The 72089-nt window shown below is 33.2% G+C and overlaps 4 protein-coding genes, 1 long non-coding RNA gene and 1 pseudogene across 6 annotated transcripts in view; 3 read left to right on the top strand and 3 right to left on the bottom strand.

Moving 5' to 3' along the window:
- LOC113739299 ((-)-germacrene D synthase-like) overlaps nt 1-4804 on the bottom strand; it is a 5280-nt gene extending 476 nt beyond the window's left edge. Inside the window, exons 1-7 of one of the 2 annotated variants that reach the window (XM_072046287.1) lie at nt 4574-4804; nt 4219-4489; nt 3671-4043; nt 3320-3538; nt 3084-3222; nt 2713-2958; nt 1-4 (exon numbers count right to left, since the gene is read on the bottom strand). The exon at nt 1-4 is cut by the window's left edge and continues 476 nt beyond it. In XM_072046287.1, the coding sequence (XP_071902388.1) occupies nt 1-4; nt 2713-2958; nt 3084-3222; nt 3320-3538; nt 3671-4043; nt 4219-4489; nt 4574-4714 (1393 nt within the window). In that variant the 5' untranslated portion in view covers nt 4715-4804. The remainder of the gene's footprint in view (nt 5-2712; nt 2959-3083; nt 3223-3319; nt 3539-3670; nt 4044-4218; nt 4490-4573) is intronic. The other variant, XM_072046288.1, reaches the window with a different exon arrangement.
- A 3705-nt stretch (nt 4805-8509) lies between these two features.
- LOC140005379 (uncharacterized) lies at nt 8510-13376 on the bottom strand. The gene is made up of 2 exons (XR_011813218.1): nt 12278-13376; nt 8510-11702 (listed from the first exon to the last, which is right to left on the bottom strand). It is a non-coding gene; the product is annotated as an uncharacterized lncRNA (long non-coding RNA).
- A 19464-nt stretch (nt 13377-32840) lies between these two features.
- On the bottom strand, nt 32841-36520 carry LOC113739297 ((-)-germacrene D synthase-like; annotated as a pseudogene).
- A 12324-nt stretch (nt 36521-48844) lies between these two features.
- Nucleotides 48845-51664, top strand: LOC113740301 (cyclic dof factor 3-like). The gene is made up of 2 exons (XM_027267876.2): nt 48845-49218; nt 49951-51664. Exons 1-2 carry the CDS (start codon nt 48988-48990, stop codon nt 51223-51225), a joined length of 1506 nt encoding a protein of 501 aa, XP_027123677.1. The 5' UTR covers nt 48845-48987; the 3' UTR covers nt 51226-51664.
- Nucleotides 51665-57726: 6062 nt separating this feature from the next.
- LOC113739296 (zinc finger BED domain-containing protein RICESLEEPER 2-like) lies at nt 57727-58683 on the top strand. Its single transcript, XM_027266526.2, has 2 exons — nt 57727-58071; nt 58144-58683. The coding sequence occupies exons 1-2, from the start codon at nt 57727-57729 to the stop codon at nt 58681-58683; spliced, it is 885 nt and encodes a 294-aa protein (XP_027122327.2).
- Nucleotides 58684-58848: 165 nt separating this feature from the next.
- LOC140004848 (zinc finger BED domain-containing protein RICESLEEPER 3-like) lies at nt 58849-59479 on the top strand. Its single transcript, XM_072045002.1, has 2 exons — nt 58849-59196; nt 59261-59479. Exons 1-2 carry the CDS (start codon nt 58849-58851, stop codon nt 59477-59479), a joined length of 567 nt encoding a protein of 188 aa, XP_071901103.1.
- Nucleotides 59480-72089: the final 12610 nt, after the last annotated feature.

Genomic DNA, 72089 nt, shown 5'->3' with positions numbered 1-72089 from the left:
CAAACTGCAAGTATGAAAGATGTATAGTATTGGATTTTTTTCGTTAAGATCAAGGGCTTAAATTCGAGTTTTCTTTTAATTAGACAAAAACAAAAATCTATACTTAAGATCAGTTCTACAGTTGAACCACCACGTCTTTAGATCCCCCCAACACACACACATGTATGTATGTATATGTATATAAAATCTTTTTTAGTAATAAAATGTTTGAGGGTTCAATTCTAGTCACTGCGACGAGTCAAAACATACTTCTGGAACCAAAGTCGTTCACAAGAATTTTACAGATTGCTCACTAATGTAACCCTGACATTGACAGTGAAATTTGAACATACTATACTTTTTGTAAGGAAACAATCCGTCTTTATCAATTGAATCAATATATGCCAACTTATATTGGTTTGGAACTCGATCACTCACTTTATCACAGTGATCATTATTAATTTTGTGAGATCAAAGGAGACAAACTTTAGGATATCAAGACTTTTACGGGCGTCCCGCGTCCCGCGTCCGTGGCAACTCCAAACTCTAAAGTATGGTTTAGGCCCAGATTGGGGACGTCGGCTCGATTTGGATTGTCCATGCCAAATTTGTAAGGGCGAATTGCAGTTTTGGTGCCTAAGGTTTGATCTGTGTATCATATTGGTCTCCAATATTTCGATCAAAATAAATTTACTTCTTAAAATATGTAATTTTAGCTGGGTAGATTTAAGATAACTAATCAAATTGTCGTCAGTCAATAACTTTGAATTTGCGCTTTTGATGTCCAATGTTTTGATTTTAAATCATTATATTTTTCTATTTTTTAAATAGTAATATTAAGAGTTTTAGAATGAACTAAGATAAAAGTTAGAATAAAATAGTAGTAAATGGATAATAATAATTCTAATTAAACTTATTTTTCTTCTTTTTTATTTTTATTTCATTTATTCATGCTAATAATATACCATATATTTCTTTTCTTTTACGTAGTTAGTCTTAAATTTGGTATCATACATATATATATATATATGTATGTATGTATACTTATGTATGTATATTATTGTTTCTCACTATTAATAATTAATTTGATAATATGTTTTATTATTTGTATTTCTAATGATAATTAAAAATTTAATTAAATATCCCTTTAAAATATAAGAAATACATACTTTTGTAGATTAAGTTGATCTTTTTTTTGGTATTTTAATAGGTTATCAATTGAAGTTGAAATGAAATTGGCATTTTATACATATTATATGAAGCACTAAATGATTATCAAGATATATTGATATTAAATAAATGATTTAAAACTACAGTATTGGAATACTAGTTTTTAATTGATAGGAAGGACAAAAAAATAAAAGATAATTTTCTTAAGAAGTTCTAGAATTACTTCACATTGATACTTATCTTCACTAGTTTTTATAAGTACAATGGCTAACTATAAGAATTTGAAACCTATGTACACAAGATATGCAATAATTTTGTAATAATAACTATAATAAACATAGATTATCAAACTAAAATTCTCCTTTTCTTCCACTAGTTTATGTTTTATTTATTATTGGTACATTATCATCCTATTATAACTTATTTAACAAAGATATGCTAATTAGGCTACTATTGTATTCTGTCAATATAAAGTGTTTTAAATAATACTAAGAAATAATAATATACAGATATTATATCAAATTTGAGTCTAACCATGCAAAGGAAAAAATACATGATATATTATTAGCGCGAATAAATGAAATAAAAGAAGAGAAAGAATTTAATTAGAATTCTTATTACCCTTTTAATACTATTTTATTCTAATTTGCATCTCAATTCATGTTAAACTCTTAATATCACTATTTAAAATTTAGATAAATAAAATGATTTAAAATCATAACATTAGGGAGAAAAAGTGCCAAGTCAAATTGTTGACTAACAATAATTTGATATTCGCTGTCACTCATTGTTCCATTGAGTTGTCTTAAATCTACAACTTCAGGAACTAAATTTGTTTTGACCAAAACATTGGGAACCAATTTTGCATATAAGCCAAATATTAAGGACCAAAATTACAATTCTTCCAATTTGAAAAAACAAGCTCTTTTTTTTTTTTTTTAATTTTAAAATGATTGACTAAGATTGAAGCGAGTTCCATCAAGTCAAATTGATTTGGGCCATTACTGATAATACGCAGTTGCGTTAGAGCTACCAGCCGCCCTGTGTTGTTATGGATTTTGCTTTCCTAGGAATATCAAATTGCATTGGTTAAATTCCTAATAACCCGCTATAGTTTCATCTATCATCACACAATTCCTTTAACGTTTCAAAATACTCGTAAAACCCCCCATAGTTTTACATAAACTGAAAATTTAATGAAAAATGACTTATATAATGTTGATAGTTGAAATATTAGTAGTGCACTTATTTAATTGTTAAATCAAACGGCAACTTGTGGATAAATTCAAAAATCATATGGGAGTAAGGGAGATATTTATGCAAACTACAGGGGGTTAAATAGATATTATGATTTCATCACATGTACTTTAAGAATGCTTATAGTCCAATTGTCGTAACTGATTATGCATTCAGCGGCACGACTGATTATGCATTCAATCAATGTTCTACTTTACATAAAATCACAGAAGGTTATGTAGTTATTTTGAAACCTTGGAAGGGGATCATCTAACATTATGCAAAATCATAGGAGGATTATACATAATTTACCCAATTGGATTATACCTTGTGCCCCACAATGTCAGCCCTAAGCCTGCAAACGATTGATGAAGCTCTTATGATATCAGGGTCATTCATTGCCCACTCGAAGGCTGCCTTTGTCACATCCCCCATGCCTACGAAAGATATCATTGCAAGAGTGATGTACCCGCAGCTTGGCACTGCAATTTGCATATACTCCTCTACAGTTGGTATGTACCCTTGGTGCAGCCACTTAGCCTCAGCAAAATAGCAACAAGCCAACAACTTCAGCTGCAAATTAGTGCAATCAAATCAACTATATATTTCAATCACAATAATGTCACCGAGACAAACTAGATTACTATCCTAGGAAACTATTGAGGAGTCTGATGGTAGGAATTTGAGTATGTTCATACTGCTTCCTTGGCATAATATGTTCGATACGATCTTCCTTGGTTGGCCATCTCTTCCTCAATTTCTTCAAACACATCTAAGAGTGCTTGGTAACAAATCTTCATGTAATCTGGGAGCTGTTTCATGCAGTCAACATTCCATCTGCAAATGATGCAACACATTAAATTACAGCAAATTCTTGACTGCATACATGATGTATGTTTCATGAGAGTCAAGTCAAAGAGTAAACATTTCAAACCTTTCAATTGCTTCTGTGAAGATTTCAAGTTCGTTATAAGTCCCATAAGCATCATAAATATCATCTATTATGGATGCAATAGCAATAACTTTTGACATAATCTTTCTGGCAAGAGCATATTGAGGCTCAAAATATACTCCTATAATCCAAAAATAGCCCTCAACCATTCGATCTCTCGCAAATGGAAGCTTTCTTCCAAAGTCTAGTTCTTTCCACCACCTGAGGTGCACTAGGCATCAAGCATGCATTAATTCAACACGGTTACAGTTTAAGATAATCTAAATAGCTTAAACAATTTTTTTTTTAAAATTTATCCATTTTTAGGTAAATAATTATCTTCAAGAAACTTACAAGGAAATTTCCTGTAGCTCCTCCTTGTGCAGAGATTGTAGCATGTTAAAATCCAACTTAGCCAGCTTTAGTAAACTTGTATTGTGTAAAGGACCTTTTTCATATATGGACAGGTAATTCCTAGCCTCCAATCTTGGTATACCCCTCCAGTAAGGCTGCATTAGTGCGTGATTTACTAGCTCAGCAAGTGGATCGCTTAACTTGCATGGTAAAGACTGAAGATGATTACTTGTAAAAGCCAGGGCATGATCTAAAATGTCATCGCTCTGCAACATAAGATGTGCTGCTTCATAAAGTGCAAGCATGCCCTGCACATCATTGACCAAACCTTCTCCAAATTTACCTTCAGCATCCAGGAATTTCTTGAATATGTCTGCATAATGGAAAAATGATAAAAGGAAAATTGTTGGGACAATAAAATGAAGCCCAACTTTTCTTTTTCGTGCTTTTTTTTTTGGGGTGATATAGGAGGAGGAAAGAAAGTCAATAATTAAGGTTTCTATGATTTGAGGTTTGAGGGTATAAATCTTTAAATCCTTAACTCTTACCTGCTGAAACTCTGAACCCTTCTTGTCGCAGAATTCGAAAATAGAGAGCAGCAGTATAAAAGTGGTCATTGTCCTCCCAACTCTGATGTTTCTCATGCAACTTTTGTAAAGCTTGACTGATCTCCTCTTCAAATTGATATTCTATGCCAAGTCGTTGAATCGCATCAATAAATTGCAGCTGTTCCAATGGATTACTTGCAGTTTCCTGAAGCATTGTCCTGACTTTTTCCTTCAGCTGTTCAACCTGCCCCTTCATAGAAGCCCATCTTGCCTACAAAGAACAAATATATATCCTTGGATGATGTTAATGTTTCTTTAGCATAAAAGAACTGCTCTGTCTATACTATAGTAGTACCTTGTCGAAATCAGGGGAGTAGAGAAGGAATTGGTTTCCCCAAATATCGGGATGAAAATTTGCCAAAGGACGATGAACATCACCCAGGAAATCATTTTGGATGGAAATGGAATCATTTGATTCATGACCTTCAAGTTCCATTGCTTTTTGGTAGAACAAAGTCTATAGTAGCTTCGATAAGAGAATTGGAAAACGTTAAAATGTTAGGTTGCTCAGTACGATGTTGTTGCAAAAGTAGACTTGTAATTGCACATTTATTTATAGTCAATTATACTTGGTAAACATTTCAATAAACCTGATTTATATAGATCACGTGATTTAAATATTGCTACACCATTTTACCAACTCAAGAATTGAAAGTATGGTCAAACTTGGTGCAAATGGTCTCCAAGCTTTAGAAAAATGCGTGAGAAACACCAGAATTGGAAGGGCGATTTAAACTCTCAGATTTGAAGTCATATGTGAACACAAGCAACAGATTATGCTGGTATTAATTTTTTTTAAGACCAGAAATTCTTAGAGAGAGAGAGAGCTAAATATGTTTTTTTTGTCCTGTACAAAAATGGTGGTGGGTCTTGTCCAATAATATTGCATGGGTCCAATGTTCATTCTTGTAGATTAGCAATGCGTATATTAAAGTGTATTATATGAAAAGACACCTTCTAATTACTTATTTTGCCTGATCGGACTACTAAGATATATTAATCAGGACGCATAAAAAAAAAAGAGATAAAATCAAGACTATTGGATTATGATCTATGCTTAAAGTTTTACTATTTAACTAAATCTCAAGAGAAAATGAGTTTTATAATTTTTTTTATAGTCGGCAACATTTACTAAATCTCAAAGTTTTAATTATGCTCAAAGTTTTACTATTTAACTAAATCTCAAGAGAAAATGAGCTTTTTAATTTTTTTTGACAGTCGATACTAGTTTAATCTATACCTATTTCTACTCTAACACTGTTGAACCAAACTGAATTTTTTGAAGAGTCGCGTAATGCTTACCTCCCATCCCACCAAACCTTAATGGCTTGATAGTGGCCTGCTTGAGCTTTTTAATTACTGGGAATAAATTCTACCACTTGTCATTCTTCTTATTGTACATAGTGGTGGATGCTTCATCCGATTATCCCTGCAGTATGAACTTGAATATCATGTGTAATTATTGTATGTGGATTTTCATAGGGACATTTCACAATTCTTCATTTCGGTTTCTGAAACTTTCATATATTTCTTCCTTAAACCATTCAAAATATATAGTTGTCCAAAACCATTCCTTCGGATATTTTATTGCTCAATCAAATAGTCAGGTTTTAAATCTTCTATAAGTTCACACCTAGAATTGAACCAGTTGCATGATTTGTATGGATTTTCTTATTTGCTGATCCATAGCAAATAACAGAAGACCAAGTCGAATAAACAATAAAAAAGGGATACTGTGAAAACAATGATGATTAGATTCTTCCTTCCAGAGTAATAATTGAGATTTTTACAGTTGGACTATTATTATGTCTGTAGACTCTATTCCATCCAAATATTAGACTGCAATAAATTTACTAGTACCTAAATTAATCATTTTAACTTGAACCCATGAACAAGTTACCGATCAACGTGCGACGCATGTGTTAATAAACTAGTATTAAGATTCTAATCAACATTTCCCTATTACAATTTGTTGATAAAACCCTGCACAAGTTTATATACTGAAAATGAATGCATTTCAAGTAACAAGACTGCTTTCCTGATACATGACACCTGATGGGGAATGTCATGCCAAGAAACAAATAATTCTTGGTAGGAGAAGACGGCAAGAATCAGGGCAGGCAATTTAAGAATGAATACGTGTGTGAAATTCATTTCAATCATTGAGAAAATAAGTAAATGAGTACCAGAGTAAATTGAATTAAAACATCCAAAGGCAAGAATAACAATAAAGGCCGGATTTTCAATGTGGCTTGCCATATTTTAGTATTGCATCAAGTGAGCCCTTCGATATTAAATCTTGAACTTACCCTTCAAACGCGAAGTTTTAAGAATGTTGGCCTGCTAGCTTATGGACAATGTTATCTTATTAGGTTTTGGATTTACCAACAATAAATAGAGTTTTTCAAATTCTTGCAGCTAATTGATAATAAAAAAAAGAACCCCAAAAGATCATACTTTGAGAACTAACTTGAAACATTACACCTGGACCCAATATAACTTCAGGCTGCTCTTAGTAATGGCAAGAAAGATACTCTTTGGGTAAGATGGGTGCACTTAGTAATTTTGAAGGGGAAAAGCTTATGGGAAGCCTATATAACTTCAGGCTGCTCTTGGATTTGGAGAAAAATATTGAAATGCAAAGAGCTGATTCAACAATTTATAGGCATTTCTATTGGCAATGCAGCCCAGACTTCATTTTGGTATGATGCATGGTATCCATCTGGACCTTTCTATAAAGTATTCCCTATGTCCTTACTTAAAGATTTAGGACTATATACAGGATCTTTGGTTGTTGACTTTATTCATAATGACTGCTGGAAATGGCCTCAGGGAAGGAGACTTAATTCTCGTGTTCAAGAATTCAAGGATGCAACTCCTTTATCCTTATTGCACAATCTGCATAGAGAGGACCATGTGAAGTGGCTTAGCTCATCAACTGGTCTATTGTCTGTTAAATCTGTAATGAGGAAGTTATTCTCTCCAGGTAACAATGTGAGCTGGTATAAGATAGTTTGGGGAAATGGGCATATCCCTAAATTTGCTTTAGCTTTTTGGCTGGCAATGTAAGGAAAACTCGTGACTAAAGATAGACTAAGGAGATTGGGGGTGCAAAATGTTGATCCCACTTGTGCATTATGTGGTGAAAGTGTTGAATCACTTGATCATTTGTTCTTTGAATGAGCTTTTGCTAAATCAATCGGCGAAAAAGTACAAAAGATGTGCCTTTTGTATAGGGGTGATATTAGTTGGCAGATGGAGGTGCAATGGTGGAGTACTGACTTGAAAGATGATTCTTTTGCTACCAAAATCAAAAGATTAGTTCTAGCTGCTACTATTTGGCATTTGTGGCAGGAAAAAAACTACAGAATTTTCAAGCAAGCAACAGGACAAATGTTCAACTTGTTGCAGCAATTGTAAAGGTTGTGCAATTAACGGTTGCATCATGGGGAAGTGCACCAAGAACAATGGAGCATTTGGAGCTAATTCTAGAGTGGGGTTTGGACCATAGATGTTTGATGAGCTAGACATACATTGTATAGATTTAAAGCAAGTCATGTGTATATGCTATACAGAAATATGTAGGAGGTTCGAGTAGATAGGAGTCCTGATGTATGGAGAACATATTGTACATTTCTTCTACAATGAACAAAAAGCTCTTTTGAAAAAAAAGTTTATTTTGAAAAAAAAAAACTTGAAACATTACATTTGATGGGGATCGGTGGTCTCATTTTACATTGTAAAGGGCTAATTACCATCATATAAAAACAATTTATGACCTGACTAAATCACTGAATTAGAGATGAATAATTTTACCAACGTCTGAATCCATATCCACTACTAATTCAGGAGACAATCTGACAGCTGAAATTTATAAATTGATGACACCAAAATTATTTTTAAACTTATTTCTTGCCCATTTCAGATTTGAATGCTCTATCAATCATATGTGGTAAGAAGGCAGGCTGTGTCATGGAATCATTCATGATCCACGTGACTATAAAAAATTCTACAAAATGGTATAGTGGTTTGTACCATTTTGGTGGTAAAGGCAAAATTAAGGGTTAGGAGGGAGACAGCACAACAAACACTCAATTATAGGTTTTTTTTTTTATTAGAGATGAATTTCGGTTGAAGAAAGAAATTCATACAAGTAAACAATAAACTGGGTCCATGTAATGAATGCAGCAATTGCAGCAGAAATAGAGTGTAAAGGGGAGAGAAACTAGACTTGAGGAAGAAGAAAGAGAGATATTATTCAAAATGATTTTTCCATGCTGCCCAATCCGGATTTCTGCATTCTTATACATCTCAAGAATAACAGAATAACTATCTGATTGCTGACTCAGCATAACAGTCTAACTAACAGGGAAGATTCCCTCTAACTACCTGAAGGAAATACATTTCGCATGTAGTAAAATTATAACTGCTGATCTAGTGTCATTACATTACCCCTCCCTTAACAAAATCCTAATCTCTAGGATTGAAGTTGAATTTTGGAAATTGAGACTTGATGACAGTAGCATCTTCCTGGCTCAAATTTTCCTACAAGATCAACACCTGCTCCGTAGCCTGTCCTCCTCTCCTTTTAGTTCTTCTTTCCAGCACAGCTTGGGGTGCTACCCTTATCTCTCGTTGTTCATTTAGTTGTGATAGAGAACTCTGCACTGGTTCTCCTTTAGTAGATGGCTTCAACTGAGACGCATGGAACACATGGTGGATTGTTGATCCTATTGGCAATTCCAGTTTGTAAGCTACAGGTCCCATCTTCTGCAACACCTTATAAGGCCCATAATACTTGGCAGACAACTTAAGGTTCCTTCTGAGAGCCATAGTAGTCTGCCTATATGGTTGCAGCTTAAGATAGACTAAATAACCAACCTCAAAGCTCCTGTCAGACCTCTGTCTGTCAGCATTCTGCTTCATCCTATTTTGTGCCTTTAGTAGGTTATCCTTGAGCACTAAATTCCAGTTTACCCTCTCTGATATCCAATCATCCACTGCAGCTACCACTGATGTTCCTGGAGTTAGGTTGAGTTGTGTAGGGGTATAGCCATAAAGAGCTTGAAATGGGGTCATCTTCAATGCAGTATGGAAGTTGGTGTTGTACCACCACTCTGCTGCAGCTAGTAACTTTTTCCATTTGTGTGGCTGCTCAAAGCACATGCACTTTAAGTATGTTTCTACACACCTATTAACTCTCTCTGTCTGACTATTTGTTTAGGGGTGATAGGCAGTAGAGAAATTCAACTGAGTTCCTAATTTCGAAAAAAATCCTACCAAAATATGCTGGTGAATGTCTTATCTCTATCTGTCACAATGCTGGATGGAAGACCATGTAGTTTGAATATTTGATCAAAGAATACTTGTGCTACGCTCTTAGCAGTGTAGTGACTTGTTAAGGGGATGAAGTGTGCAAACTTTGTAAACCTATCAATTACCGTATACAGTACATTACAACCCTCAGATTTAGGTAGTCCTTCAATAAAGTCCATAGATATGTGTTGCCATACTTGCTCTGGTATAGGTAAGGGCTACAATTCTCCCTCTTGTTTCTTTTACATACATCACAGTTCTGTACAAAATCTTCCACCTCCCTTTTCATGCCAAGCCAGAAAAAATATGTCTTAGTTCTTTTGTAAGTGCCCAGATTACCCAAGTGTCTTCCAATTGCTGACGTGTGCATACATGCAATGAGTTGTTGCCTGAGTAGTGTAAAGGCCCCTACATACACTCTATCTTTGTACCTGATGACCCCTCCACTGTAAGAGTATTCAGGCATCTCTTTGTTATTGACGGCTAATGCAGTAAGCAGCTCCCTAGATTTAGGATCCTTCTCATAACTCTCATTTATATCAGCTATCCAAGCTAATCTTAATATGGATATGGCGCTGACTTCTTGAGTTTCCCCTCTCCTTCTGGAAAGTGCATCTGCAACTACATTTTCTTTCCCTTGTTTGAACTGAATCTCATAATCAAATCCCATCAATTTGGTCAACCACTTTTGCTATAGAGGAGTCCAAATTTTCTGTTCCAACAAGTAATTCAAACTATGATGATCAGTTCTGATGATGAAGTGAGACCCCAACAAGTAATGCCTCCATCTGTTTACAGCAGAAATCAAGGCTAACAATTCCTTTTCATAAATAGATAATGCCTGGTTTCTTGCTCCCAATGCCTGGCTCATATAAGCTATGCGCTGACCTTGCTGCATAATAACATCTTCAATAGCTTGGTTACTGGCACATGTCTCCAAGACGAATGGTTTTGAGAAATCTGGTAATGCTAGGACTGGTGTGTTACTCATGGCATGTTTAAGTTCATAAAATGCAGCACTAGCATCTTCATTCCAGACAAAATCATCCTTCTTCAGAAGTTCAGTAAAGGGTTTAGCTATGGCCCAAAATTCTTGATGAATCTCCTATAGTATTCAGTTAAACCCAGAAACCCTGTCAATGCTTTAACATCAGTAGGTTCTGGCCAATTCAACATACACTCCACCTTTGAAGGATCAGCTCTTAACCTTCACCAGTAACCACATGCCCCAAATATTCTATTTGATTTTGTCCAAAGAAACATTTAGAGAGCTTAGCGAAAAGGATGTGGGATCTTAAGGTTTCCAAGACTTGCCTAAGGTGAAGGATATGAGTGTCCATGTCTGGGCTATATATAAGAATGTCATCAAAGAAGACCAAGACATTTTCTGAGAAAAGTTTCAAATATTGAGTTCATAAGAGCCTGGAATGTAGCTGGAGCATTGGTAAGCCCAAATGGCATTACCAAAAATTCATAGAGTTCACAATGAGTTCTAAAAGCTGTTTTAGGAATATCTGTAGGGTTCATGCAAATCTGATGATGACCAGATCTCAAATCAATTTTGGATAAGACTTTGGCCCCATGGAGTTCATCTAGTAAGTCATCTATGATAGGGATAGGAAATTTATCTTTAATGGTTAAGGAATTGAGTTGTCTATAATCTATGCAAAATCTCCAGCTACCATCTTTCTTTTTAACCAATAGGATAGGGGAAGCAAATGGGCTGTGACTGGGTTGGATAATGCCACTGTGCAACATTTCCTTGACTTGTTTTCTATTTCAGTTTTCTGGGAATGTGGATATCTATAAGGGGCCAATTTGAATGGTTTTGCATCTGACTTTAAAGGGATTTGGTGATCCAATGGTCTTTTAGGGGGCAATTGCTTAGGCTCACTAAATACATCTTGGAACTCAATCAACAGAGGCTCTAGAATAATTGAAGTTGTGTTTACCTGTGACTGCGTAGTGTTGATCATGCAAACTTGCACTGCCTGCTTTAGCTTCTTTCTCATGTATTTTTGGGCCACTTCTCCCTTAACCATCCTAGTTTTTGCAATGCCCTCATCCCCTTGCAATTTCACTAGTTCACCATCCTTTCTGAATGAGACCTGCAGTTGTCTAAAATCAAATGTTAGAAGGCTGTAGGCCTTTATCTAGTCCACCCCTATGATCAAATCATATGGCTCCAAATCTAAGAGGTATACATTGTGACAAAACTTTTGTCCTTGCATACCCCATTGGAAATTTGGTATCCACTAACTGCAACAAAGCTCTTGACCATCTACAATTTTGACCTTAAAGGGTTTGTGTTGCCTAATAAGATCATGCCATCTCTGTGCAACTGACTTCTTAAGGAAGCAATTAGAACTTCCCCCATCCAACAGAATAGAGATTTCAGAGTCCCTAGCCATCCCTACCAATTTAATGGTGCTAGAAAGCAAATTCCCCGTCGCTGAATGCAAGGACAACTCAACATCCTGTTTGCAACTATTCCCCTCATATTCTGTCACCTCTTCTTTATCTACATTGTCTTCTATATCAATAGCAATAATCATATGTATCCCTTTATTCTTACATATATGACCTGGCCCACACTTGGCCCCACACTTAAAGCACATGTTATTGTCTTTCCTATATTGAAACTCAATGGGAGTAATTTTTCTGAATTATTGAATAGAATTACCTTGCTTCCTGGAATCTCCCTCACTTGTTGTTGCTACATTGGCTACAGGGGATCTATTTGTGGCCAAACCTCCATTGGAACTCTACTGTGAAGATGGGAAGGATCTGTTAAGTGCCTTGTTCTTCTTGAAAATGACCTCCAGTGCCTTTTCTTGCCATCTTGCAACCTCAAAAGCTTCTTGCAAGGCCTGAGGTTTATGCATTTTGACCAGAGCCTTGAGTTCTTCTTGTAATCCACTCAAATAGCTTGAAACAAAATAACTTTCGCTCAAACTAGGATTTTTGATCAGCACTATGGCTCTCAACTCTTCAAATCTCTCCTGATAGGCCATTATTGTGCTGCAGTTTGTTAAACTCCTCTACCCCATCCTCATCACCAAGGTTTCCAAATCTACGATTCATGCCTTCTTTGAATTCCTCCCAAGCCAAAGTCCTTTTATCTCTTTTGAAGCTTTGAAACCAAACATTGGCTCTCCCATCTAAACGCAGTTCTGCAATCAACATTTTTTGCGATTCCAAGATGCCATACAGATGGAAGAAGGTCTCACATTTCTGAATCCAGTCCCTCACTTGTTCTCCTGAGAACTTAGGAAACTCTAGCTTGGGTACCCCAAGGATAAAGGCATTTTCTGTCTCCTCTATCTTGATTCATTTGCCCTTGCTTGGAATTACCTTGCAAGGAACTCGTGGGAGTGGCCAGAATTCCTTTTTCTTGCTGAGGATTCTGGTTGTTTCCTCCAATCTACGCAGCAATGCTGGCTATGAGAGCCTTTAATTCTGTGGAGTTAGCCATTATCTTCTCTTCCATGGATTTCAGAGTCTCGCTGGTAGAGTCCATGAAAGTCTGCAATCTTGCCTCCTGCTTCTTGACCTGCTCCTCGATTGTTTTGAGATGTGTTCCTTCTGCCATGGCCGTGAATCAAGCATCCTATTCCAAGGATCGGAAGCTCTGATACCACTGTAATGAATGCTGCAATTGCAGCAGAAATGGAGTGATAAGGGGGAGAGAAACTAGACTTAAGGAAGAAGAAAGACAGATATTATTCAAAATGATTTTTCCATGCTGCCTAATTCGGATTTCTGCATTCTTATATAGCTCAAGAATAATAGAACAACTACCTGATTGCTAACTCAGCATAACAGTCTAACTAATAGGGAAGATTCCCTCTAACTACTTGAAGGAAATACATTTCGCATGTAGCAAAATAATAACTGCTGATCTAGTGTCATTACAGTCCGCTTGTAAAAGTTGACTTGTCTGACACAATGCTATTGAATAAGTTAGGTCCACTTGTAAAAATATTCTTGTCTAACACAATATTAGTTAACCCACTTTTTTTTTTTTTGAAGGAACTCATTAATGCACTATGTTAATGAGTTATAGAAATGAAAGCATCAAATTAATTTTTATTGTAAGAAAAGCATAAAAAATAAGAGTATATGAATTAACCATTAAAAATTAATATTACAAAATAATGGAAGGCCAAATAAAATAAAATGTTTTGGCTATTAAGAAAAGGGCCAAAACTTAGATAGACCACGTCTCTAAAGATTCAATAACTCATATTGTGTCACACCACTTGATGAGATAGTGTGGCACAATTTGGGTTATTAAATCTTTGAAAATCAGGTCTACCCAGGAATGAGTCTAAGAAAAGAGAAGGTGAACTTTAAAAAGGGTCAATCTAATGAGGAGTGCCCAAATAAGATATAATTCAAGTAATAAGATATAATTCAAGTATTAAAATGAGAAGTAAAATTTATTTAAAAAATGCATAAATGTGAAGGAGTATAATAATGGTTAACATACATTCACATCGCAAGTTGAGTGTGTTAACGAGTGTTATTAGCATTATAAAAAAAAGAGTGTTGCTAGCAAAATCCATTTATAAATAATGATTAGGTTTTACATATATAGTAAAGCATCTATAAATTAGTAATCGATAAATTAATAACCTCTATTAAATAATAATTTTTTCGATCCCGACTTGAACTAATCAACTAAATTAATAATTTCAATAAATAATTTTTTAAAAATCTTATATAACCCTTTGATCCCATCCATATGATAAATTAATAATGCACTAAAATTACATATCATATGTTTTTGAAACATAAGTCTATTGTTGTTTTTTTTTCTTGAAATTTAAATCTATCCAAACCTCATTACTAATTTTTCTTATTGTATCTAAATGTTTTGGACATGAATTCTCATATTGCAATAAATTATGAAGAGTTAATAATGCTTTAAGTGCTTCTTTTTGTGTATTAGGCTCCAAAGTTACTATATCATGTCTAACTTTCGTCATTTGCATCATTTTCAGTAATGCTAGCAATAATCTCTTTTAAACTGGACACCTTTGAACTTGTCTCAATTTCAACATCTGGATAATCCATTAGGTAATTTACATATTTAGACTTTTAACATCCTTTTATTACTAGAATAATTCATATTTTTATAAAATAAAATAAAACTTTAGTCGATTAAATGAGTGTTTATTTGAATTGTAAGCATACTCAATAAATTAATAAATTATTAATTTATCAATTAATTAATATTTTTTTAAATTAATAGAATTTGTATAACTCTAAAATTGTTAATTTATAGAGGTTTTACTATAATTTGTATTAAGGAAAATGTGTAGCATTCATTAAATTGAGAAATTAGTACTTTCATTCAATAACTTCAAGGCTAACTAACCATGCAACTATAATTATTGCTAGCTATGACTGCATAAAAAGAAGAAAAAGAAAGTATCATACCCTATAATTCTGCACCAATATAGTACTAAAGTATACATGCTTAAATTCAAAGACGGGTATTGGTTAGACTATCATGACACAATTAAGAACAATTTTTAGTAGGGATAAATACAAGATTATAACTTTGCATGTTGGAAAATTAGACATGAATAGATAATTTACATTTCTTTTATGATTTTAAAAAGTATTACAAATATATGATAAAATTAATAGAGCAGGATATTGTAAGGAAATGATCGTGTATAAGAGCTAACTTTTCCTTTTCTAATGTATTGTTTCTTATCACGTGACTTCATCCTATAGTATCAAGTATAGTTGCAAAGATAGGACTAAGAATAATTGCAAAGAAAATCAAATATTGTGCAAGAATCACAAAAGTGTTAACAATAATTGGTAAGAATAATTACAAATTCATGGATTCAATTTGTAGTTTTATGAAGTAGAAAGAAAGAACTCTTTTCATGATTCATGATCTAATTGCTTGAGTATACGTTAAAAAAGGGCTAAGAATACTTGCAAAACCTTATTAATCTTGTTTTCAGATTTATGAATAATAAATCGTAAGAATTATGAAAGTGCTAAGAATAATTGGTAAGAATAATTACAAAGAAAAACAAATATTGTTTTTGGATTCATTTTATAGTTGTGTGAAATAAAAAGAAAGAACTTATTTCATGATTCATGAATTATAAAGTACAATTTAATTGTTTTTCATAAATGAAAATGAGATGCTGAAGAAGGGGAGGGTTGGATTTGATGATACGGGGGGGAGTGAGTATAAGCAAGAGGTCTCGGATTTGAGTCCTTCCGCTTACATTAAAAAAAAAAAGAGGTGCTGAAGCATGTATGTAGTATATGTTATAAAAGGACTAAGAAAAATTAATCTTCTTTTCATGATGCATGAAGCATAAAACAAATTATAATTCATTTGCAATTGAAAGTGAACAATAAACTGAATCAACAATATATAAATTTAAATATATAACTTATATGAAAATAAAAATTTAAATAAATTTATTATATCTAAAATAGGATAAATTTAAATTATTTTAATTATCTAAATTTAGACAAGAGTAGATAGCTTAGATAATCTAAATTTAGATAATTTGAATCAACATAGGCAATTTTAACCCACCAATCATGCGACTTGTATCTCTACAGACCTGATTATCGGGTAATCAGTTATTTTGTTCTTTCTTCCATTTAATTTTATACACTATGATTTCTTTATGCGAACTTGGCCCACAAGTCCAGCCTTTCAGCTGCAACAATGGTGTACGGATTGAACTGACAGTCGGCTGAAAGCTTGGGTCAGGACGGGTCAGTCTAATACCAATGAAATGGTACAAACCGCTGTACCATTTTGAAGATGCTTCGTTCACATCACATGCTTCACGGCAGTATTTGAGCTTGTTATCAAACATTTATGGTGAATGGCCGAGATAATTTGATTTTATTTATTCATCCTCGTCAATTGCCAAAGTGGAGAAAAATTTCTGCCAATCCAAACTAAGACAAAACGTGTACTTCAGACATTTCTGATTTTGAGAATCTGAAATATTTGTCGCCCACGTTTTTCTTAGTTTGGTTTGGTGGTTGGCACAGGTTTTGGATTTGACAAGAATGATCTGACAAGACCAAATTACTATATTACTATATTAGACGTTGCCAAAAGATACTCGCTCCGTCCCATTTTGATAGTCCTATTTTTCTTTTTCGATTGTCCCAAATTATAGTTCACTTTTCAATTGAAGAATGTAGTTGTATTTTAATTTTTCTAAAATATCCTTATTCAATGTAAGTTATTGTTACTATAAACCTACCCCATTTAATGAGAGTTGATTCTTTTTTTACCATCAATTCAAGTTTCCGTAAAGTTGTACTCTAATTAATGTGAGCATATTTTAGAAAAATAACTACCTAAATTGATTGTTCCAACAAAGTTAACTAATTTTTCTTAACCTGTGTGAAAAAAAAAAATCAGGACTATCAAAGTGGGACGGAAGGAGTATATAAAAATTTTGTAGAGGAAGTGTAATCCAGAGAAAAGGAAAGAAAATAGATCTGTTTGGATGGGAGTTTTTTTCAAAAACTAGTTTTTTAAATATAATAAAATTTTTTTAAAAGTACTCTAAAAGATAATCTAAACATTAGTTTAAATTTTTTTAAAATTTTTAAAAATATCTCAAAATATATTTCAGAAACTCTTCTACTGTTAAATATCTCAAAATATAATCTAAAAACTCTGCTACAAAATTTTTTTCAAAAACACTCCTAAAAACAGCTAATTCAAAATTCGGCTGGCTGTGATCCGGTCAATCCGATTTGAATCCACAAATCCATTATAAATATATTATCTCAGTTTTCAATTAAACATGTCGAGTTTAGATGAATCCGTTACAGTGCATTCCTAGACAGAAAGATTGGTAGAGCACTAACAAAGGTTCTTGGGGGAAGTGTAATCCAGCGAAGTTAAAAAAAACAAGAAAAAGATTGTCAATATATCATAAAACCTGTTAACCAGAAATATTGATAGGCTATGTCTACTGAAACAAGCACAAAATTTTGATTGGTCGTCCTTTTTTTTATATATAAAATTGGCTTCCATACAACTAAATAATACAAGTTCTGTTTTGTCTTGTCAAGAAAACTTACAATCAATTAACGCTTTGATAAATGCTTACAGGCACTTTTCTTCTATTTTTTCAGCGATTTTTTTTGTCTTTGTTACGCAGATGTGTGTAGAGTTAAGAAAGAGTTACAAATTATTCAAAAAAATCTTACACTATTTAGAAATGATTGCCTGCCCTTCCAACTAAAGCGGAGGGAAAGTACAAATCAAAAATAGGATTCAGGGTCCAACAAAAGCTGAACTCGAAATCCACTACCTGTACCCAAATACCCAGTAGAGGATTGAGGCCCTCTACAATTATCAATGCAACTGCATGGTGTAATATAGAAGTTGATACAACAAAAGTAAACACTAAAATGATAATACGTAAGAATACAATAAAAATTTTCACTTATTGAAATTTGTACCCCAAATTCTATCCAACTATTTAATTTTAAAGCAATCCATCTTCTAACATGAATTGTTCTCTGCAATGCACACTGTGATTGCAGAAAATTCAGTTTCCTCAATTAATAGAACTTAACCTTTGATGCATTTAAAAAGTCTTATTAATGTTAATGCTGCAAACATTTAGCTGCAATGCAGGACGAAGTCAATAGCGAAACAACGCCAATTGGTCTGGTGGCAAGGACTTCGGCTCTCCTGAAGTAAGGTTTTTAGGTTCTGTCTTCGGAATGGAGAGATTGGGTTGGGAGATTATGCCCCCTCATGGGATCCGACCTAAATTGACTTCCAATTAGACAGGGCATAAAGTTGCTACCTGAGGCATAGACGTCTAAATAAAACAAACAAAAAAAAAAGAATAAATAATTTAAGCTCGGGCAAAATGATGAGAAAGCCAATACAAGATCAAAACTTGGTGTCTATTTTCAACTGATTTTGAAAGCCTGATTTTAGCTTTTGAATTTCAAAAAGTTATTTTGTTGTGTTCTCAACTAATTGATTTTAGATTTTTTTTTTTTGGGCCCAAAAAAACTAAAAATCAGAAGCAGATTTTGAGATGCTTTTGGATTCTAATGCTGACTACTCTTTTATGTAGAGAAAATTACCCTCCAATTTTAACATAATTACTAAATTATCTAAAGATTAGATAACTTTTCATGGTCCTTCTATTCTCTTCCTTTTTCTCACTTCCAGAATCATCTATATGTCCCTTGTTTTTCTCATTCATCATTTAATCTAATGAATCATCTATATGTCCAGAATCATCTATATGTCCTTTGTTTTTCTTATTCATCATTTAATCTTCATTAGATAAGTAATTAATACATCAAAAATTATTTAATTAGTACAAAATTCATTTATGTAGTATATAAGGCTAGTATTGTCAAAATCCGCTTTTTAACCTTTTTCGAGAACTCCTTTACATTTATTAAAATGGATTTTTAACAGTAAATGAAAACACATCGGTTATTTCGAAAAATCTGATTTTTAAGAATCAATTTTATAAAATCAGCTTTTATACTAATCTAACAACACCCTCCTACTAATCTTCCTCTCTCTTTGTGATTAGGGCTGTAATCAAATTAAGTTGAGTTTGACTATCACCATTCTCGAGTTTGAACTTGATCCCAAGTAGGCATTCTCGAGCTCGAACTTGAGCTTGTTGAGTAAGCATTTTCATGATGCTAGCTCAATTTGAGGCAAACTCAAGCTCAAGCTCAATCTTGAATCAAGTAGTCCAAATTTTCAAGCCTAGAAAAATCTATGGAATATTTTTGTAATCAACTTTCAAAGCAAAAATCTAAAAAATTTCATATTTTCATATCCTTAAAAATGAGGGGAAAACACCTCAAGAGAACCCATCAGACAGCCCAATATATAAGTCAGGAACCCAACTCTGACCCAAAAACTTAAGCTATTAGATCTCAAGTCCTTACTTATACATTAACCACTTTTTCTCCATCTCTCGGACCAATGTGAGACATAATCCTTTACTCATGAACTTAACAAATCTCCCCCTCCATGTGTAATCCCTTACTTGAACTTAAGTTTGTAAGCTCTTCTTCAAGCCACTTTAATATTCAACGCAAACCCACCTTATCACCTAAGGTCAGCTCTTCTCTCAATCATTGACCTACCATTCTTCAACATCTAAATTAGATTATGGATCCTTCCCAACCCTTGGCTCTTTGGTCTAACACCAACCGGACCCTTTGCCAAATCCATGGCGTATCTGATCCAATACCAACCAGACTCCTTGACAGTTCAATCTACCACCAAGAAGAGAATTTTCATCAATCCAAGTTCGAGAAGAATTCATTTGCCCATAAGTAGCCCAATCTCGCAACTAGAAGCTTTGATACCATTTGTAAGGGTATCAAGCAAACTATTTGAGATAGAAAAAGAAAAACCTACAATTTAATAGAAAACAATAACTAGCACGAATGATGAGCAACATACAAGAATTAATGTTGTTCGGCTTAATCACCAAACCTACATCCACGGAGAGAAAAACTATTTTTACTATGATAGAAAAAATATTACAAGATTACAATTTGATTCTCAAGCCCAACTTTTATATAACCCTCTCACTCCTTTTCTTGTGTCACATCCTGATTTGCCTTCTTCTTTTTTTCATGATCCAACAAAGATGACTGCACATTCTCGAACTCTAAAGTGTCCTTCCCATACAATAGGATCATCACGACTCTTTCGTAAGAATCAGAGACTGAGGTAAGAAGTAAAAGGGTCTTATTTTCTTGCTCAATGTCTATGCCAACTATTTGGAGTTGATCCAAAATTTTGTTAAATGTATTCATATGATCCATGAGGCTACCACCCTCCTCTATCTTTAGCGTACAAAGTTGCCATTTCAAATGCAGTTTATTGGATAAACTTTTAGCCAAATAAAGCTTTTCCAATTTTTTCTAGAGGTTTGCTGCAAAATCTTCCTCATCTATCACATTATTTATAATGTTGTCCGCAACATAGAGCCAAATCATGCTCGCACACCTTGCATCCAACTCTTTAAACTCATCATACTTTATGCTCTCTGGCTTCTTGTTCTTACCATTCAATGCTTTTGCCAAGCATTGTTGAACTAGAACATCTTTCACTCTTCTTTGCCGAAGAGTAAAACTTGTAGATCCATTAAACGATTGAATCGGAAACTATATAGTTCCAAATGCCATGGTATACCACCAACCATTCAATCTCAAATAATTAACCAAAACCCCAATGGAGTTTTGATACCACTTGTATGGGAGAAACACCTCGAAAGATCCCATCAATGAGCCTAATATGTAAATCAAAAACCCAACTTCGACCTAAAAGTTTAAGCTATTAGTCTCAAGTTCTTACTTACATATTAACCGCTCTTTTTCCATCTCTCGGATCAATATGGGACATAATCTTTTACTCATGAACTTAACAAAACAAATCAAAAGTTCATCCTCATACAATTTTTCAAAAGAACTAACCAAAAATTGATATTCAAATAGCACAAGCAACAAATTTACCATGTTCAAATGGAGTGATTATTACTCATCCAGATTAATCATCACTTTTGAATTTGGTACCTTTTACAATTTGCTTTTATGGTAATAAAGGATTACTAGCCTTGGCTAATAGAATAAACCATATGAAATGATTACATGGAGTGATAGAATTGAATACAATTACATGGAGAGTGGGGTGGGGCAGCTACTACATTGGAATCAACAAGAAGTGGGGGAAAAAAATAAAAAGAAAAGATGCAAGAAGCACGATCAGGGAAATATTATGCCAAATAGGAGAAGAGGTGAGCTGGGTGGCAGCTGTTGGAGAAATAAAAGATGTTTAAGGTCATAGTTATGTTGTAGAATGGCTTAGACATAATTTTACAAATATAAAAAAGTATATTAATACTTGATAAGGCTTGCGAGTACTCTAGCCATATATTGGAGCTCAGGCTGGACTCAATTTTGTTACTCAAACTCAAGATCAACAAAATTGAGTCTAGTCAAGCTGTTCTTCGAGTTGAGTATTGAACTATTCTATTCACTTATACCTCTATTTGTGATGCATCCCTCAATCTGCAGTCCCACCTTCTCCTTCTCTGCTCTAGTAACTATCTCTCTTTCTTTGCTACCCTCCTTTTACCCATTATCCCACACGCTGCAATTTTCCTTTTTCTCCTATCTTGCAAGGCCCATCTCCTCACTTTTTCACTTAGCAATCCTATCTCCTATCTATCCTTATAGCACTATTCATGACCTTTCTCGCCACCCTTCTCCTCATCCTACAATCCAAACTCTTTCTCACCCACAAATAGCCTACCTCTCAATCCTACGTTGTTCACAGTTTGTTTCATTACGTTTCATTCATTTTTTGTTAAATCTAAAGACGAAAAGATGATATATGGGGAAAATTAATTTTTGATCGAGGCAAATTCCTTGAAATCTTACACTTTTGGCATTTGTTCATAAATAGACAATTCAAATATATTGAAATATATTTTTAATTGAAATAAAACAACAAATACAAACATGCCTTTTTAAAAAAATTGAAATCAATCCCAAGACCAATTATTCAAATGTGGTGTCTTTTATTTGAGTTCATAATAACAAAATTAGTTTAGCTTAAAATTCAGCCTCATTAAATGAATGTTATATTCATAGTTATTAAACCTGGCCCAGCCAGGCAGTCGAACCAGTTATTGGGCTGGGCCGGGTTGCAAATTAGATCGTTTGAGCAAGCAAACCGTTGACTAGTCAATGACCTGACGGTTCAATTTGATTAAACCATAAACCCAGCTGGTTTTGTCCATGAACCGGGTTTTGTGGAAAAAAGTTTGCTGGCTTTGCTGGAATTCAAACCTTGGACCTTTGGCAAATGATATAACACGCTTATGTTAATAGAATAGTTTTCTTATAATATGTAAATGTTTTGTCAATTCTATCCTTTTTTATTTCTGTAAAACAAATTTATGACTCCCAAACTCTATAATTTATAAAATGGATTTCAAAAAATAACATATTACATAATTTATTTTAAAGACAAATATTGTTTTTAATAATTTGTTGCACTTATAATTCATAAATAAGCTAGATAATTACACTAAATATAGATAAAATTTTACACTTGAAGGTTGGTGTATTACTAAATGACTTTATGTTTTATTGATTCTTATATGAATTAATATTTTATAGCAAATTAAATTAAATGAGCATTTGCTATGGCATTATTTATTACAATTTATATCATATATCTTATATAAAAAATTATACAATATAATATTTAAATATATTTAGTGACCCATCGGTTCAATCACTCACCCACTGGTTAAACCAGTAACCCGTGGATCCACCTTCTTCGCCGGGTTCCTTCTCGGATTGGGTTTAATAACTATGGTTATATTAGTCATATTTTTTAAAAAATACTATTATAATCACATAATGTAATTATGAAAATGTAAGAAAGAACATTTAAGAAAAAGTAAACGAAAATATACTATCAAACATATATTCATGAAGAGAGGATACAATATATGAAAGAATCATTAGGGTTTTATAGTTGCTAAAAAAAGCTCATATATTTGCTAAAAAAAGGGTTGTATAGTTGCTATAGGACTTGCAAACAAAGTACATACAACTAGCATAAATATGGAAAAAAGGGCAATGGTAACCAGGTGCACTTTACAATAAAAAAAATTAAAAATTAGGCAAGACAACTGGTGTCTGGATCATCTTTGGGGCCTATTTAAGTCTAAACTTGGGCTTCTACATATGCAAATTAAATAAATACAACCTAGGTCTATGCTTATTGTTTAAGCCCTGCCCTTGAATTAGTGTAATGATAAATATTGATCAAATTTAAATTGTATACTTGGCAAGTTTGGTACTTAATATTAGTTCAGAAGAAATTAACAAAATGATAAGAAACATCAAATATCAAGGAGTAATGTTTGCGTACGAAATAACATAATAGAAAAATAGTATGATAAAATTACGATAAAAAATCATGATTTATTCTGATATTGCGTTAGATTTGTATTTCATAATTACGATGAAAATCATAATTTATTGAATTCGTCGAATTGCTAGGGCTCGAACATATAGCTTCGACCTTGACAACCATTACTTTGATTTATTGAAACCGATGGTGATAGAGATTATGGTGCTTGATGTATCTGTTATGGAAATGGATTCTTAGGTTTAGAAGCCAGGTTTTCAGAAGAAAAAAAATTCTTTGAGGAAGAAGATGACCCATTTAGAAAACGGGTCAATTATTAAAAAGGAAAAGAAATCGGGTTTATTTATCTTTGTTAAACGGGTCAATTGACCTAGTCAAATGAGTTAGGTTTTTTTTTAGCCCATCATTAAAAATGACTTATTGGGCTTGTTAAAACACCTAAACGGTTAATATAAATATAGGGTTTCTCCCAAAGAATATAAGATATTAATAATTATCACCAAACTTCATGTCTAACTTTAGAACAATAAAGCCCAAATTTAAATAAATATAGATAATTTTTTGGGCTAACCCAATGTTTCTATTATTACTAATAATGTTACCAAATTAACCCAACAGTAGAAATTAAACCCAAGAACAACTTTTACAAATCCAATATTCAAATGAATGGAAGCTTGATTGATTGGTGGACATGATACTAGAGCTAAACTCGAACTCATATCCAATTCAAATCATTATGAGACCATCTTGCTGATGATGATAAATAAATAAATAAATAAAATTATGTATATACATACATTATAGTAAATGAATAATAGTAGGAAAGACCGTTTCATGAATAATTATTTTAGATGACCTTCCCTAAAAAGAAATTTTTTCTTTCTAAATCAAGAAACCTTCTTAAAACAGGAAAACTTTCCAAAATAAAAACATTCTAAAAATCAAAATTTCCATTTTGGGAAACTTTTCAAGTACCCATTCTAGAATGTCCAAACATGAATTTTAGAATTTTTTAGAGTCATAAGTATAAGAAATACCAACTGATTAGGATACTTATGTATTCGATATACATACAAAACAAGAAAGGTTAAACTTATTTTTGCGAGTAGTTTGAGGTAGGTGGCAGTTTCCCTTTGTGTTTTCAAAATGCCAAATATGAATTTATCTTAACGCAAGTTCTACTTTGTTATATGCAAATTGGGTCATGTATGACTATTTGAAATATTTTGCTATGCTATAAAATGGAAAATAAGTGGTTTGTTTTCATGAAATGAAAGAAATATGTGTGTGATGTATAAAATGAATTTATGTTATGAAAAGCTCTAAATGGTTATGAAATGGACAGTAGGGACTATAGTCCTATTATGTTATGTTGTCCCGATTGACATATATTATGTTATGTTATGTGGTCAAGGAATAATCATGAAACCTCTTAGTCAGCCTCCTCGAAAAGGCTTAATCTCTAGGTTGAGTACTCAAAAATCGGATATTATATGTACCAGTTATAAGATGATGTGAAATGTTTTGTGATATTAGAATTGCTTAAGTACAATTACGTTATGCTATGAAGTTCAAATTATTATTGCCACTTACTAATATTATGTGTTATCAATTTGATGTCTTTATTGAATAATCATGCATGGGAAGGGTGTACTATGTTATACTATAACTACATGATCCAACAGAGGTGTAGTAAGTACATATTGAGTGTTCATTGCTCAACCAATTCTTTGATATTTTTGTAGACCTCAAGGATTATGAAATAGTTTACGTGGAAGACCCGGAAGATGATTTTTACTAGATTATATAATCCTAAAAGCTAGTAGTTATATCAAGCTTGGTTGTATTAGAATATTGATATTCTTAAACCTATCTTTACTAGATGCTAAGTGTATGGAGTCATTTGAGGATTTTAGGTTATGTCCAGTTTGGATTTATAACGAACTATAACTAGTTCTGTTGTTATTATCACTTTCCAAGTTAGTGTTATAGGTTTCAAATGTTGCCTTGTATTTCTCGAGTGAGACTTGAGGGTACGGTGGATGTCATGTGTCTGGCATGTGCGAGCAGGAGGCATGACATAAGATAGTCTCATAAAAAATTGAGCCAAATATGAGTTCGAGTTTAATTCTAATATCATGTCTGCCAATCAATCAAGCTTCCATTTATTTGAACATTGGCTTTAGATAAATAGTTTAACACTGGTGAAGAGGGGAGAGGAGGAGAAGGAGAAGGGAGGGAGGAGGAGAGAAGGGAAAAAAAAAAGAGGGATGAAGTGGTGGTGGTGTTGGATATTTTAATAAAAATATCATTATTATTTTGAATTCATTCACATGCTTTTTTGAATTCAAATGCAATGAGTTACAAATTTTGAAATGAATTTTCAGTTACAAGATCACCATTAAAAATGTAACTTATGAGATTTATGTCTTGTTTTTGTAACCTATGTAATGATTAGGTTTTAAGAATTGATTTATTAAATTTTGACTATTATACAATGACCTAGACCTTTTCAAATTTTGTAACTGAAAAATATGACACATTTATTCCATTTAATGATGGTATTCTAATACTCCTAAAATTTTAACCTATAAATAGAGGCCACTATCAACTAAGTTTGACACACTTTTTTGCTATCTCAAAAAACTATCTTTCTCTTACTTCTATTGGGCATTAGTTAGGTGTTGAGAAGAGCTCTAGCTTCTCTAAATTGTATAGATTTAGTAGAAGCAACAGCATAAGCTGGGCTGTTGTATCCCAGAGGCGACGTGCCATCAATCTTCCACACCGGGCATAATCCCGAGAGGGACGCAAATCGTCTTAAGAGAGCGACCTACTATGCGCCTCACTTAGCCAAAATTACTTTATTTCTCTTTCTTTGACTTTTGTTTTGCAGGTTGATCGTGTATATCAAGTTCTAAAGGAACAACAATTTAAGACGATTCGGATAACATGGAAGTTGCAAGCAATGTTGCAAATGCTACAACTATTGGATCTAGTGATCTCAACAAACCATTTCGCTTTAGTGGCCAACACTTCAAAAGGTGGGCCAAGAAAGTGATGTTATATTTGAAGCTAATGAAGGTTGCTTGGGTCTTAGCCACAAAGAATCCAAAAAAGATAGGCACCAGTTCCATGACTGATGAATAAAGGGAGAATCATGCCAAACAAGTCCAAAAATGGGAAAATGATGTGGAAGATTGCAGAAATTATATCCTTAATTGTTTGTCTGGTGAACTTTATGATTTTTATTCTTCATCTTATACTTTAGCAAAAAGAATTTGGAGAGCATTGCAACAAAAATATGATACTGAAGAAGCAAGCTCGAAAAAATATGCTTGTAGCCGTTATTTCAAAGTTTCAAATGGTGGAAAACAAGCCAGTACTAGAGCAAGTTCATGACTTGCAAATGATTGTCCATGAGATTGAATCTGAAGGAGTCAAAATCGATCCACAAATGCAAGTTGCAGCCATCATTGACAAACTTCCAACATCATGGAAAGATTTTCAGAAAGGGCTACGTCATAAGCAACAAGAATTGACAATAGCAAATCTGATGGCAAGGTTGCGCATTGAAGAAGAAGCTAGAAAACAAGACAAAGGTGAAGAGTTCAATGGGAGTACTAAGGTAAACTTCCTAACTTCTAGTGAGAATGTCTCTAAGGGTCAACAAGACAATAAAAGGCCTATTTGAAGCCTAGAGGGAAGAATATGAAAAATAAGTTTTCAAAAAATTATTTTATCTAGAAAAAGTCAAATCAAGGCCCTTCAAAACAAGTTTCAAATACTCCAAATTTTGGAAATAATATGAATAATAGAGCTTGTTTTGTTTGTGGAAAATTGGGTCATCGTGCAGAAAATTGTCATTTTAGAAAATTTGGACCCAATTTTAAGCCACAAGCTAATGTGACTCAACTAATTGAAGAGTCATTTGTGGCTATGGTTTCTGAAATCAATTTTGTTGGAAATACTGAAGGGTGGTGGGCTGATTCTGGTGCCTCTAGGCATGTTTGCTGTGATAGAACTTCGTTCAAAAGTTAAGTTTTGCTAGGAGATTCGCATACAACCAATGTTCTAGGCATGGGCGAAGTTGAACTAAAGTTTACTTCTGGGCGTGTCTTGACCCTAAGAGATGTTCTTCACGTTCCTGAAATTAGGAAGAACTTGGTTTCTGCTATCTTCTCAATAAGGCTGGTTTTAAGCAGTCTATAGAATCTGATCAATATGTGCTTACAAAGAATGGTACCTTTGTTGGAAAAGGTTATGCTTGTGAGGTATGTTTAAACTTAATGTTGAAGTGAATGAAATTTCTACTTCTGCTTATATCATTTCTTGTATAAATATGTGGCATGCACGTCTTTGTCATATAAATAGCAAATACTTAAAAAATATGAGCCACATAGGGTTAATTCCAAAATTGCATAATGAGTTTGAAAAATGTGAATATTGTAGCATGACTAAAATAACTAAACAACCTCATTTGAAAGTTGAAAGAAAAACAGAGTTATTAGAATTAATACATTCTGACATTTGTGAATTTGAAAACATATTAACATGTGAAGGTAAAAGATATTTTATCACATTTATAGATGATTTTTCAAAATATTGTTATGTCTACCTTATGAAACATAAAAGTGAGGCTTTTGAGAAATTTACTATTTTTGTTAAAGAGGTTGAAAATCGTTTTGAAAGAAAAATCAAAAGATTTAGAACAGATAGAGGAAAAGAATATGATACTATTGGCCTTATAAATTTTATCAAATCATCAAGAATAATACATGAGGTTACTCCACCATATTCACCTCAATCAAACGGTGTGGCTGAAAGAAAAAATAGATCTTTGATAGATTTAATAAATGCTATGTTAGCAAATTCGAGTGCACCTAAAAATTTATGGGGTGAAGCTATTTTAATAGCTAATTATACTTTAAATAGAGTACCACGGAAAAAAGATTTAATAACTCCTTATGAATTATGGAGAAACAAAAAACCCAATATTGAATATTTTAGAGTATGGGGTTGTTTAGCATATGTAAGAATTTCTGAACCAAAAATTCCAAAATTAGGAATAAAAGCGATTAGATGTATATTTATTGGATATTCTTTAAACAGTAAAGCATATAGATTTCTAGATCTAGAAAACAATGTAGTAATTGAATCTCTAGATGCAATTTTTCATGAAGATAAATTTCCATTTAAAGATAGTAGGGGTATAAAATTGAATGAATATAGTGAAAAATCCGAAGAAGCTAGTTCTTCTAATGCTAAAGGTTCAACTAGAGGAAAAGAGCAATTGAGAACCAGTAAAAGGAAAAGGACACAAAAAGATTTTGGTCCTGATTTTCAAAATTATAATGTAGAGGGGGATCCTATAACTATTTCTGAAGCTTTATCATCTTTTGATTCTGATTTTTGGAGAGAAGCAATTAATGATGAAATGGAATCTTTAATGTCTAATAAAACTTGGAAATTAGTTGATTTACCTCCTGGATGTAAAACTATTGGTTGTAAATGGATATTAAGGAAAAAATTTAAACCTAATGGCACTATAGATAAATATAAAGCCAGGCTTGTTGCAAAGGGTTTTAAGCAAAAAGGAGAGATAGATTTCTTTGATACCTTTTCACCAGTTATAAGAGTAACTTCTATACGACTTTTAATAGCTGTAGCGGCAATTCATGAATTAAAAATACATCAAATGGATGTAAAAACAGTTTTTCTTAATGGTGATTTAAATGAAGAGATTTATATGGATCAACCCGAAGGATTTATTCAACCTGGTTTAGAAAATAAAGTTTGTAAATTGAATAAATCTTTATATGGACTTAAACAAGCACCTAAACAATGGCATGAAAAATTCGATCAATGTGTATTGACTAATGGCTTTAGGTCAAATGAGAGTGATAAGTGCATTTATTATAAATCGTTTGGAGACTCTCATGTGATAATTTGTTTATATGTTGATGATTTATTGATATTTGGGACCAATTTGCAAGTAATTGAGGTTACAAAAGCATTACTTAAAAGTAATTTCAAAATGAAAGACTTAGGCGAAGCTAATGTCATACTTGGTATGAAAATTACAAAAAATTCAGAAGAAATTTTTATTGATCAATCTCACTATATTGAAAAAATATTAAATAAATATAATTATTTTGATTGTAAACCAGTTTGTACACCCTTTGATTCTCATATGTGTTTATTTCCTACTAAAAATGATTCTGATGTGATAAATAAAAAAGAGTATGCTAGTATAATTGGTAGTTTGAGATATGCAACTAATTGTACTAGACCTGATATTGCATATGCGGTTGGTGTACTTAGTAGGTTTACTAATAAACCCAACTTTACACATTGGAATGCAATTCATAGAATCATGAGATATCTTAAGAGAACTTTAGATTATGGTCTATTTTATAAAAAATATCCTGTTATACTTGAAGGTTTTAGTGATGCAAATTGGAGTTCACAATCTAGTGATTCTTTGTCCAATACTGGTTATTTATTTACATTGGGAGGTGGAGCCATTTGTTGGCAATCCAGAAAACAACATATAATTGCAAAGTCCACCATGGAAGCAGAGTTAATTGCTCTTGCTTCTGCATGTGAAGAAGCAGTGGTTACGTGATTTACTATCTGAAATTCCAATGTGAAATAAGCCGATACCTCCTGTTTTAATACATTGTGATAGTACCGCTGCTATTGGCAGAGTTCACAATAAATATTATAATGGAAAATCCAAATCTATAAAGAGAAAACACAGTACTGTGAGATCATATTTAAATAATGGTTCATTAACCATTGATTTTGTGAGATCGGGCGATAATCTTGCCGATCAACTTACAAAAGCTCTGGCTAGAGAAAAGATCTGGAAAGCATCAAGAGAGATTGGATTAAAGCCCAAAAATATAAAAGCTACCTATGAGGATACAACCACCTAGGGACTGGAGATCCCAAGAACTAAGTTGGAGATAAACGAATCATAGAGTCGCTTGTTGTAATACATGCAAATTTTTAGTCCAATCATACGATGCTATGCATGTAATTCTGTGACGTATATGAGAGGTTGAGAACTAATCTCTTAATGAGTTCTATAGCCCTTATGGGTGGGATGTGTTAGTCACAGAAACATCCTTGATAGACTCACCTATATGAGTGTAAGGGTGTGGCCGCCCTTATGAGAATTTGGGCTAATTCTCTAGAGCACTCATGAACATTGGGGTAAAGTACATGGCCATAATGTATTGGCTTGAAAAGCTCGGTTAAGAACACCGAGAATATCATGTGTGTTAAGTTTTCTACGTTTTCCTCAAGTAATCATAGTTTAAAGGCTAAGTCCACTATGATTCTAATATGGGAAAACTGAAACACTAAGTGAAAGTTTAAAGGCATTGCTACTTTCATAAGGCATGATGTTCTCACTATATGCCCAAATTATTTTTATTAAAATAAGTGGGGGATTGTTGGATATTTTAATAAAAATATCATTATTATTTTGAATTCATTCACATGCTTTTTTGAATTCAAATGCAATGAGTTACAAATTTTGAAATGAATTTTCAGTTACAAGATCACTATTAAAAATGTAACTTATGAGATTTATGTCTTGTTTTTGTAACCTATGTAATGATTAGGTTTTAAGAATTGATTTATTAAATTTTGACTATTATACAATGACCTAGACCTTTTCAAATTTTGTAACTGAAAAATATGACACATTTATTCCATTTAATGATGGTATTCTAATAATCCTAAAATTTTAGCTTATAAATAGAGGCCACTATCAACCAAGTTTGACACACTTTTTTGCTATCTCAAAAAACTATCTTTCTTTCACTTCTATTGGGCATTAGTTAGGTGTTGAGAAGAGCTCAAGCTTCTCTAAATTGTGTAGATTTAGTAGAAGCAACAGCATAGGCTGGGCTATTGTATCTCAGAGGCAACGTGCCATCACCTTCTACACCGGGCATAATTCCGAGAGGGGCGCGAATCGTCTTAAGAGGACGACTTAGTCCGCACCTCACCTAGCCAAAATTACCTTATTTCTCTTTCTTTGACTTTTGTTTTGCAGGTTGATCATGCATATCAAGTTCTAAAGGAACAACAGGTGGTGGTGAGAGAGGGAGGAGGAAGGGAGGGAGAAGAAGAAAAGGAAAAGAAAAAAAGAAATTTTTTCTTCAAATCATCGAATGTACAAAAATTTTTCGACAATTTCTATAGTAAATTATAGTAAAGTTCTATACAAAACGGGTTGTTTTCTTTGTGTCTTTCATTAAAGCTGATATGGACAAAGTATAATTAATCTGTTGAAAAGAGTTAAAGCCCATAAGGTGGGAAATCAGTCTGAGTATGTTACTCATTCATGTCTTCAGAACTTAATGCAAAATGGTCATCCTACAGTATTTTATGTTTTCTCCATTGCTTAAAAAAATCAAAGATTTTTTCGTTAATATCATCATAAAATCACGCCATGTTGCAAATATATATATATATATAACCCTGTTAAGTTTGAAAGGGAAGATACTTTTGGAATTCGGAAGTTTTCTTCTTTTGATCACTGATTTAATTCTTTAATTAGGATTGGCACGTCACTGATGTAAAATATTCTTCAAAAGAGAAACAAAGGGCCCTATTGAAATATTATCTTAATAAATCCTAGTGAGATGCATGATGCCTTTCAGTCATTACAAATTGAACATGTTAACATTTGATGTGAAAAACTCATAAATTAAATAGGAAACTCAAGTCAAAAATAAGAGATGAAATAAAAGCTATTTTACATACCCAGAAACTCAGTGCTTAAGTTCCATGATAATCTTCACTCTTTAAACTAGAACTTTGAATGAATTCTATCAATTTAAACCTTATTTCTTCTCCCTCCTCGGCCGCTGGGTGATTTTTCATAAGAAAAAAAAATGCTCCCCAAGTTTTGTTCTCTGGTTCTCTGAAAGCAAAGAATAAGAAACAATTTGGATGGTGAAAGGATGGTAGACGAAAGTTCTCTGAGCCACATACTTTATTAGCTAATAGAAATTATAAAATAGAAAGAATTCTATTTTTAGGTGGATTATTATTGGCAACATAGAATTCTCACTTAAAGACGGATCCTACGTGGATGGTTGGGACTGTGTACCCATCGAAGTGAGGCGACTGAGGATTTGATGCAGTTCTTGACACTTGTGCAGACCAACTTAAAAAAAAAAAAAAAAAAAAAAAGATAAAGCAATGACCAATAATTATTGGTTCATCATATCCTGTAAATAGTAGTATCTGTTTAACTGGGAATGGGCTCAATGAACAGTGAATTGATGTAACTTTTCCTGGTTTCTCCCACGTGTGTATATTCGTCTTTGTGCTTATAAGCAACCTCCATCACACGTGCCAAGTTGAGAACTCGAAGGAGGACAGCCTTGGGAGGTAGAAATCCAGCTGCACCAGAAATGGCAGCAGAAGTAGAAGCACTAGGTTTAAGGAGATTTTGATTCATGAGCAGCCATGCATCCTCAACTTGTCGACGAAGTTCATCGCATGCTTGCTGCTCCGATACCCTGTGTTGCTTCATATAGCATTCCACCGCTGAAGCAAGCAATGTGCGCCCGTTCTTGTTCAAACTGCAAGTATGAGACACGCATACCATTCGACATTGTACAGAAATGGATTAAAAAGAAATGGATTCAGTGGATTAAGTGGACTTCGACATTGTACAGAAAAGGATTAAGTGGATTTCACGGAAATAATCTTTTTTTTTTCCCTTTCACTTTAGTTAAAAGAGACTCTAAAACTTACAAGAAGAAAATATTATGGGAGAGTTTTAAGAGTTGAAGGATATAGCTGGCTTATGTTTTGTGAACCAAACTTTAGCGAAGTACAAATTGTACCTTTTAAATTTGAAAAAAAAAATATAACTGGAATTATATAGCCTGTAAATTTGTACAAGTAATTTCAAAAGCTTTGACGTGAACATGAAGTTGTTACAAATTAACATGCAAACTGTTCACAGTACTTACGTTAATTCTTTTTCTTACTTTAGAATCTCTAAACATCGGAATATTATTAATGTGTAAATCATTATATTAACTATTTTTATCAGATGAAGGCCTTAAATTCGAGTGTTTTTTAATTAGACAAAAATTTCTATGACCGAGATCATTTCTATAGTTGAACCATATTTTTACCAGACCAAACAGTTCGGCCTTAGAGCATGATTATTTATTACATTGATGTTGTCGTTATTAATTTTGTAAGGTTATAGGAGACTAAACCCTCTAGAAACATGGTCTTGTCTGGCAATTGGGTTATTTGGGTGTTTGTTTGAAATTTTATATAGAATTTGTAGAAAATTTTTTTGAAGTGTGTAAAAACTGTTCTTTAAAAAAAAAAAATTTTTCCTTTTGTCCTCTTTTCTTTTTCCCTTTCTTATTCATCTTCCCCACCCCACTGCTCTTCTTCTTCCTCCCTCTCCACAGGCGAGCTGGCACTTGGCCAATGCCTCCGTCGACGACCCGCGCCAGCGGTCCTTTTTTGTTATTCCTTTTTTCTCTATCTCTCCTCCCTTTCTCCTCCTTCCTTTCCCCTCTTCCTCTCCTCCCCCTCTCCTCCTTCCTCTCCCCCACCACCTTCTCTCCCCTCCCTCCCCTAGCCACCCTCCCCCTCGCCCAACGCAACCAAATCTGGTCACGACGACTAGATCTGGTTACACTGGGTGGAGAGGAGGAGGAGAAGGAGAGGAGAGAGAGAAGAAAGGGGAAAAAAAAGGAGTTGCCGACGCCGGTGAAAATGCTGGTCAACAGTAGCCAGCGACGGAGATGGTGGTGGGTTGAGGTGGGGGAGGTTGAAGAACAAAGGAAGGAAGGTTTTTTTTTTTGTATATTTTTGAGTATTTTAAAATTTTTGAAAATTTTTTTGATATTACTATAATTAAAATTGTTAAAAAATTTATAAGAAAAACTTGGCAAAAGCTCCTTTGCCAATCAGGCGGGATTTTGGGTTCCAGACTTTTGTGGATGCCCCTGGTAACTGCAGGAGTAAGGTTTTTGCCCACATCAGGACTGGCTTGATTTGAGTTGTCCATTTTAATTTTATAAGAAGAAGACGAAAACTTCTTTTTGGATTTTCAAATGGATGATCAAGATCGGAGTTATATCCAGTTGGTTCAATTTGGACCGATAATTGTACTCATCATTACTCTATCCATGTAGATCAACCAGTCAACTATGTGTTGCTATGTATGATGGGTTTTGCATTACCGCATAGTATAACAAATTAATCTTACCTTACGCCCCACAATGTCGTCCCTGAGCCTGCAAATGATTGACGCAGCTCTTAAGATATCAGGGCCACTCAATGCCCAATCGAAGGCCTCCTTTGTGACAATGTCACCCCTGCATAGGAAAGCTATTATTGTAAGAGTGATGTATCCACAGGTTGCCAATCCAATTTGCATATATTCTTCAAATGTTGGTATATACCCTCTGTGCAGCCACTTAGCCTCAACAAAGTAGGCACGGACCAGAACCTTCATCTGCAAATTAGTTCAACAAAATGAGGTTTTAAAATTTCATGAACGATTCTGAGACTAACTAGATGGTTATCCTATGAGCAAATGTTCATACTGCTTCCTTTGCGTAATCAGTCCGATATGATGTTCCTTTGTTTGCCATCTCTTCCTCAATTTCTTCAAACAAATGGAGGAGTGCTACATAACAAATCTTCATATAATCTGGTAGTTGATTTATGCAGCCAACGTTCCATCTGCAAATGTTGTAACACATCGAATAACAGCAAATTAATGATCTTACTATAGTATACGTATCATTAGTGCCAAATTCAACAGTAAACATTTCATACCTTTCAATTGCTTCTGTTAGGATTACGAGTTCTTTAAAAGTCCCGTATGCATCATAGATGTCATCTATTATAGACGTTATTGCCGTAACTTTGGACATGATCTTTCTGGCAAGACTATATTGGGGTTCAAAATATACTCCTGCGATCCAGAAATAGCCCTCAACAATTCGATCTCTCGCAAATGGAAGCTTTCTTGCAAAGTCTAGTTCTTTCCACCACCTGAGATCCACTAGCCAGCAAGCATGCATCAATTTCTTAAAGTTTAAGGTAGTCAAAATCACATAAATAATTTTCTGTCTTCATTTATTTCTAGAGAAACAATTTTGCAAGAAACTTACAAGGAAATTTCTTGTAGCTCCTCTTTGTGCAGAGATTGTAGCATGTTAAAATCCAGCTTAGCCAGCTTTAATAAAGTTGAATTATGTGAAGGATCTTTTTCGTATATGGATATGTAATGCCTAGCCTCTAATCTTGGTAAACCCCTCCAATTAGGCTGCAATAGTGCGTGACTTACTAGCTCAGCTAGTGGACTGCTTAACTTGCATGGTAATGACTGAAGACGATCACTGGTAAAATCTAGGGCGAGATCTAATATATTTTCACCGTCGAATCTGAGATGAGCGGCTTCATAAAGTGCAAGCATGGCCGGCACATCATTAACCAAACTTTCTCCAAAATTTATTTTCAGCATCTAGGAATTTCGTGAATATTTCTGCATAATGGAAAAATGGTGAAAGAAAATTGTGATGGCAAAAAAACACAAAGTAGTTAAGGTTTCTAGGAATTGAAGTTTAAGGGTATAAATCTTTTAACACTATAACTCTTGCCTGATGAAATTCCAAACCCTTCTTGTCGTAGAATACGAAAATAGAGAGCAGCAATATAAAAGTGATCATTGTCCTCCCAACTCTGATGTTGATCATGCAACTTTTGTAAAGCTTGACTGATCTCCTCTTCAAATTGATATTCTATGCCAAGTCGTTGAATCGCATCGATAAATTGCAGCTGTTCCGATGAATTACTTGCAGTTTCATGACGCTTTGTCCTGACTTTTTCCTTCAGCTGTTCAACCTGCCCCTTCATAGAAGCCCATCTTGCCTACAAAGAACAAATATATATCCTTGGATGATGTTAATGTTTCTTTAGCGTAAAAGAACTGTTCTGTCTATACTATAGTAGTACCTCGTCGGAATCAGGGGAATGGAGGAGGAATTGGTTTCCCCAAATATCGGGATGAAAATGTGCCAAAGGACGATGAACATTTGATTCATGACCTTCTTCTCCCATTGGTTTTGGGTAAGAACAACGTCTATAGTAGCTTAGATGCAACGGTTGGAAAATGTTAAACTGCTAGGTTGCTTAGCACGATCGATACTGTTGCAAAAGTAGACTTGTAATCGCACATTTATAGCCAGGTATCCTTCAGAACAGCTGCTATTGATTTATGCCATTCAAATATTCGTAGACATAGAATATCATTTTAAAAAAACATAAAAGAATAAAAAAAAAGCATAGAATATCATTTTGAAGAAGAAATTGGTCAAGCTTTACAAAAAAAAAAAAAAAAATCCGTGAGAAACATTAGAATTAGGAGGACAATTTAAATTCTCAGATATGAAGTCAAATATGGACACAAGTAACAGAAAATAATTAGATAGAGAATATTATGTTTAATTATATAAGAATTTTGAACATACTTAACAAACAATGGTAGATTTGATAGATAAGATAAAATAGTTGAAGTAATTCCATTGATTCTTATCAAAATTAAGCATTCAGTTAAGATTTTTATGCTGAAAAAATTATACACAAGTTCAGCACTACTTAATAAGTTCAGCAAATGAATTTTCATTTATCAAACATTCTAAACATCTGAAAATTTGAAAAAATTCAGATTCAGCACTTTTTTATATTATCAAAGAGACTCTATATTAGAGATAAGGAATTCTTAAAGAGAAGTAAATATGTCCTTTTTTTTACTATATGTGAAAAAGCTAGTAGGTCTTATCTCCAATAATATTGCATGGGTCCAATGTTCATTCGTATAGATTAGCAATGCGTATATTAAAGTGTATTATATGAAAAGACACCTTCTAATTACTTATTTTGCCTGCTCGGACTACTAAGATATGGTAATCAGCACGCATTAAAAAAAAGATAAATAAAGAAAATTAGATTATGATCTCAACTCAAAATTTTAATATTTAACTAAATCTCAAGAGAAAATGAGCTTTTTTGCTACTGGAAATAAATTCTAGCCCTTGTCATTCTTACTCTAGATGAGGGTGATGCTATATGAAGTTGAATATCACATATAATTATTGTAGGTGGAGTTTCATAGAGAAATTTCTCAATTCTTCATTTCGGTTTCTGAAACATTCATAAACTTCTTCCTTTAACCATTCAACATAGTTGTCCAATACCATTTCTTTGGGAAAATTCACTACTCAATCAAATATTCGGGGTTTAAATTTCCGATAAGTCACACCCAGAATTGAACCAGTTGCATGATTTGTACGGATTTTCTTATTTGCTGATCCATTGCAAATAATAAGCTCACGTGAAGACCAAGTCGAAGAACCATTAAGTGTCTGTCTAACATGTGCTCATTAGGCACTTATTAAAAGATATTTTAGACGTCATATTTTTGAAAGTGTAACATTAATTAGAAAAAATAATTAAATACGAGGGAGGGTAGGTAACATTAAATAAGAAAAGTATATAAATATAAGAGAAGATAATAATTGTTAGTATATGTGTATATATATATGGGTTAATTACATTTACCTCCCCTGAGGTTTGACTATATTACCAATCAATCCCTGTAATTTGTCCAAATAACGGTCTTACCCTTTGAATGATCAAATATTTAACAAAAACCCCCTTAATGCCGAAAATGCCCTTATTGAGGCCATGTTGCATTAAAAAAAACATATTTTTATTTTATTAACCCTGAAGCAATCCAAAAAAATAGAAAAAAAATTTTGCTTATTATTTTATAAAAACCATATCTTTGCTTCCATAAATAATTTTGAATCAATAATTATTTTAAATCTTAAAAATGAATATTAAAAATTAGATAAATTGAAAGAAAAATAAAAAAGAAGCAATTATTTTAAATTCTCAAGTATGGTTCGAATTTGTGGTTCAAGGCATGTTGCGGAGAGCATAAGGCATGTTTTTCTCAATTTGAACCATACTTCAGGAATTAAAATAATTTCTTCTTTTTTTATTTTTCTTTCAATTTATCTAATTTTTAATATTCATTTTTAAGATTTAAAATAATTATTGATTTAAAACTATTTATGGAAGCAAAGATATGGTTTTTATAAAATAATAAGCAAAAACTTTTTTCTATTTTTTTTATTGTTTCAAGGTTAATAAAATAAAAATATGTTCTTTTTTTAATGCAACATGGCCTCAATAAGGGCATTTTCGGCATTAAGGTGGTTTTTGTTAAATGTTTGATCATTCAAAGGGTGAGACCGTTATTTGGACAAATTACAGGGATTGATCGGTAATATGGTCAAACCTTAGGGGAGGTAAATGTAATTAACCCTATATATATATATATATATATATATATATATATATATATATATATATATATATATAGCAGGTTAGGTAAATTTTAAATCTGTTAACGAGTGCCCAATGGACACATGTTAAAAAAAAAACCAACCAATAAAAAGGGTCATTGTGAAAACAAGAATCTTCATCCTTTGGAGTAGTAATTGAGATTTTTACAGCTGGACTAATTATGATTGTAGCACAAGACTAAATTGAATTACAACATCCAAAGGCAAGAATAACCATAAAGGCGGGATTCTCAATGTGGCGTACCATATTTTAGTATTGCCTCTTCAACTAAGCCCTTGGATATTAAGCCTTGAACTTATGGACAATCTTATCCTATTAATTCCTGAATTTACCAACAATTGAATTGAAATATTCAGGTTCTTGGAGCAACAATTCATACCACATGCCTCACGGCCCTATTTTGAGCTTGTTATCAAACATTTATCGTTATTGGCTGACATAATTTGATTTTATAAACGCATCCTTGTGGAGAAACATTTCTGCAATATTTTAAAAACCGGACCGTTAATTAAACCGGTGAAGTGAAAGGATCGAGATTCAATCGGTCGACCGGTTCAATCTCGGTTCAATGAATTTTTTAAAAAATAATTTAATAAATATATATATGCACAAAATAAGACATGTAATGGACTAATTTAATACTTTATATGATGAAAAGTTTACTATTTTTTAATAACTTGGATTTTTAAAAATAAATTTTTTAAATTTTAAGTTAAAACAAATAAATTTCATCTCAATTTCAATTATATCTAAATCCAACCCAAAAATATCACAATATTTTGAAATTATACAAAATTCACGTCTATGAGAATTTAGATATTCTGAACTTAAATTTTAATTTATGTTTTGTAATTTAGAAATTGCAATTTAAAGAAGGAAGTTTGGAGTTCGAAAGAAGCGAGTGATTCGAAAATAGAAATGTAAACTTGATAAGAAACAAAAAATAAGATAAAAGTGAGTGGTTGTGGCATTAAATAATTTGGGTTAAAAAAATAATTCTTTTTTAACTTTTTTCAATTTAATGGACAAAAATAAAATTAAAAGATGGAAGAAAACATCAATAAATTAAAAATAAAGAGGTTTGATAAAAAAGGGGAGTAACAAAAGAAAAGAGAATATAGAGAGAGAGAGAGAGAGAGAGAGAGAGAGTTGAAGATTAAAAAGAAAGAGTCATGAGAGGATGAGATTTTGTAAAAAAATAGAAAAAAGAAATATGAGTGTTTGTTTTATATAAATAAGTTATCAAAAAAAACTAATAAGATGTGATGGTGCAACAGTTAATACATTGATCTTTTATTACAAAAGTCTTGAGTTCGAATCTTTATAGTTGCATTTTGCAAAAAAAAAAAAAAAAAAAAGAGGGAAAGTTGAAAACAGAAAAAAAAAAAACCATCGGTTCAACCCGATTTGGCGGTTTCCACGGTTCGACTGCTTTTTGATCGGTTTTCAGACAAAAGTCAAACATGGCATAAAATCGGACCGGTGCCATGACCGATTCGCGGTTCAATCGATACCGGTCCGATCCAATTTTCAAAACATTGCATTTCTGTCAATCCATACTAAGAAAAAACGTGTAGCTCAGATAAGAAAAAACGTGTAGCACGTTTTTCCACGTTTTTTCAAAACATTGCATTTCTGTCAATCCATACTAAGAAAAAACGTGCACGTTTTTTCTTATCTGAACTACACGTTTTTTCTTAGTATGGATTGCTAGTTGGCACAGGTTTTGGATTTGACAAGGATGGTCTGATAAAACCAAATTGTGGAGACCAATTATGATAACCCATTTGATGATAAGCTCTAATAACGCCATGAAACATGTGACATTAAATGTTGCCAGATAATCTATGAAAAGTTTGTGGGGAAGTCCAATCCAGATTGGGGAAAAGAAATTTTAGGTCCCATTGAGCAAGAATTTTAGGTCCGAGTCTCTTGAATGGAGAGACAGACAATAGGAGATTTTTTACCCCTTATGAAACCCGACCCGGATTGACTCACGATTACATGGGACTCAAAGTGGCAACTAGACACCCAAGCTGCCAGCCTTTAGCCTGTCGGTCACCGCCAACTTAGCGGTGTGGGAGGTTAAGGGGTTGCCAAAGGTGGTCATCGAACCCTTGCCTCCCACCAAAATTTGTCACAATATGTGACAACCTTAATTGGCTTCTTTCGATGGAGTCTGTACTCACATCGAATCCCTCTCTGTAGATTAGACTAGATTAGGTTATAGGAATTCTACCGTTGTGATAAAAAAAAAAAAAAAAAAAACTAAACACCCAAGCTTAGACACCAAAACAAAACCTATAAATAATTTAATCTTGGGAAAAATAATGAGGTAAAGCCAATGCAGGAGCAAAATTGACTGAAGCTATGGTGGACGATTATCAGAAAAAGAATAAACTAATCCTTCTAAGTGTACTTCTTTAGTAGTTCTGTGTCACATACATTTATATATGATCCACCAAAGTACATCACTTATCGAAATTTCTTTAAAACTCTCCTGTGCACTACCTGAAATTTCTAACCATTGGACCTTGGTCCAATGATCAGAGAGAGTCTCTTTAAAGCTCTTCCGTGCACTAAGTTGGAGGTTCAAACCCCACTTAGTGCATTGCTTTCTTTGTGGTTCACCTCTTAACTCCTATACAAGTTTCTTTATACTCTCCTTTCTCCATAGTGTAGGTTAGTGTAGGAGTAAAATAGATGTTTCGAGAAAAATTGAAATTTCTTATTGTGCCATCTTAAATTATTTAATGAATCTATATCTAACTAAATTTAATATGTTGGAATTTGAAAATCTAAGTCTTAAAGGGATCCAAACTAGATCCGACCAATTGCGATGCCTAATATCAACTGTGATAAATTTCTCGACAACTCTCCAGGCGCAAAGATTTGACAAGAGAAAGAAAATACAACTGCCCATGTATAGATTGATCAGGAATTGAGAGATATTCCTTCGGCCCAAATGAAACCATTCCTGGAATTTGGGCTGTATAAACTAAATGGTGTCAGGACATAGATCTGCCCTTTTACGGGAGGCTTTCGTTACCGCGAAGCCCTAACTCCATTTGGACATGAATGTCTATCCGTCAGGAAAATTCATGGTGCAGTAGGTTCTGCTCATGAGAATTTTGTGCAAATTATACCATTTGATTCCAAAAATGTTGTCTTGATTAGACTTCAATCCTTTTAATTTAGTTGCCTCCATTTTATATATCTGAATTACAAAACTTTTGAGAACATAATCCAAGCATGACAAAAATTTTCTCTTGATGAGCTTTTACTATAAAAAGAAAATAAAAAATTAATAAATCCTCCCAAATCGAGATGAATTAAAAGCCCCAAAGCCAGGATTCGAATCTTAAATCTAAAAGGTAAGATTTTAAGATCCCTCGCCTTAGCATTGAACTTTAATTACTAATCTGATAAACTCTTTCTCTATAAAAAAAAAAGAGTAAATTTTATATACATTAACAATGTATACACTATCACCCTTAGATGAATGATAACTATGTGAAATTTGAATTTTAAATTTAACTTTTGTACACATGTCATGAATTAAATTCAAATTTCACATAGTTATCATTCATCTAATACTGACGGTGTATACACTGTCAATATAGGAAAGATTAATCCTAAAAAGAATATCCAAGAAATTCATTTGGCTAACCCTAAACGCCACTCTATTTTTTATGTTAAATATCTCATTCTTTAACATATATTCCAATTTATTATTTTATCGAAAATCAAAATTCTACTTGACTCTATCGTCAGTTTTAAACATCAAGGGTCTAAATCAAACTTTGTCCAAAAGCTAAACCCTAAAGGTCAAAAAGTCCAACTCTATCAAAAACCGGCCATAATGTGTGGTCCAACATCTAAAATTGACATTAATTCATAAACAAAAGGCCTCTTTTGAACAAAACTTGTACAAATCACTCGTTTAATTAAAGTCATAAACTCCGCCCCCAATAGATAAATGCCACTTGTCATCTCCTTATTCCATAAACTAGTAAAAGATATCAGCACGACTTCAGGGCACACACCGAAAGAGAAAAAGATCCGTCGGGAACTTTTTATCTGTACGCGTGGAAATTACACAACGCTTTTCAACTTTCAATTATTTTTTTGGGTACCGAAAATTAGGGCAGGTGCGAGTCTCAAATTACTCCTTTTGTTTGTGATTTACACGTGTCGTCCATTTAATTGCGTTTCTTGTAAGTAATGACAGTGATTAAGACACTTGAGTGGTGATGTCTGCATGTTTTTTTAATAATTAAACACACTAATTGGAGTATTATTCCCACAGCCGAGAGTGGCTTCTTTAGTTAGTATAGTTAAAACTGTTAGGGAATATTCTAATATTCTTCACAATAGGATAATTTCTTTTTTTTTTTTTTTTTGGCGTGCCCCTTGAAAAGACATGGACACAATTTATTGTTTCTGTTTGCTTTTGTTTAAAGCTAGGGTAAATGACATGGACCTTGACAGATTTTCACTAATTGCAACAACATCCTTTGTTAGATTTCTTTCTCTTTTTTTTTTAAAATTTTTTGATAGACCCTTGTTATATTTTTCTAATTCACTAAAATTTGTACCCGTTTGATGGGTGCTCCAGAAGCACTTATTAATTTGGAGTCAAGTGTTAAATTTTCAAAGACATGAAATTGAATAAGAAAATGACTAAGGGTGCGTTTGATTAAATTGAAATTTGAAATCTAAAATCTGAAATTTAAATCTATTAATTTACCGAACTATTAAGTACTAAATTTGATATATTTGAGTGTATATTACATTAAATGTTAAGTGAACAGCTTATTGCTTATTTTTAGAGCAAGATTTGTCTAAAAAATTCAGTACTACTTAATTAATTCAGATGTTCTAGTTTTAGTTATCAAATGCGTCTGAATATGTTAAGATATGAATCCATTAAATTTAAATATTGATTTGAGTTATTAAATAAAACCTAAATGTTAAAAAAAACAATGAATGTGAGTACATATTTTTATATGGTTAATAATTTATATTCAAAAGTGCCCTTAGTACACTGGTTAGTAAAATTCTTGAATTCTTGAACATTTTCCTATATTTTGATATCAATGCGGTTTTATTTCTATGGATTTTCATAAGGCTAATTTTGAAATGAGAAACATATTTTGGATTTCCATCACTAACAAAGGAAAGTTCTATTACTTCAATATGAAATCGACAAATATAAGAGTTTGAAGATTTAATAGGTTAAAAGATTAGACTTGGTAATTTTGAAAAATATTTGATAGAGTTTTTAGGCTATTTGTCCAACCAGTCATGTATCTTTGTTTTCTTGGTATCTTTACGAAAAGCTGGTATGGCATAGTATTATTTAATCTTTTTAAAAGAGTTAAAGCCTAGAATGTGGGAAATCAGTCAAGAGTATGTCACTCACTCATGTGCTTCAGAACTTAATGCAAAATGGTCATCCTACAGTATTTTATAATTTCTCCATTGCTTAAAAAAATCAAAGATTTTTTTCGTTAATATCATCATAAAAGGACACCATGTTGCAAGTATATAATAACCTGCTAATTTAGAAAAGAAAATAATGCTCCTGGAGTCCAGAATTTGTCTTCTATTGATCATTAATTTAATTCTTTAATTAGAATTGGCACGTCACTGATATAAAAATATTTCTTCAAAAGAGAAAGAAAGGGCCCTATTGAAATATTATCTTAATATAATGGATAATGATTTGGTAACGTATTGGTATTTAAGTACTTGATTCTTTGCTAAAATTTGACTACAATGAAATTATAGAACAAATTTTTATTCAAAAATAAGTAATAAACTATTTACTTATCACTGAATGTGATATACAGAACTGTATTTGATTTAATACTTAACAATTTAATAATTTAATGGATTCAGATTTAGTTTTCAAACTTCAATTTTATTAAATGCACCCTGAATTTTCTAGGCAAAACTTGATCCACAAAAATGAGTAATAAACTAATTATTTATCACTTAATGTGATATACACTCAAATGTATCAAATTTAGTACTTAATAATTTACTAATTTAAGATTTCAAATTTTAGTTTTATCAAATGCATGATATTCATTTAAAAAGTGCCAAAAGAACAAATTTCTTGTCGAAGTTAAAAGAAATTCTAATAAAGCTCTACTTAATGTTTATATTTATTGTATTATTAAGATATTAAAAATTTTTAAATCACACAATAAGTCATTTAACTTTTCAAGATTCTCAATTCATACACCAAATTACTTTTCATGCCAATTAGGCCCCAGAACTCCTAAAAGTATTTCATCATCTTGACCATTTCGTTAGTGTTTACTGTTAAGATAAATGGAAGTTAGCCCACATGACAGACACATGCATTCTGAATGGATAATTTGGACACTTAGCGTGAAAACATACAGCCAAATATGCACGGTAGAAAACAGAGAAAGAATCCATTGAACATGAGCCAAGTCCATCTTTTGAGCCGTCAACTCTCAATTTAATGACTGTTTTTCAGGTATTTTTTTCCTTCAGATCCATCAGTCTCTTCATAGCTTAACAGTTTATTTTGTATTTTTAATTGAATGATACGTGGACACTCTGTGTTAAGGACAAGTGTCATCTGCATCATCACTAGGTAGAATTTAGTGTGTTTTAGTGTTTGTTTGCAATAATTATTGTAGCACTTTTTATGGTGTGATGTATGTGACATAAAAAGAGTTAAAAATATAAAAAGGTGAATTGGGAAATGTGTTTATGATGCAAACAAAATATTATTTGAAATAATTTGACAATCCAAACACACTTGTATCATGGAGGTGCCCTCGTTGCCCAAACTAAAAAACCTGGTTTGGAAAGTATTTTTGGCGTAAAAATTTTCACATTTTTTATGAATACATTTTTCAATCACCTTTTTACATAATATATATTAAATTGTTACGATATATTTTTTTTACGAAAACTTTTAAAAGTAACAATTCAAACGACAGCACTGTTCTGAATATTAGACGTGCATGAGGTACTATTCACTACAGACAGCTATGTGTATACTCACATAGGATGCTCACAAGATGTATGGATCCAAGAATAATCAGATAATCTTTCTTGAATCAGATTCTCTATTATTTTTTTTTCTTTCTTGAATTTAATACATATTTATTAACTTGACCATTAATTGGAGTTACACCGAGGGATGAAGCCCCGTCTTTTTCTTCGATTCCAAGTCAACGTTGCAGTAAATCCTGACGTGGGAAATACTTCCTGCTCAAGCATATATCATTGGAAAATTATTATTACCAAAAAGAAAAGGGGGGAAAAGAAAAGATGAAAGAACTATAACATGTGTTGTTGACTCAAAGTAAATGCAACAACCTTAACATTGGCTCAAGATATTATGAGTTCCCAACTGGCTGAGTGCACTAACAATGGCCACAAAACCTAAGAAACCTATTCTTCCCCTCCAAATCTGGCAATTGGACTATGGCAAAAGATCGCAGCCACTAAAAAGAAAAAAGTATTTATGAAAATATTAACATTCTTTTCAACGAGAAAAACAAATTCTATTGAGGCCATTATTACAATTATCTCTTCTTTTCATGGAAATATATGTCTTTTGCATCTTTTTTTTTTTAATTTCATTCTAATGTGTCATGATATTCCGGGGGAAAAAAATATATGAGTCTCCTTTTTTTTTTTTTTTTTTTTTTTTGTGGAACTAAGGGGGAGATTTTTATGCATTGTATATTAGGCCCCCTTAAGTTCTTGAGTTGAGATGCTTGAGTTGGTTGAAGACTTCCGTAAAAGAAGACATGATTGGTCAAATAGCTCGGCTTGACAAAAGTAGTTGAATTTGGGCCATTGATTTTAGGGAAGTAATAAATTTGTTTTATGAATGGATAATTTGATAAGAAAAGAAATTGGGAGTAATAATCATACCAACATGTGCAGCTATTTAACAAGCAAGCAAAAATATAAAAAAAAAAAAAACAGAGAAAAAGAAAAATGAAAAATAAGTCATGTGCTGAAATTGATTGTGACCTTAAAAATGATCCAGCATAAAAGTTTTAATTGCAATCGTTGTTTTATTTGCTTTTAATTAGCATGCCTCAATTTTTTTAATCTGCACTTTTTCTAGTTATATATGATTTTTTTTGGGTGGATCTAATTAAATATTATTATTAAGAGAAACATTCAATAATTTGGGCTGGGCATCCTAAACAATGAGACAACTTCAACGGAACACGTGGCACCCTAACTGGTCAGTTTTCATTTTTCTTTCTTTTTTTTATTTATTTATTTTTTCTTTTTCCTGTGAAACCCATGAGTACTTGGATCTGTGGCAAGTGGCACCAAAAGTTAACAGAGAAATCGTTCGGATTGATTTTGTGTATTTTACATAAAATATAATTTAATTTATACAGATATAATTCATTTTACATAATGTGTAACTATAAAATAAAATTTTGTAAATCTCACATAAAATATAAAAAATAATATATAAAATAAAATCTAAATCTTACATTATTATTATTTTTTTTGATCAAATCTTGACCAGCAACCGTTCCTGCCCTTTTTCCTAATTCCTTTTTTTTCTTTTTTGAGGAAAAACCCATGACTCCTTCACAACTGAAGTGCCATTCATTACCTAAAAGTTCCCACCAGAGTACGACTTTATCCTCATTTTACTCAATAGTCTTCTGCCACTTCACTAAGAAAAGCTACGTTTTCAGAACAGAACAGTCTCCCAGATGGATTCTAGGTACAACAAGAGAAAAGCAATACCTTCAAGAGAGAGAGAGAGAGAGTTTGACAAAAAAAAAAAAAAAAAAAAAAAGAGAGAGAGAGAGAGAGAGAGGAACGGCTTGATTATTCCCTTCAAAGATGCCTGAATAAATACTTTGTTGTACCTATTATTATATTGCCCTTATTCATATTCTCTTTTTTTTTTTTTGGATTTCTTTTTCTAATTAGCACTCAAGACTTGGTGTATTATTTAATGAATTTGGTCAAGGTCTTTTAATATATCCATGCTTACACACAGATTTCCAATCAAACCTTGAGCCGATTGATTGATCACTATTGATATGGTCAACTACGTAGAAAATTTTTTCCTCTCTTTTCAAATAAAAAATTTTAATTTCATAAGTCAATCGAGTATACATGCATTATATGACGATTATACCCTTCGAGAAAGTAAGCAAAAACACCGAACAATCCATCTTGATTCTAGTTAGCTCTTTTCATTTTTCCCCCTTTCTTTTTTTTTTTTTCGAAATTTTTGACGGATTGTATCAATGTTTTTTTTTTAATTTAAAAGAAAAAAGATGTAACTACATCAATATAGCATTCAACATCTAATTCACACCCAAGATTAAGATACCCTCTTCTTCTTTTTAAACATGTCTATACTTTATAGCACGACGGCTACTACAATATGTGGGGGGTAGAAATTGCAAACAAGTTTTTAGAATGGGCAAAAATGACACCCAAAAATTGTAAAGAAAAACAAAAAAGGGAAAAAGTAGAAAGTGAGAGTGCACCAAAGTTTCCATGCAACAAGAAGTAGTAGAATCATGTACTAATATTATTAAAAGTAAACTAGTAGTAATAAAGTGGAGCTAACATGATGCTTTGTCTGAAATCTAAAAATTGCCAAGGGGAGTAAAAGATACGGGCATCAAGGGCCACAATAAAACTTGTGGCTGAGAAAATTAATCAGCTGCTGACGTGGCACCCACATCCCCCTCGTCGTTATTAATTAAACGCAGATCAAAATCACACTTCTCAACGATGCCAACAAAGACTTCTTAGCGCCTTTTCATCAGCCCCCTCAGACCTCAGCTCTTGCCAGCAGCAGCATCTTTTCTTATTTTTGTGGATATTTTTTTTAAGGAAGAAGAAGCAGAAGGAGAAGAAGGAGAAGGAGACGAGTCAAACGACATCCTCCGGGACGATACCGGGCAACGGATTGATAAAAAATGAAGGAAATTATGGAAATGAAGGACCCAGAAATCAAGCTTTTTGGGAAAAAGATTGCCTTGCTGGAGAACGGCAAGCGGATTCTTGTGGTGGTTCCGGCTGCCGGCGAGGACTCTTCTAGTGTTTCTGGCGGAGAAAACAGCGTCGGGTCGGATTCTGATCTGTCTATGGACAGCAGAAAAGCTGAAGATGAGAAAGATCAAGAGAAGCGAGAAACTGCTTCTGATAAGGTACTGTTTTAGCACCCTTTTTTTCTTTCTTTTTGAAATACACACGCTGAAGGTGTACTGTGTGTACCAAAAAAATGCCTTGAATTGGAGTAGTTCTAGTTTCTAGATTCATTTTTGGCAGTGAAACAGAATTGATTCTGCTAAGCCTTTTTTGTCTTTTTGAAACTGTCAATGAAAATTGTGTTTGATTCTGGAAGTTTCCACTCTGCTTTTAAGATGACTATTATTTAATCTCGTGGATTTGTTTTTACAAAATGGATATTCTTTGCCCAACAGCCTTCTGGCCCTGTGTTCTGTAGTTCAGCTATTGGCTAATAAGGTATTATGAAGTGTTTGCTGGTAATTGGTACCTCTGCTTTGTTTTGTAAGCCTTTGGATGAGAACTTTGTTATTCTCTGTGGCAAATAAATTTTGTAAATCCTGGTAATTTGACAGCCTAGTAGTGCTGCTGTCTGCTTTCTGCAAGTCAAAAGAGGCTTCTCATTGTTTAATTCCTTTTAAAAGATCTGCACCCTTGCCTATTCTGCCAGAATTGAACATTGGTGGGAAGAACTAGGACCTCCTGGGGGAAATTTTGCTCTATGTAGATTCTTGATGGGAATATTATATTGGTTATGAAGACGAATTACTGCAAGGAGTTGAACAATCATCTTGCTATGGTTTTGTTTTATTTGTAGATTGTGATGGTATTTACCATTTGTGGAACTCATATGAAAATATGTGTTATTTCAGGATTGTCCATCTGGGAAGCTCTGCAGCTCAGAGCCACGAGTAAAGGATCCAATTGCAGAAGAATTACCAATTCTTAAAAGCTCATCAGATTCTGATGGAAACTCCAACAATTACTCCACAGATGAGGACTCTCCAGTAAAACAACCTCCAAAGGCTGAAAATGATCAGAGCGATGCTACTGATTCACAACAGAAAACTCTCAAGAAGCCAGATAAAATTCTTCCATGCCCTCGCTGTAATAGTATGGATACAAAATTCTGTTACTATAACAATTACAACATTAATCAGCCTCGCCATTTCTGCAAGAGCTGCCAGAGGTATTGGACCGCTGGGGGAACGATGAGGAATGTGCCGGTGGGAGCTGGTCGACGTAAAAATAAGAATTCTGCCTCACATTGTCGCCATATCACTATCTCTGAAGCCCTTCAAGCTGCTAGAATTGATACTCCAAATGGATTTCACCACTTGAACTTTAAACCCAATGGAACTGTGCTTTCTTTTGGTTCTGACTCCCCGCTTTGTGATTCCATGGCTTCAGTTTTGAATCTAGCAGAGAAGAAGTCACCAAATGGAAGCCAAAATGGATTCTATCAACTTGATCATGGAATTTCAGTTTCTTTAAAAGGGACGGAAAATGGTGACGATTGCTCTAGTGGTTCTTCTGTCACAACATCGAATTCAACGGTCGATGGAGCCAAAAATGGGCTCCAAGAGCCAGTTATGCAACAAATCAATGGGTTTCCATCTCCAGTTTCGTGTCTTCCTGGGGTCCCATGGGCTTTTCCCTGGAGTTCCACTGTTCCTTTGCCAGCCATTTGCCCCCCGGGGTTTCCCATGCCATTTTACCCCACTCCTTTTTGGAACTGCGGGGTGCCCGGTGCCTGGAGTATTCCATGGTTACCCCCTGTCTTTCCTACAGGAAACCAAAAAAATTCAGGCTCTGGTCCTAATTCACCAACTTTAGGTAAGCACTCCAGAAATGGTGAGTTGATTAAACAAAACAATCCTGAGGGTAAAGATTCCCAAGAGCAGAGGGCTTCTGAAGGATCAATTCTGATTCCCAAAACTTTGAGGATTGATGATCCTGACGAAGCTGCAAAGAGTTCGATATGGACAACCCTTGGAATTAATTACGACTCTATCAGCAGGGGCGGGCTTTTCAAGGCCCTTCAACCAAAGGGTGATGAAAAGAAACACTTAACAACAGCATCGCCGGTGTTGCAAGCTAACCCTGCTGCCTTATCAAGGTCTGTGACCTTCCAAGAGAGTGCCTAAAATGTGCACTTTTGTCAGGGGCATCAACAATCCAAGAAAACTGAGTGCAGCTCAACTGAATGACTTGTAATCACTTGCCCCCGCTTCAGACTAGTTTTTGCCACTAGTTGATTTTCCTGCCTCGTGAACATATTAGAGTGTTGAGGCAATTCTGGGAGAAAATCAGTTCTCTCTTTTTTTTTTGTTTTTTTTTTTTGGTAATCTTCAGAGCAGGTGCCTCTTTTTTGTACCTGGCTAGTGTGGTTTCATGTAAATATTATTATAAAGAAATACTGACAGATAGTAGTGTGTGACTGTGAGAGAGTGATACATATTTAGATGCACCAACATCTAAACGTGGTCTGATGTAACTACCTAGTTAGTGTGAAAAGCTGCCTTTTTCCATTCTCCATCATGGTATGAATAAAAAGCAGAGAATGTTGTTGTTTTCTTGACTGTATCCCCTTCTGTTGTTTATGGTTATGCTGAAGCATCCACTTCCTGATTTTCAGAGAGTTCAAAGAATCAAAAAGTTTGATCAGCAGAAAGCTTTTGAAAACTCAGGGCTCCTTTCACATCTATTATCATTTCCTGAGGCACAGGAAAGGAATGTAGATTTGCAGAAAATGAAGTACTGTTCAGTTCCCAAAAATATGCAACCCCAAATCTATCTTATAAAATGATGCCAAATGCTTACAAACATGAAAAACATAAGAATGCATCAGGGTAGGTGGCAGCTTGGAGTCGAGTGGCTGCATGTGGTCAGTGCATGTAAGGTCCTTAACTTCCTATTGCCCTTTTTATCAAAACAGTTAGCTCTGAGAAATTTAGTTAACAAAACAAGTTCTTTTCTTCCTTTTTTTTATCAGAAAAAGCCAAGTTGCTTTCCTTTTCAAAGGCAAACAACTTGTCAAAAGGAAGTGGAAAGATGACTTTAATGTATTGGACCAAAATGAAAACCACAATCACTGATGGGAATAAAAGAAGACTTTAAACTCACCACCCTACCCAACCCTCTCAATTCCAACCTAACATTTTCCTTTCTCTTCTATCCTCCTTCCTTAAGTTTGCATAATTGGTAAACTCCCCAAGTTCTTGAACTCCAATCAAAAAGTTTATACAATTGAATGGCTGAACATAGATTTCCAGTATCTAAAAAAAAAAAAGAAGAAAAGAAATGAGAATTTGATGCAGTGTCTTGTACTTCCTGGAAACTATTGCCCTGCTTGTCATGAGTTTCTTGAAAATGAGGGATGCTGATAAGTCTATGAAATCAGGCCCATTAGGCTGAGAAATAAATGAAATTGTTTTCTCACTGTCATATTGATGTGGACAAGAATGGGGACATCTGCCTTTTCTATTGGTGGAATCATCAAAATCCTGACAATTATGTGTTCCTGGTGGATTGGCAATACAAGACACAAGAGATATTTTCATGTCTTCAACAATTGCAAACCACATCTTTTTTTCAGAAATTAGTTTGCATGGGACCCAAAATTTTATATATGAACATAAAGCCATGGACACTTTTGGCATTTAGGACATGCTTTTTTCTTTTTCTTTTTTTCCTTTCCCCATTGCACTTTGCCTTTTAAAGGCATTAGGCACATACTAAATGACAATTTTCTCTTGGGGCAGAGTATCATTTCAGGCGCGCAGAATGCACTGCCTCGATAACTAAAAACCCTAATTATTTGGATCAAATAATTGAAGTCAAGAGAAAGGATTTTTTTTTTCTCAAATTCCTTTTTAAATATTTACCACTTAATTCGAATTCAAACTTGATGAATTTTCTAGGAAAAGTAAAAAAAAAAAAAAAAACTGTATACCTTTGCTTAGTAGAAAAAACTGTCATTTAAACCAAAGAATACACACACATATACATATATATACATACATACATACACATATATATATATATATTTTTTTTAATGTTAATCCAATTGTCATATACATCAAAAACTGCCTGTAGGCTAGAATTTGTAGTCACCTGGTCCCATTTCTACATAGAATAATTGATGGAAATCAAGAAATTTCCTGATAGGGAGGGAATATCGAATATCGAATAAGGATAATCAAATACTAGCTGCCCACAAAAAATCTGCTTAGGAATCTTGCAACCAACCATGTGCATGACAGAACTGCATTTTCACCTTTTCAGGCAATCTCAATTCTATTATTTTGTGGTCTTCTTTCATTCTCTCAAATATATATGAAAAATCCTAGTATACCAAAAAAGAGATATCAGATTTTTTTTTTTTTGAGTACTATATTAACCAAGTGGTTAGAAATGTCTCCTCACCTAAAAACTAAAACGGATAATGAGTGTATTATTCTTTTGAGGTATTTTCTAATACTTTGGCTATTCTATGGGAAAATGCTCTAGTTTTCATCCCTAAACCTTGAATCATGAACACATTTAGTTCTCAAACTTTCTAACATAACACATTTAGTATTTGAACTATTAATTTTTGACTAATTTCATCTTCAAATGGAAAATTAATCAATTTGAATGGAAATTAGAGTTGGGAAGAAAGATATTGTAGTTGGGAGAGTGAAGATAGCCATTCCATTTTGCTGATTTTAAACAGTGCAAAAGTTTTACTCAACAAATTCATGCTCATTAGATGCCTGATTTCCTTTCAAATTGATTAGTTTCCTATTTTGAGGATGAAATTGGTCAAAAATTGATAGTTTGGATACTAAATATAGTATGTCAAAAAGTTTGAGGGTGAAATGTGTCCATGACCCAAAGTTTGGGAATGAAAAATATGCTCCGTTTGGATTGGCCTATTTTCTAAAGCAAGTTTTTAAAATACAATACTACAGCAATTCACAAACAAAAATAACTCAAAAAATATCTCATCCATGCAATATATCAAAAATAATTCGCAAATACACATAAAAAATTAAAATAAAATAAATTCTACAACGTTTTTCACCTATCACCACCACCCCTCTCTCACCGCCACCCACCACCGTCACCACCCCCTCCCTTTTCCTTCCTCCTCGCCTCTCTTTTCTTCCTCCTCCCCTCTTCCCCTTCCCCGCCACCCTCCCGCCATTCCCTCCCCCCCCCCCCATCGATCTGGTTGGTTGAGGCCAAATCGCAGCCAGAAGGTTTGGTACCTTTTGGTCGTGATTTAGCTGTGACCAGATCGAGGGGTGGAGGGGAAGGGGAGGGGAGGAGGAAGAGGGAGGGGGTGGTGGCGGTGGGGATAGTTATGGGTGGTAATATTAATTTTCAAGAAGTATTTTAAAAATATTTTAATTTTAAAGGTACTCTAAGGTATATTCCATAAACCCCTTCAAAAACATCTACAGTAAAATTTTTTTTATATAAACTGTTATAGTAAAATATTTCAAAAACAGCTAATTCAAACGGAGCAAATTTTCTGTTATTCTACATATGAAAAACCTTATAGATACTAACATGGTTTCTGCTATCTAGGGTTGATTGAGTTGATAAGACTCATTCACCTTATTCAAGTTAAAGCTTATAAGGTCTGTTGTCAATAATCTCTCATTGGTAGAGAATCATAAAAAAATCGCTCTAAGTCATTGAAAAAATGCGCCGATGACTTGACTTGATTTTAGAATGGGATGAGCTTGTCCTCCTAACATTTTTTTCTATAGGAAAAAAAAAAAGAAACAAAAAACTAGCGTGTTTTCAACATCTTGGATACGTACCAAGGCCTAATTTATGGTAGAATAGAGCAAACAAAAGATGGTAAAGTTTAAGGTGTTCTTTATTTTTTCTGTGGGGTGGGTAGGGGTACAAACGAGCCTAGTCGAGCCGAGTTTTGGCCTAATCAAGTCGAGCCTCCAGTTAATTTTGTAAAACTTGAATTCGAGCTCGAGCTTAACGAGCTCAAAATATCGAGCTCGAGTTTAAAAAAATAATAATAATAATAAATGTATTTTTAAAAAATAAAAAATAAGTATTTATTTTTAAAAATAAATAAAATAATAATTTTTTAACAAATAATAAAATATTAGGAATATATGTGTAATGTTATTATTAAAATAAAAAATAAAAAATATATATATAATTGAGCTCGCGAGCAGCTCGAGTTCGACTTAATTAACTCGAGCGAGTCGAGCTCGATATTGACCGAGTCGAGCTCGTATCCGATCGTGAGCGGCTCAATTCGTGAACACCCCTAGGGGTGGGGTGGGGGGAGGATGTTAAGATTTCTTCCTAATTATCTTTTCCTTTTGAGCAATTCTACAGGATTGTGTTGCGAACATACATAAATTGTGTATGCATTTAAAATGAATTAATTTTTGTTTTGTACCTCTGAACTTGTACCCTATTTTTTTTTTTAACTTTAAACTTTAATTTTGGATATTTTGTAACATAACCTCTCGTCCTTTTCCCATTTAAATCTAACTCGTAACATTATTGTTAGCAAAATTACTTGGGAAGACAGTGCATATCGATGACAATGTATCATTTTGATCCATGTGTGGTCCTTTTGCTTTATTTGATCACTCTTAATACTGGGAGACGGTTGGATTGGATGCTGAGATGAAAGGGATTGTAACTAGAAAATAATGAATTTAAATCCTCTCACTTAAAAAAAAAAGAAAAGAAAAAAAAATCACTCTCAGTACTTGGTCATTGATTTGTACGATCCTCAATTCCGCTAGGTTTTCTAATAGTGTTATCGATTGGATTTAAATGGAACAATTCTGAAAGGTTAAAGTGCAAAGTTTTAAAAATTAAAGTTTATAGTGCAATGTTAGAATGTGATACAAGTATACAAAGTGCACAGTGAGGTTAGCCCTTTTAAGACTAGAGTAACATTTGACGTCCCCACTGACTTTTTATGACGTTATTTAAGTCCAAATTATCTTTACAAACACCATGGTGGGAGGATGTCGCGGTGGCTAAATGATCATGCTACTAAATGGTTGACTAGATAAATTCTTAGGATATATTTTTGAAAACTAATGACGTGATTTATGCCAATGTAATTAAAGTTAAAATATTAGAAAAAAAATCACATCAGGGGCCAGTTATTTTGTTCATGACCACAATTTTGTCCAATTTCTTATACTTAGTGGGATCTATCTCTTGGGCTCAGTTGCATAAAGTAGTACTGTTTACCCATCATGGGATTTACTATTCCAAGCCTTACCCTGTCGAGAACCATGTATGTAGCACTAAAGACTCCAAAGTCAACCTCCCATCAAAAATTATCATTCAACTCTTTTTTCTTTGGTTGGTTAGTGCTTTATTCGTCATTTCAAGTGAAAGGTCTAGAAGGTGCAATTCAGGCTCAGCCCTATATGTAGTGCATTTTATGTCCCACCAATTCGAGATTGAACTCAAGGATGATGCACTTTGAAATGTTGTCAACCATGAAGCTTGAGTCCCAAAGATGATTCAAGTGGATTCCCTTGCTTAGGTTGATTGACGAACTAAACTATGTTTGATATTTTAATTGAATTTGATTTGACAAGAACTCGTTCGAATATGATTTGTTAACTAATGAAACCAACTTAAATAGCATTTTGTATTTGATATACTTTTAAGTTCTATTAGAACTCGATTCGATTAGTATAAAAGTTAAATTTTACATATAAACTATTCAAACTACTCAAACTCATTCCAGTTTGACTTCATAAAATCTCGTTTAAACTCGACTCGATAAGTAAACAAGTTAAATTAGAATAAAATTTCAAACTCATCAAAATAATTAACCAAATTTGAACATAGGAATGTTCGACTTGTTTAGACTCGCTTACACTCCTACTCCTGCTATTGACTATCTTTTTGTTATAATGATACTTTTAGGGCATAATTGTGCGATGATAGCATATTTCAAAATATTATATTAATTGTTAAGCTAGATTCCAAATTAGCCAAATCCAATTTTTATTACATCCACACTCTTGAAATTTCTTTCTTTAGTGTAGTTAGATCATCCATTTAGCATTTATTCTTAATTCAGCTGAGTCTCCAACTCATCAACTATCATCAATACCAAAAATGTCACAAAAAATTATGTTCATAATTCTAATCTCGTAATGAAACGGTTAAATTTTTTGTACCATCTAAAAAGATAGAAACGCTTAAATAATTCATTGCATAAGGTAAGATTGAGGTAGGATGAAATTGAGTTCGATTTTTTGAGCTATTCACCTATAACTTAGAAGTTGAGGAATCGTGTTACTGAAAAGGTAAGTAGAGACCTGTTATCCTTCCTCTTTAAGAGCAGAAAAGAGAAACAAAACAAAAAACGAAAAGGAAAAGGGAAGAAAGATCCGATTACACAAAGTACTTTTTTAGGTAATATACAAGAAGGACAACAAGTTGTGGTTGCTGACAATAACAATACAGAAGGAGAAAAGGATAAATTAGATGAAGATGATGAATTCCATATTCCAAAACGAAATAAAACTTCTGAAGCTTGGGAGGACTTCAACGAATTTGAAGAAAATGGCAATTACTATGCCATTTGCCGTTACTGCAATAAAAAGCTATCAAGGGGTAAATCAAAGCAAACATCTAGCATGTGGTGGCACTGGAACTCATGTCCATCTAGAAAAGCAAGTTTAAGACAAGCTGCACAACAAACAAAATTGAACTTTCAACCGGCTAATAACGCATTTCCTACTGTACCACCTTTGCATACCGAGAAATTTGACATGGAGAAAATGAGAGAAGCAGCTGCACATTGGATTTTGATGCACGAACATCCCTTTACCATTCTGGAAGAAGAATGTTTGAATATTTTTCTAAAGCGTGGAATGTCCGAGTGGCAGAAGATCACCAGAGGAGTAGCAAAAAATGATTGTGTAGCAGTCTATGAACTTGAGAAAAAGAAGCTGAAGAACAAGTTGAGAAATGTGAAAAAGGTGAGCCTCACAACCGATCTTTGAAAATTCAAAAATCAAAAGATCGAATATATGGTTATTACTGGCAATTAGATTGACTCGGATTGGAAGCTACAAAAGAGAGTGCTCAACTTTGTTCACATGCCACCTCCTAGACGAGAGGTTGAGATTGCTGCTTCACTCTTCAAGTGTATGAAGGATTGGGGTATCAAGCAGAAGATACACACAATTTCAGTTGACAATGCTTCGGCCAATGATGTGGCTATTAGAGTTTTGCGGGATGATTTTAGTAGATCGAAAAAGCTATTAGGTGGTGGCAAGTTGTTTCATGTTCGATGCTATGCGCATATCTTGAACCTTATTGTTCACATCAGCATTTCTGAGATTGTGGATATTGTAAACAAAATTAGAAACAGTGTCGATTTTGTCAATTGCTCAGAGACTAGATTATTGTTGTTCGCTGAGATTGCACAACAACTTCAAATATTGGGGAAGAAATTGCTTTATGATTGTCGAACAAGATGGAATGCCACCTTCGAAATGCTAAGTTGTGCTATGAAGTTCAAAGATATTTTTCCTCATTTTCAAGATAGAGAGCCATTCTATGATTCTTGTCCAGCTTATGAGGATTGAGAAAAAACAGAAAAAGTGTGCTCTGTGTTAGAGAAAGTTTGGGCAGCCATGCATGTAATATCCGGGAGTGAATATCCTACGAGCAATTTGTTCCTTCAAGAGGTTGTGAAAATTAAGAAAGTCTTAGATTCTTGAGTGAATGGTGAAAATGACTTCATCCGAGCTATGGTTGGAAAGATAAAGGTCAAGTTCGACAAATATTGGGGTGAATGCAATTTGTTAATGGCTATTGCTACCATTCTAGATCCAAGGCAGAAAACGAGAGTTGTTGAATTCGCCTTCCCTCAAATGTTTCCATCTTTTGAGGCACAAGAACATATTTCCAGTGTGAAGAAAGTTTTATTTGAGCTTTATGATGAGTATGCAAATTTGAATGCAATTGAAAAAGAAAATGTAGTCCACTCATGTGCTTCAAAAAGGCCACAAAAAAATGCAACATCTTCTTCTAGATGGGTTGACTTTGATGAGTACTGTGACGAAATGGAAACTACCGAGCCACAGAGATCTGAATTGGTGGATTATTGAGAAAAGGCTCGCCTAAAGACGAGTTTTAACCCAAATGCCTATGATTGTTTAGAGTGGTGGAAAAGCAATAGGGTTGCATATCCAATATTGTCCCAAAATAGCGGCTGACATCTTGGCTATTCCTGTAACTATAGTGGCATCTGAGGCCACATTTAATGCCAAAACTCGAGTTATTGATAGTTATCGTGCTTCCCTTCATTCAGATACAGTTCAGGTGTTGTTGTGTGCAGGAACTGGTGTAGAAAGCTTCATAGGATCTCAAAGAAAGTGAAAGTAAGTTTTATTGTTTTATTATTCAACTTTTATGGCCAAGTTCAACAAGTTATGACTTCTTTTATTTCTAAATTATTTGCCTTGGGTGGTTTTTATTGTAAATGCATCATGCTAGAATAATCAAAGAAATTGAATTGCTCAAGGTTTGAAGGTTTATTGCAAAGGGCTTATTTTGAATCAGGTTTAGCATTGTGGATTTGTAGTTATTTAGAGTTCTCGATAATTTTGTACCTTAATTTGATTCATTTTTTTGTCTTTGGTGATATTTGACAGGACTTATATTTTTTTGGTTGGCAATAGGTGTTAGAAACTTGGAATTTTGGAATATGAACTCTATGCAGTTAACATCTCAAATGACCTGTCTCACATCTGTACAGCTGTGGTTGCCAAGTTGTGTTTTGACTTTTGACTCAAATCTGTACAGTTGTGGTGAATCTAGTAATTTTTTTTTACTCCAGTGAATGTTGACAAGCTGTGGTTGCCAAGTTGTGTTTTGACTTTTGACTTTGGACTCAAATCTGTATAGCTGTAGTGAATCTGGTGATTTTTTTTTTTTACTCAAGTGAATGTTGTATAGTTGTTGCCAAGTTGTGTTTTGACTTTTGACTAAAATCTATACATGAGGTGCTGTATAGAATCTTGGCAATGGATCTTAATAGAATGTTGTACAGAGAACTTGATCTCAAATCTGTACATTCAGTGTGTTGTGACTAAATTCTATTAATATCAAGTTCTCTATTTCTTTTGCTTACACGGCTATTTTGGCTATTGAGAAACTGTCATATTAACTAGTTTGATACTGTGGATTTTAGAGTGCTTGAATCACATGGTTGGCATTTGCATTGAAATAAAGCAAAATGCATGTTTTAATATGAGTTGCTATTTTATTGAAGGAAAGCACAGATTTTTTGCACTCAATTTTTGCTGAATTTTGGTATAGAAAACAAAGGTTTTCGAGCTCATTTTACGAGTTTAGCTCGAGTCCTTGAGCTTGAATCTTATATGAGTTTGAGCTTGAGTTGTTTTTAACTACATCGAGTCGAGTTCGAGTCTGAAGTTTGAGGCTTGTTCGAGCTCGATCTTGAGCTCGAGTAGTGCTCATAACCTTCGAGCTCGAGCTCGAATATGGTACTACTCGAGCTCGACTCGACTCGACTCAACAGCATCCCTAAAGCACATGCCTTTAAAGCTCTTTTGAATTTTCAAAAAAATTTAGTTTAGTCTTAATATTATTCTTGTAATAGTTTTGTAGTAGGTTCTATACACTTGTAATCCCCATTTCTTCAACTATCTTAAGGTCTGATTTGAGATTGGTATGGAGTCTACTTAAGAATCTGTTATCAAGGTGATGAATCAAGACTTTGTCAACTTGGACCACTTAGATGGAATCAGAACCAATTTCAATAGGTGGAAGGATAAGATGATCTTCTTCTTAACAGTCTTGAAGGTGGCATATGTGTTGAACCCAAATCTTCCAGAAATTTCTCCTTCAAAGGATGACGATTCAGAGGTTTTGAATAGACAAAGGAAAAAACATGAAGAAGATGAAGTAGTGCGTCAAGGTCACATCCTCCATAGTTTGTTAGATAGTTTCTATGATTTATTCACAACCGTCAAGTCACCAAAGGAGATTTGGGCTACCCTTGAGTGTCAACATGTCAATCAAAAGCAAAGCTCAGATAAGTTTCTTATCAAAAAATGCTTTGAGTTCAAATTTATAGACAATTCCCCACTTCTTGATCAAATTCACAATTTGCAAGTGATTGTTTCAAAACTCAAAGATTTAAGTATTGAAATTTCAGAAGCATTTCAAGTGAGGGCTATTTTTTCCAAGTTGCCTCTTAGTTGGAATAACTATCAAAAGGAATTGCTCCATATTTCTGAAATTTTGACTTTAAATGGTGTTTTGAAACATCTAAGGATTGAAGAAAATGCTAGAAATCTTCAAAAGAAAGATGTGAATGTTGAATCTAAAGTGAAAGTGGAAAATAAATTTAAGGTGAATTTTGTGAATGAAAGAAAGTCTTTCAATTTCAAAAGGAAGAAACCTAATAATACTAATTCTAATGACAATAAGAAGAAGAATAGAAATTGCTATAATTATAGCAAAAAAGGCCATTACAAATTTGAATGCCGGTATGATAAGAAACAAAAGACTAGTGGTGCTTCAACCACAAATCTTGTTGACGAAATTTCAGAAATCGTTGCTATGATGTTACTTGGTACATTGACTGAAGTGAACATGACCACACCTAATTCTTCCAAGGATTGGTGGAATGATTCTGATGTAGCCATTCATGTGTACAATAACAAGAATCAATTCAAGAATTATGAAATTCTTGAAGAACATGAAGTAGTGATGGCAAATGGTGTAAGGGCTAAAGTTCATGGCAAAGGTTGTGTGAATATTCAATTCACTTCCGGCAAGAAATTAGTCCTCACTAATGTACTTCATGTTCCGGATATTATAAAAAATCTTGTTTCTACTGATATTCTTAACAAGAAAGGGTTGAAAGCTGTACTAGAGGCCAACAAAGTGATATTGTTCAAGAATGGTGTATTTGTTGGAAAAATCTACTCTTGTAATGACATGTTTAAATTAAGTATCAATAAGAATGATGATGTTTCTCTTTGTTTTGTTAATTTTGCTTACTTTTCGTGGTATGATAGATTAGGACATGTTAATCACAAAATGCTACAACAATGTCTAAAAATGGTCTAATTTCATTTAGTGACAATGTGAATAAGAAGTGTGAAACATGTGTTCAAACCAAGATAACAGTTGCCTTTTCCTAAAGTTGAAAAAAACTCACAATTGCTTGATCTTGTACATTCGGATGTTTGTGAGTTGAATAGAATTTTAACAAGAGATGGTAATAGATATTTCATCACTTTCATTGATGATTACTCTATGTGTGCATGTATATTTGATGAAAATAAAAGATGAAATCTTTTATATGTTTGAGACATATAAGTCTCTTTGTTGAAAATCAATTAAATAAAAAAATCAAAATATTGAGAAGTGATAGAGGTGGTGAATATTTTTCTACCGAATTCTCAAATTTTTATGAAAATAATGGTGTGTACACCAAACAAGTGCTCCTTATACTTCACAAAAAAATGGTTTGGCTAAAAGAAAAAATAGAATTTTCGAACATATGGTAAATGCCATGATTTTAAGTTTTGGTCTGCCAAAGAATTTGTGGGGCGAGGCTTTATTGACTGCATGTCATGTGCATAATTGTATTCCCTTCTTGAAGACTAAAGTGTTTCCATATGAGTTGTGGAAGGGAAGAAAACCAAACTTGAATTATCTAAAAGTTTGGAAATGTATAGCTTATTATAGAGTTTTGGAAAATTAAAGAATAAAATTGGGACCTAGAGAACTTAAAAATGTATTCGTTGGCTATTCTAAAAATTCTAAAGTCTATAGGCTACTTGATCTTGATTCTAATGTGATTGTAGAATCAAGAGATGTTGAATTTTTTAAGAATAAGTTTCTCAATAATTCAAGAGTTGAAAATGATCCACACAATGAACCAAGTTCTTCTAATAGTGCTGATCTTTCTAATGGTACAAAAAAAAGAAGGAAATTGACACTCCTTTTGAATCAAGGAGGAGTCAGAGACAAAGAAAAGAAAAGAGTCCACTCTCCGATTTTATCTCTTCACAAGCTATTGTCTTTCCTGTTGAAGGCAATAGAGATTCTCGACTAAATAAAACTCCAATTTTATTTAGTGTAGAGGATGATTCTAAAACATTTAGTGAAGTTATGAAATATAGAGATTCAATATTTTGGAAAAAGGTGGTAAATGATGAAATGGATTCATTGTTATCTAATGGTACGTGGGTCCTAGTTGATTGACCACATGATTCTAAACCTATTCATTATAAGTGGGTATTTTGAAAGAAATATTCCATGGATGGATCCATACTAACTTATAAAGTTAGGTTGGTGGACAAATGTTTTAGATAAAAGGAAGGTGTTGACTATTTCGACACATATGCACCAGTTGCTAAAATTGCATCCATTAGAGTACTTTTGGCTTTAATTTCAATCTATAGCCTTTTTGTATATCAAATGGATGTCAAGACAGCCTTTCTAAATAGTAATTTAGATAAAGAGGTGTATGTAGAACAACTGGAGGGCTTTGTACTTCCTAAAAATGAGAATAAGGTGTGTAAACTTGTAAAATCATTATATAGATTGAAACAAACACCTAAGCAATGGTATAAAAAATTTGAAATTGTTTTATTTTCACATGGATTTAGGTCAAATAATACTGACAAGTGCATTTATTCTAAATTCAGTGACAAGTATGGAGTGATCATTTGTCTCTATGTAGACGACATGCTAATTATTGATACTAACGATCAAGCAGTAGTAGATACTAAGAAGTATTTTTCTGACAATTTCAAAATGAAAGATCTTGGAAAGGTGGTTTCTATCTTAGGGATTAAAGTTAAGAGGCATGGTGGGGGATTTGCACTTTCACAATCGCATTATGTTGATAAAATTTTGAAAAAGTATCAACATTTGAATGTGAAAGAGGCTATTACTCCTTTTGATCCTAATTTCAAATTATATGAGAATGCTGGTAATCCAATTATTCAGTTAGAATATGCAAGTATAATTGGAAGTTTAATGTATGCAATGAGTTGCACAAGACCAGATATTTCTTAATCAGTGTGTAGATTAGTTAGGTATACGAAGAATCCTAGTAAAGATCATTGGAAAGCAGTGACTAAAATCCTTGGTTATCTTAAAAGAACCAAAGATTTGGGTCTATTCTACAATAATTTTTCAAGTGTTCTTGAGAGGAATACAAGTGCTAGTTCGATAACTAGTATTGGTGATCAAAATCCTACTAGTGGATGGATCTTTATGCTAGGTGGTGGAGCTGTTTATTAGGTTTCTAAGAAACAAACTATGATTACTCATTCTACCATGGAAGTTGAATTCATAGCTTTAGCTTCTACATGCAGAGAAGTGGAGTGGCTTAGAGATTTATTATTTGATATAAATCTGTGGCCTCGTCTTATGCCTGCAATTGCTTTGTTTTGCGATAGTGAGACTACTATGTCTAGAGTATTGAACAAAGTGTACAATAGTAAACCTAAACATATAAGTCTGAGACATACCTATATTAGACAAATGTTGATTGATGGCGTTGTCACAATTGTGTTTGTAAGAACTTATAATAATTTAGCAGATTCGTTGACTAAAACTCTTGCGAGAGACTTAGTGAATTCGACAACGTCGCGAATGGGATTAAAACCCTTTGTCTAGAATCACTAGTAATGGTAATCCAACCTTCTTTTAGTACTACCCCTAGTTTGAAAGGTTTAAAGGTTAAAAATAAGTGATTGTGAGTGCTGCAAATTTTTGTGTATACCATTCCAAGTGGTAGTACATCATGTTACTCTTAATTGAGCAGGTTGAGAAATATTCTTTTAATAAACATATTTCTTAGTACTTTATTTGATAAAGTTACAAATATGGTTTACCTATATGATTATAGAAGTGGTGTCGCTTCTAGTAAAAGTTTAGGGTAATCTTTTATACATGATCATGAACTAAGATGAGCACATGGCCGGTAATAGTGTTAAAGATGAAATGTGATTATTGGATGCAAGTTGATTAGTTCATGTGTGTGATATTTCTATTTTAATTTCAAATCTTGGTTAAGCAATCTAGCCACCTTGATTTGATTAGTTTGAAAGGTTTAAAGGTTAAAAATAAGTGATTGTGAGTGCTGCAAATTTTTGTGTATACCATTCCAAGTGGTAGTACATCATGTTACTCTTAATTGAGCAGGTTGAGAAATATTCTCTTAATAAGCATATTTCTTAGTACTTTATTTGATAAAGTTACAAATATGATTTACCTATATGATTATAGAAGTGGTGCCGCTTCTAGTAAAAGTTTAGGGTAATCTTTTATACATGATCATGAACTAAGATAAGCACATGGCCGGTAATAGTGTTAAAGATGAAATGTGATTGTTGGATGCAAGTTGATTAGTTCATGTGTGTGATATTTCTATTCTAATTTCAAATCTTGGTTTAAGCTATCTAACCACCTTGATTTGATTAGAACTTGTGAATTATTTGCATTAAGGAAAAGTTTAAAACGAAAGTTACTTTTCTTTATGCATGATATCATAAGTGTTGGTTTAGCATTTCATACTACAAACTAAGTGGGGGAATGTTGGAAATTAGTTTGTAGTATAAAAATTGATCATGACTTGTGACATGATTTTTCTTATCATGTCTAAAAGTTTGATTCATGAATTTCCTACAAGATTCATTGGTACATTAATGTATCTTTTCAAGTTCATTTGTTCATTTATGGAACTACTCCATTCATATACTTGAAGTACTAAATTCATGAATGAACATTAAGTGAAGATACATTGATGTATATTCTCAGGTTCATTAGTTCATGTATTTGGTGTACTATATTCATAAATGGACACTAAGTGAAATTCATGTACTCTTGCTCTTGGATTGCCTATTCATAGAGGTAGTCTAAACCTCTCTTGTGTAACTTGTGCTTAGGCTATTTTAGATTCGCATAACCAACTTCTTGCATCTCTTTCTTGTGAAAACTGAGTTTAAACTTGCTTTAGACTAGTTTTTGTTTCCATTGTATCCTAGAGATAATTTACCATTTCAACCCGATTAGCAAGATAGTGGGGGCAAATCATACCTTAAGAAGAGTGATCACACGCCTTGGAAACTCTCTTGAATTCCCAAAAAAAATTAGTTTAGTCTTGATATTATTCTTGTAATAGTTTTGTAGTAGGTTCCATACACTTGTGATCCCCATTTCTCCAACACTTCTTGGTAAAAGTTTTAAGAAATTTTATGTATGTAAGAATATTAACCAATCAACTGCATGCTAATAGGATTTTTTTTTTCCTTTGCTTTGTGTCATTGGCAGAATATGCCGCTCATCCTTTCTGTTATGGAAAATGTTCACTATCTTATGGGGACTCCGAATTAGGGCTACAAATGAGTCGAAATTTGGCCTAATCGAGCCAAGTTTTGACTTAATTTTATCGAACTCGAACTCGAGATCGAGCTGACAATTTTGAAACTCGAGCCAAAAAAATAAAAATAATTATTTTATTTTTTAAAAAATAAATAAAATAATATTTTTCTTAATAAATAATAAAATATTAAGGATATTTATGTAATTTTACTATTAAAATAAAAAAATATATATATTCGAGCTCGCGAGCCCGACGAACTTAATATTTTGAGCTCGACTTTGACTCGACTAGCTCGAGCTTGAATTGAGCAGCTCGATTCGTTTGCACCCCTACTCCGAATGCAACGGAGATTGCTTTGCCAAAGGGAAAAATTTTACTAGTGGATATTTTTGTAAAAGGTCAGAGCCGCGATAAACTTTGCTGCTATGCAGTGGCTAGCAACGTCATATGATCAAAGACAAGTATAATATTGGTAGAGGAACGTTATCCTTTATTCAGAGGAATATAGCTTAATAACCCCCATAAGGAATATCTGCTGCTATATTTCTTGTTATCGAATTTTTCCATGAGTTGGCAAACAAAAGCAATATTATTTCTCCTTTGTTCTGTTGAAATGTTTGTTTTTCATTTTACTTTCTAGTTGTCGAGTTCATTCAAGTAATACTTTTATCCAACGCATCTACCACTAGGTCCACTGCCAGAATTAAGAATTAATATTTGCAGAGACTAATCTTTTTGCAACTAAATGAGCCTCTAATATTTCCAATTTGAATTATTAAAAACATTTCGAGCAACAAATTTCCCAATTCATATAGCCAAGCACGTCTTGTCTCGCCACCTCATCTCTTGGAGGAAACTTAAATCTCTAAAGGTTTTATCATAGAGATTTCCTTAATTAATTAGTAAGGCATTAGTCAGTTGATCATGAGGTCAGTGGTTTGAATCTCAAACTATCTTTATTTTTTTTTTATTTTAAGGTTTAGAATCTGTCTTGATATAATATAATATACATGCACACCTATGTATATGTACAAGTGTCTGTGTGTGTATGCTACTGCATAATCTTATCAGTGCAAAAGGTTGACAAATTTTGATTTGTATTATGAAAAGCTCTTATTCTGGATATTGTTCGCAACTTGAACGAAATTAAATCTACAATTGCAAGAGTCAATTGTTAGTGACCAGCACACGCACCTAATCAGCTAAGACTGAAAAAACCATCTAATTTCAAGTAAAATAGCTTAGAGTAAATTGTAGTGTTAACAAAACCTGTCTGTATTTTAGGAGGAAAAAAAACAGGTTGTGCATACAACATGTGTATAATTTTTATTGAGCAGGATTAATCTTGTTGTTTCTGCCATAATAACTGCATAATCAATCATTCACCAATTTTTGTATTTGGTAAGTAAATCTTACTGAGCCTGTATTAATGATTAAGATTTAGGAGCCAAATTATTTAATTACATATCTTAGTGTTTATTTTACCAGTCTTGCATGACTGCAGTATTTAAGGAGCTACTTTGCACTCATTTTGGAATATCTTGTGGCTCCAATAACTCCCTCTACAGTATATACATATTCTCCTACCAACAAGAATTACATGATAAAAGAAGATCTGATGGGGTTGCACAAATGTCTTCTAATTTTTCTTGCTTTCACTGCTCTCACTATGGCATTCTCACATGCCATAGGTAATTATTGGATTTTCTTGCGAGTAAGAGATACAATTAATTGTATTCAAATTTTCTAATTTTATTTGCTTTAATTCTGTAACATGTTAAAAATCATATTTAATTATTTATAAAACTTTCAACTTTTATATCGTACTTCTGTGCGAGAACTTAATTTTGTATGATTTAAAAAAAAAATTAAACTCAGCAATTAAAGGTTAGGAGTTCAAATCCCCTAGACCTTAAATTTCAGTCAAAGAAAATGAAACCAAAAAACCAAACTTTCAACTTTTATATCGTAATTTTGGTAGAACTTTTATGAGCTTTTGCAAACATCTTATTAGATCCCACGTCTGTTTGCATCATTGTGCATTTAGGTGTTTTAAAAGAACTTTTACTGTTACCACTTTATTAAGAAAAATGTCTATAAAATAAAATAAAATAAAAGTGATTGAAAAACGTCTTAATTTTTTTTTTATAAAAAAATAGTTCCTTTTTTTTATCTTTTAAAGAACTCTACCAATTTATGCATGCATGACTATTTATCCAAGCCACTGCTAAGCATTTTTGTATTGCTTTAACTGGCAGACCCTGCTATCAACCCTGTTCTGCAACTTATGGAGACCCTCAGTGCTTTCAAGATTGCTTTAAGAAAGGGCTTAACTACAATGGCGGTGCTTGTATCTGTCCAGATCACCCCGATTGTTTGCTGCTGCGATCCTTCTTCTTGAGAGACAATGGCCGTACGACCACTCACAATATACAAAGATGAGACTGTGGTCATATGATCAGTCACAAAGATGAATATGAAATAACAGTTTAGGAATGTGGTGTAATAAGACCAAGGATTCGTTGCATTTTATGTTCATTGGCAAACTTGAAAAAAAAAAATTTGGATTTTTGATCTGTTAAGCTTCACCTTTTGTCTATTTTAGTTTTGTAATTCTCAAGTTTTCTTTCTTTCTTTCTTTTTTTTTTTTAACAAGATTGTGACAAATCCATAAAAGTGGGTGTAATACAATTAACAACAACTAATTCAATAATGGAGAGAGTTACAACTATTATCATAACTGCACAGCCTTACAACTTGTAAACCATGAAGAGTGGGATATGAAACCCTCATACAGTGAGATTTGAATACAAAATTTCTATTTTCTGCTATTTGAATCTCGACTATTAAATCAAGACCTCATCGGCCTCAACTTCATTCAGCTTCTACTTTCATTTATGTCACTTTTGTCAAGCATTGGAAATCAAAAATAGAATTGCCCCTCCAGCTTTTGACTCCTTCAAAGATTATCTGCAGAGTATGAACTTTGCTAAGCTTGTACTTGAATGTCATAAACGTAAGATTTACTGGATCGAACATAAGACTGTGTAATCAAATTTGTCCTTTTTGTCAAAATAATTTCATAATTATTGCGCTTTTTTTATATTGGGTAAGTAAATCTTAGAGAGCGTGTAATGGTAAGGGTCCACAAGCCAAATTGTGTAGTTATGCATCGTTGTGTTTAATTTTAAATATGTTAATAATCGAAGTTCTTAATTTTTCATGATTAGTCCCTCAATATTCTCTTTCCGACAATTAGATTCACAAGAATAGAAAATCTATGGGGCTGTACAAATACCTTCTTATTTTTCTTGCTTTTACTGCCTCCCTACGGCATCATCATGTACTACTGATATTTATTGAATTATCTATGCATGGAATAAAAGGAATAAATGAAAAACTAAAATTTGGGCAACAAATTAATTGGCACCCTTAATTAGTATTAAACAACAAAGAATTTCTATTTCAAAGGTTCAATTTCCTCATCAATTACTATGGACGGCTTTATTGTTTTGTCATAATTAAATAACAAAGGTACTAATTTTGATCTGCCAAAGATTAATTTTCTCCTTTATTTTATGCTGGAAATTCATTGGACATTATATGAGGGTTCTTTGAACTGAAAATGGAAGTACTATGATCATCCAAAAAGATTCTCTGATCATTTTTGCAAATATGGGTCCAAGTTCCAAACACCAATTAATGTGTTGGGGTATGAGGACATGTTTTTGTGTGTTGCTTAATCTGTAAATCTAATTTATTAGAATCATAACGAGATGAGATTAAAAAAAAAATTGTTGTAATTAATTATTGCATATTTACTAAAATAATAAAAATAATATGTAAATAACTTGTTCTGCCTTTTTTCTTAATCCATCTAAAACTGGCATGAACTCTGACCTATTTATTTATGAATAACTTGTTCTACCTTGGTTGTAATATTTACGAAGAATTATACTTGAATTTTGTGCCAAATCTGACTTTGCTTAACAGAAGTTAATGACTACGAGTGAAAAATTGATAGCTAAAAGCACTTCATAATTTGGGCAATATTTCATCAAAAATGAATTTGGTCCCTTGAAGTTGTAGTTTTGCTGACTGGGGACAAATAACAAAATTTTGTAAGAAAAGTTCCCATTTTTCATGGTCTGAGGTACACTTACAGGTTTATTTGGTCGTTCAAGTAAATAGTCACATTCAACTCTACTAATTTTTGTGACTTTGTATATTGGTATTATCAAGAAACTAATAGAGTGATTTTTTTTCCCCTTATGGAAGCCAATTGCTGACAACTTGAAAATGCTACATCATGGACATATACATGGATTAAGGTTTAATGGCCATCAGTTGAGTATGAAACAATCAAATTACGTTCAAGACTTTTTAAATTTGTTATCCCTAATATTAATTTGAAGATTAATTGTTCAGCACTAGGAGAAATCATAGAACAAAATTGTGTCTGATTAGTTTTTTTTTTTAATTAGAAAAGTAACATGAACGAATTAATGCCTTCAACATTTGCAATTGAAAAAGTTCCATTAATTAGTTGTCTTCAGGCAGTTGAAACTAAGAAGTCAATTGACCAACTACTGCAATCCATGCCCCAAGTTTTAAAAATTAAAAATTTAATTTCAACGAATTTTAAGGACTACATTTGCTAAGATAAAAAAAAATTGGAGACTAATTTGATCAAAATTGAGTATTCTGAAGGCCATATTTATTCTGTCTGATGCATTAAAAATTAATTTGTCTAAAGCTCAAACTTTGAGAACTAAAAGTACATTTTTGCTAAGTTCATTACATTTTATTAAGCAACTAGTATGAGTTAGGCAGTATATTCAAGCATACTACTCATAAGTTTACAGTACCAAAGCTGACATAGGTCCTTTATACTTCATTTTGTCCTTAAACTACACGAAACAACATCTTTTCAATTCAACAGGCTACTAGAATTGTTTGTCTTTCTTGTGATTAGCCTAATTAGTTGACCTTAAAGATTAAGAAAAGGTACAAATATGGCCACTCTTCAAGTATGTAATTGTTGCTCGTATCTTGGAAGTTGGGAGCCATGATCAAATGAATATTTTCCGTGAAGAAACCCGTCTACCAAATTATAAAAAAAAAAATCCTGAATTGTTTACCCTTGTCCTAAAATGAACGATTGAGACACCATACTATAATTCTTGATCACAGGATTATGTATGTTGTGCGTGTTACATATTTTGTAAGTAAATCTTAGTTAGCTTGTAATTAACCATGTCAATGGATAGGGTTTGGATTCGATCTCTTTGATTCAAATTCACATTCATTTAATTTAGTTTGATTCAAACTCAAATCCAGATTCTTTTGGGTGGGTCTGAAAAAGTAAATCCAAATTACATAATGATTATCGCAGACCCTTTTGGATCTCATCTGAGATTACCTTGCCAATGGGAAAAACTTTACTAGTGGACAATGCATTTTTGTACATGGCCAGAGCCCACATAAACTTTGCTGCTGCAATCCTCCTCCTTGAGACAATGGCCGGTAACAACATACCATCACACACAAAGACGAATATAATAATGGTGTAATAATAGCAATTATTTGCTATATTGCTTGTTGGATTTG

This window comes from Coffea arabica, chromosome 4c, assembly GCF_036785885.1.
Source record: "Coffea arabica cultivar ET-39 chromosome 4c, Coffea Arabica ET-39 HiFi, whole genome shotgun sequence".
NCBI lineage: Eukaryota > Viridiplantae > Streptophyta > Magnoliopsida > Gentianales > Rubiaceae > Coffea > Coffea arabica.
Note: the sequence above shows the minus strand (reverse complement) of the source record. Positions and strands in the feature narration are given on the sequence as shown.

What these genes read in the sequence shown, in the direction of transcription:
- LOC113740301 (XM_027267876.2), top strand. Translation starts at nt 48,988, where the DNA reads ATGAAGGAAATTATGGAAATGAAGGACCCAGAAATCAAGCTTTTTGGG. An exon ending in GAGAAACTGCTTCTGATAAG is followed by an intron (nt 49,219 to 49,950) that starts GTACTGTTTTAG and finishes GTGTTATTTCAG; the next exon opens with GATTGTCCATCTGGGAAGCT.
- LOC113739296 (XM_027266526.2), top strand. Translation starts at nt 57,727, where the DNA reads ATGTGGTGGCACTGGAACTCATGTCCATCTAGAAAAGCAAGTTTAAGA. An exon ending in AGTTGAGAAATGTGAAAAAG is followed by an intron (nt 58,072 to 58,143) that starts GTGAGCCTCACA and finishes ACTGGCAATTAG; the next exon opens with ATTGACTCGGATTGGAAGCT.
- LOC140004848 (XM_072045002.1), top strand. Translation starts at nt 58,849, where the DNA reads ATGGTTGGAAAGATAAAGGTCAAGTTCGACAAATATTGGGGTGAATGC. An exon ending in AGCCACAGAGATCTGAATTG is followed by an intron (nt 59,197 to 59,260) that starts GTGGATTATTGA and finishes ATGATTGTTTAG; the next exon opens with AGTGGTGGAAAAGCAATAGG.